This window comes from Nelumbo lutea, chromosome 1, assembly GCF_056320005.1.
Source record: "Nelumbo lutea isolate HS-2025 chromosome 1, American lotus-T2T, whole genome shotgun sequence".
NCBI lineage: Eukaryota > Viridiplantae > Streptophyta > Magnoliopsida > Proteales > Nelumbonaceae > Nelumbo > Nelumbo lutea.
Window position 1 is genome coordinate 37,839,966 of NC_142684.1, and position 60,255 is coordinate 37,900,220.

At 40.5% G+C, this 60,255-nt stretch overlaps 1 long non-coding RNA gene across 1 annotated transcript; it reads right to left on the bottom strand.

Moving 5' to 3' along the window:
- Nucleotides 1–24,996: 24,996 nt before the first annotated feature.
- LOC148874314 (uncharacterized) lies at nt 24,997–59,154 on the bottom strand. Its single transcript, XR_016105424.1, has 2 exons — nt 58,310–59,154; nt 24,997–25,543 (listed from the first exon to the last, which is right to left on the bottom strand). It is a non-coding gene; the product is annotated as an uncharacterized LOC148874314 (long non-coding RNA).
- Nucleotides 59,155–60,255: the final 1,101 nt, after the last annotated feature.

Genomic DNA, 60,255 nt, shown 5'->3' on the forward strand with positions numbered 1-60,255 from the left:
AACATAGCCTCCGCATAAGTCATGGGATCCTCCTCACTAGTCAAGGCTTCCCCCAGGTAACTATCCAGGTCATAACCATATCTGACCGGTGGCCAGGATACCCGAGTGAATCTTCTAGGTTGGTTACTACCAGAAACATGTGGGACATCTCCCACTGCTCCTGAGCTCTGCTTATTAAGGACTATTTCTTGACGATGGGTGTCCAGGATATAATCCATCTCTAAGAACTTGGCATTTTGACTGCATAACACTTTCTGCTCACTTGGGTCATAGAATATATAACCCACTGAATCTTTTGGGTAGCCTATAAATAGGCAACTGCTGGTCTTGGATTCCAACTTGTCCGCACTCGTTCTTTTAACGTGTGCAGGACAACCCAAAATCTTCAAGTGTCTTACACTTGGCTTCCTTCTGGTCCAGAATTCATATGGAGTTTTCAGAACCGATTTGGTTGGAACCCGATTCAGAACGTACATAGCAGTCTCTAATGCATATCCCCAAATGGGTGTGGGTAATTCCGAGCATATAAGAAGTGACCGGACAATGTCCAACAAGGTCCTATTCCTCCTCTTTGAAACACCGTTAAGTTGAGGTGTAGCAGGAGGTGCTAATTGTGACACTATTCCGTTGACCTTCAAGTAGTCCCTGAATTCGACAGAGAGATACTCGCCACCTCGATCCGATCGAAGGGCCTTAATTTCTCTCCCTGAGTGTTTCTCGACTTCCTGTCTGAACTCTTTGAACCTTTCAAAGGATTCAGACTTATGTCTCATTGGAAACACGTAACCATACCGAGAATAATCATCAGTAAATGTAATGAAATACACGTGTTGGTTACGGGTCCTAACACTCAGGGGACCACATACATCAGTATGTATTAAGTCAAGTGTGCCTACACATCTTTCAGGCTTACCGTTAAATGGCCGCTTAGTCATCTTACCTTGGAGGCAAGGCTCACAAGTGAGAAGATTTTCTACGGTTAGAAAATCCAAAGGACCATCCTTTACCAGTTTTTGATCGACGTAGTTTCGGTCAAGTTAGTTTCCAGAGAAGAATGCAGAACATAGAGACTGTTCTCTAGTTCCCCGCATGCGATGAATTTATTATTCCGTTTAACAAAAATCATATTACTAAAATAAACAGTATATCCATCAGCACACAGTTTAGAAACAGAAATTAAATTTCTTCTCAAGTTTTGTACATAAAGACAATTTTTAAGTACAAGCACTCCTTCTCTAAAGACTAATTCTACGATTCCTATTGTCGTAGCTGCAACACTTGCAGTCGTTCCCAAGAATAGTGTCACTTCTCCTTCACTCAGCGTTCTGCTAACTTTGAACCCCTGTAGTGAATTACACACATGAGTTGAAGCCCTGGAGTCAACACACCAGGACACAGAAGTCACTAACATATTAGTTTCTATGACACAAGTTTCGACGTTACCTTTCTTAGATTCCAGGTAGGCAGGACAGTTCATCTTTCATTGGCTGATCTATTTACAGAAGTGATAGACAATAGATGCCTTGTTCTTCTTTTGCTTTTTGGGCTTGGTAGCTTTCTTCTGGGGCTTCTTTGTCTTTCTCTTTTTCTTGCCTGATTTATTAGATTCAGCAAGCATAAACACAAGCTCATCCTTCTTTAGTAATTCCTCGGCCCTCTGCAACATATTGTTGAGTTCTTGGACGATGACATTCAGCTTGTTCATGTTATAGTTCATTGTGAACGCATTGAAGGAAGAGGGCAAAGAATTCAGGATGGCATCTAGTTGCGTGCCAAGATCTAGTCCAAATCCAAGGGCTTCGAGTTCATTAATGTATCCCATCATCCAAAGACAATGGTCATGAACTTTCTGCCCTTTGGACATCTGCGCGATCATGAACAGTTTCAAGACCTTCTGTCGAGTAGAATGATTCTACTCTTCCTACATTGTCTTTAGACTATCCTGTATATCCTTGGCTAGTTCGATCTGATGAACTTGCCTCTATATTGAGTTGTCTAGTGAGGCAATGACAAAGCAGCGGGCTAGGGAGTTTTTATCCTCCCAATCTTGGTATTCCCTCCTTCGGGCCTCAGAAGCCCTATCACTCGGACGCTCCGGGGCAGGATATTTCACTACCTTATCTAATTTTTGGAAGTTAGGACCAGCATAAGATTTTTGTACCAGTCGGCATAGTTTGGGCCCTTACGCTTATCATCGTCTAGAAGCTTTGCGAATTGACCCTTTGCCATTTTCTGATAAAATAGCAAAGACGTTAGTCCACAACCTTAGTTTGATTCATGCAACCAACATAGATACGGCTTTTAATCTATGTTCCATTCCCATTTGTTCATCTCTGAGATTTCCCCCTATCTCAGTGATGGAGATGGCGAAATGTCTCCGCAAATGTGGGAAATCACATAGGGTGGTGCGTGAAGCCAACTATTTCAGCTGCAAAACCCCACCACCTTTCTGTGGCGGATCATATCCACTCATCGTATGAGTTTCCTTTTGGCCTCTGTCAGACAAGGTTCAGAGCCATTTTCAGAAAACAATTTCTGTCCAGTGAATGCTCACCCATCATATTCAGATTAAGCCACTGTACCGTGAGAGGGTTCCCATTTTCTGGTGAAGCCCCTCCCACATCGGTCTATAGTGCCCCTATCATCTCATGAAACACTCTGACAGATCCAACAGCAAATGGATAGCCCAATTTTATGGTGTGTTTCCTCATTACTAAAGGACCCATCATTGTGCTAATGATGGAAGGCCTTTAGAGAGTCCATCATATGGATCTCCCTATCACATGCACTCATATGTACTGGAGGGAACAAAATTACACTCAAGTTCTAATTTAGGTCAAACCAAAGTGGCTCCCAATGACTTTCATAAAGTCAAATTTCTGGTGGGCCTTAAACGGCTAGGGTTTCCGCATGCGTCCCTTTTCAAGGTTATGGGGCCCACCAAGTAAGGAGGGGTCATCCAATGACCTTATGGGACACCATGGCAATGATGTGCATTCAACCATGGTGTGCGTAAGAGCCAATAACGATTCATCATGAGCCAAGCGCTTATGACTCATGGTCACAGCACATCATACATCCACACATCACATGCAATGGAAGAAATTGATCCAATCAAAATAATTACTGTAAAGCCCATTAACCAGCCCATTTAAATCATAACATTAACTATTAATGTTGTCTAGGTATATGGGCTGAATCACAGTTAGCAGTTCGACCCATTTAGCTTTTCTTACAAGAGTGGACTTTTGCAGTTTTAACCCTTTAAAATTGGGCATTACAGGTGGGCCAAATTAATCCCCGCAATTAAATATCAGATTTGGAACAGCAAGTGTGAGGAAAAATAGGCTGAAAACAGTCCCTTCGAACCCTAGATTCGATCCAAATAGTTTTGATCCAATCTAGTCCGAAATTGTCTGAAACTGATTTTCAATTCAAGAGTTAATTCATGAAAGATCTGAAAATAATAATTTGATTTTAGAAAAAGATAAATCAAATATGGATTGTTCGCACCACCTGCAAAACAAAGGTTAATTACTAGGGTTGCTGTTTAATGAACTGCAAATCGCAAAAAGCGATCTCTCCATCTGCAAATCTCCAGCGTCGTCATCTTCTTCAATCAAGAAAATAAAAAAAAAATATAGAAATCCTATTTCTATTAATTAATTACATTCTTGATCAAATCCTATACATTCATTTTATAAAAAAAATAAAAATAATTATTTTACAGACCGAATTGAATGAATAATAAAAGGAAGAATCGCGTAGACCATCTGCGCCGAATCTGTACTTCGATCTCCTGGTTCGAACAGTCCACTAAATCAAAAATAAATAAAGAACAGTTCTATTCTAAATAAATTTTAGATTTAATAAAAATTAATTTTAGATCATTCGCCCTCAACAAGAAACAATTTCTTGGAAAAAGAAAATAATCTACGCAAATCTTGGTTCAAGATTCAAACCTGGCTCTGATACCACTGAAAGAATTGTAGGATCCATCGTATGGACGCCAAAAGGGTTGCAGAATGGGTGGCCGAATTTCAAGAAAATTTCCTACCTTCTTCCAACTAGGAATCATATTCCCTGAATTTTGAATACAAAATTCAAGGATCCTACTTCAACCATAATCGAACAAGATCTGAACCAAAAGGCAAGGGGGGAATTATACCTGATCCAAAGAAGTAGTATCTCCCAAAGTTGGTGTTCACGCCCAAAGAGGACACCAAGATCCGCTCCTACTAAAAATGACACAGCAATGTGCGGAACGGAACCAATAGAGTGCGTCCTACACACTGAATCCTTCACAAGAATCCTCTGGAAACACTGAGCACCGAATCTTTTCAGTTCTTTCTATAAAACTGATATCAAGAACTGATTTCTTGATTTCTTTTCTTCAAAGATCGAATCTATTAAGATAATGGCGGCAGCTAGAGTAGAATTCCTGAGATGAAGATGGCCAATAATGCTTCTCTTCTCTCTAGAGTGTGTATGAGATCCTATCTCAATTCGCAAGATGATTTCTTGCTCAAAAACCCTAGGTTCGAATTCTGTTGTCTCTCTCTTAGGGTTTCTCCTCTTTTCTTCTTGATTAAGAAATCCCAATCCAAATCAGCATCTAGATAGGGCATGATCTTAATCCTATCTGTAGATTAGGTTAGATAACTCCTGATCTTAGAAGGAGATTACCACATTCAAATCTGATTTGAATTTGGTCTCCCATAGTGGATTAGGTTAAAGGCCCAATCCTTTTGCTATCCTTAATCTCAGATCCACCCCTTAAGTGGGTGATCATATCAGCCCAGTTCAAAATGGGCTTTTGGCCCATTTAATAATCAATGCTCAATTGGTTTCCAATCTGCTGCCCAATTGGGCTTCTTTGTATGGCGTGGGACCCAAGCATTGATCAACACACCAGCCACATGGGTTCAGCTCATCCTTTATTACATGGCCTAGCCGAATTCACTGAGAAGCCCAATGAACCCCTGAGCCCATCACATGGACCCTATGGGCCCAACACTTACACTAAGTGGTCCCTGGGCCAAACCATCTTATAAAAACCCAGGGACTGTGGGCAGGTATAAGATTAGCTCATCAGGTACTATCCTAAATGGTCTTACACTTAACCTCTCAGCCCTTAATGATCAAGCACTGCCCGACAAGAGAGGACCTCTCCCTTGGCTGCAAGGAACAGTGCCGCACTCTCCACTCACATGGATCCCGGGAATTAAAACCATTTGCAAACATTTTGAAACCGTACAAATATATATTAATTTTGCAAAACAAAATTCCAACGATTGAAATCAACTGCCGGCAGTTTGGTTTCCATCAGAGAGAGTGTCTTCCCGATCATTACCTTTGTCCGACAAAGGGGCTGATCCTGTCACTACGATCACCCACTCAGATGAATTCTTAGACTGTCCCAACATACCCAGGTTTGATCCCCGCTAAGGATCTCACTGATCGGCATATCAAAGACAGCCCGATCCGACACCTAGTGAAATGTCATAATCGAGTTTAGGGGTCAGGTGTAACTTTCCGAACCCCTGAGCCCATCATATAAACCCTATGGGCCCAACACTTACATTAAGTGGTCCCTGGGCCAAGCCATCTTATAAAAACCCAGGGACTGTGGGCAGGTGCAAGATTAGCCCATCAGGTATTATCCTAAATGGCCTTACACTTAACCTCTTAGCCCACAATGATCAAGCATTGTCCGACACGAGAGGACCTCTCCCTTGGCTGCAAGGAACAGTGTTGCGCTCTCTACTTACGTGGATCGCGGGATTTAAAACCCTTTGTAAACATTTTGAAACCGTATATATATATATCAAATATAAATTTTGCAAAACAAAATTGCAACGATTGAAATCAAATGCCAGCAATTTTGTTTCCATTAGAAAGAGTGCATTCCCGATGATTACCTATGTCTGACAAAGGGGCTGATCCTGTCACTATGATCACCTACTCAGATGAATTCACAAACTGCCCCAACATGCCCAGGTTTTCACCCCCGCTAAGGATCTCACTGATTGGTATATCAAAGACAACCCGATCTGACACCTAGTGTAGTATCATAATCGAGTCTAGGGGTCATGTGTAACTTTCCAGTTTTTCCCATCTGTCTCCAAGGTCCATGCCAATACTGGAAATCCGGTCCGGTTCAAGGATTCAAGCAATCCCATACTACATGTACCTTGGGTCTTACCCTAGTGGCCGAGACAAGCCATCCCAACACTTGGTGGCACACCAGTATCAGCCTTGGCAGGATAAATCTCCCCAGACTTATCCAATGGCTGTGAACATTTAAAACTAACACGAGTCTCAATAAGTGTCCAATTTTAGGGTCTTACACAGAATAAAACGAAACAACATGAATCAAACATGCACTTTATTTATTTACACTAAATGTCAAAAGTACATCAAATCAGATTGAAGCTAAGGGCATACAAAACTGTCTAACATTTACAGGGTCCATATATATATATGTGTGTGTGTGTGTGTGTGTGTGTGTGTGTGTGTGTAATTATACCTACTGCAGGCATCTAGGAAGGAGAACAACTGGTTCCCAGCTATTGAGTCGATGAGGATATCCATATTTGGAAATGGGAACTTGTCTTTGGGGCAAGCCTTGTCTAGGTCCTGAAGTCGATACAACACCTAGGGTAGGGGTGGGAAAAGTCAGAATATTGATTTCGTTCTAATGGTTGTGAACTAATGTACTAGGATCTAGATACTAACCTTTGTTTTCCATTCTTCCTTTTGATTGGAACCACATTGGCTAACCACTATGGGTGAGCAATGGGCTTGATGAAGCCTACTTTAAAAAGTCATTCGACCTTCTGTAGGCTGGTTGCATACCTTGCACGCATTGTTCTACAAAACTCTTCTCAGTGACATTCTCATTAAAAACCGCATAAATCAATTTTTAGAACCTCATGACATAAGCCAAGAGGTCCTTGCCTGTGGCTTTCTCTATGTTGCGCAAGTCTACCATTGTCAATCTCCACTCCAAAGTGAACCATTTGGATAAGAATCTCTTCACCAATTCTGCCCATGAGTCTATGCTACCTGCGGTCAGATTGACGAGCCAAGTGTATACAGGTCCAATCAATGATTTGGAAAACTCTCTAACCTTCAAGTCTCCATCCAAAGCAAACAACCCCAAGGCATCCTCGAACTTATTCACAATCTCCTATGGGCTCCCTTTCTGCCCATGATACTACAGCCATTGCTGAGGCGGGACGTAACCAATGGGGCAAGGTTTGTTTAGGATTCGATCAAGCCTTCGGCTCTATTTTAGCCCTCAACCATCAAGCCTTGGAAATACTCCTTTAGTTTATCACGGCTGATTGGTGCTTCCGTCACTAGGTTGGTTTGTGGGGTGACACGAGGTTGTTCAACAGTGGAAAAGCGGTATCTTTGTAACGTATCTTGTGTAGGCACAAGATTGGCTATGGCTGGGTGTTCTTTCATGCTAGGATTCAGGTTAGTGGGATGGTGACTAGTAGGGATGGAGGCAGAAGGGTAGATGGTAGTGGTTGGTGATTGTTCAGTCGCGAACGACTTTTGGAGAAGTAGCTGTAGGGTGCTTCTCATCTCGTTCTGCATTTATTCCATGTGGTTGAAATGAGACTCAAACTCATACACCTTGCTATAAAGGATCTCAATGTCAACTTGATCGACTGACTCCTGTCCAGCCTAGTCTTCGGTTTCCAGGCTGATGTTTTCCTACTCATTGATCTACTCTTCAAGGGTGGTAGAAAGGTTGATTCTATGGGCAGCCATCTTTCGTGATCAAGGAAGAATCAGAGATTCTAATGTGAGTGTGGTGGTAAGGTTACGTACAAGGATCTCCTTTAAGGACGAAGGAAAGCTGAGGGAAAAGGGTAGGCTAAAGGCTATAGAGAACAGAATGTCCTCCCTCATTATGACTTGGTCCTCCTTTTATAGTGAAGATCACGAGCTCTCAAAAGGAAGGAGGTAAAGTGTTTGATTCCCACTAGGAAAGGGAATCTTTTATTCGGTGTCAGTTGTCAAGGAACACCGCTAGGATTTCATCATGTGTCTTATGAGATATCTCAAGGATGAGGTTTCTATTTGTTTGAGGATTCTCATAATACATGTGTGCTACTTCCTTTTGTGAGTCTCTTAGACCGATGTGTCATGAATGACATCAATACTTGTCTCACATGTCTTTTCTAATCTTACTGGGTGTTTTGTCACGCACACAAATAGTGAAGCACATGTTTTCCCACTCGTTTCTAACTTGCAATGGACTTGAGCTCATCGCAGGTTTGTGAAGGCTCTGAGCTCATTGCAGGTTTGTGGTGGCCAATGCTCATTGTGCGTATGCGATGAATCTAAGCTCATCGCAGCCTCGTGATGGCTTTATGTTCATCGTAGGTTCATTTTAGGTTCTGAGTTTATCGCAAGCTTGTGCAGACTTAGAGCACATCGCGAGTTTATGTTGAGTCCTAGACTCATCATGGGTGCCTTTGTGGCATTGGTTTAGAATCTTCTATGCTACTACAGTCGTGGTGATCAACATGTACCTACAGATACCATCACATAATAGCACAAATATGTTACAATATTTTGGGCATTGTTCCTATATACAATTTCTAAAGTAAACAACTCCAAAGCTATAGATGCTTAACTCCTTAATGGCCTTTCCTAAAGGGATGAGAGATCCATCATATGGATGGATGAACCCAACAGGAAGGTTGGGCAAAAATTCAAAAAATTTTCTCTCTCATCTAGGAATAGCATTCCCTATTTTAGAAAACTGCATTTTCAATGATCATTCTTGAATCCAAAACTGGACCAGATCTGAAACCAAAAGAGAGGAGAGGGATATACCTGATACGAAATAGTAGTAACTCTCAATGACGGTGTTCACGCCCAAGGAGAATACCAAAACCGCTTCCACCAAAGATGACATAGTGTGTATTGAAGCAAGATCAACAGGATGGCTCTTCAGCAAGAACGAGGATCATTCAACAAGAATTGAACAGGGGCTGGTGAGCATTACTTCAAATTGTTTCTTCAGCTAAGAAATAGTATCAGGAACCTTTCTTGATCAATTCCTCAAGAGGAGATCGAACAAGGTAGGGATGGCAAGAATAAGAGAGAATTTTGCAGGTTGCTATGTTGTGTAACTGAGGAATTCACCCCCTTTATTTATAGCCTTCTCAGGATCAGCCTCCTAATCTAATTAGGAGAGAGTTCCTTAATCCAAATCTGATATTTGCATCTGGACTCTTGAATGGATAAGACTTACCTTATCCTTTAGCTAATCCTAATCAAATTATAAATCCTATCTTGCCTCCTTTTAATTAACTAACTTAAGCCCAGTTCGAATTGGGCTTTAGGCCCATTAAGCTTATGTGCTCACTTACCCCTTAACCTGCTACCCAGTTGGCTCTCTTTGTATAGCATGGGACCCAAACATTGATCTACACATCAGCCACATATGAGACTCACGTTAGATTAGAATCTTCATAGCCATTGGATAGATCGAGGGAGATCTATCCTGCCAAGGCTGACACCAATGTGCTGCCAAGTTGGTTGGGGTGGCTTGTCTCAACTGTTAGGGTGAGATATGAGGTACATGGAGTGTTGGTTTTCTTGAAACCCAGAACTAGACCAGAATTCCAGAATTGCCCTAGACCTTGGAGATAGATGGGCAAAATTGGAATGTTACACCTGACCCCTAGACTCGATTATGATACTACACTAGGTGTTGGATTAGGTTGTCTTAGATATGCTAATCAGTGAGATCCTTAGAGGGGGTCAAAACCCGGGTATGTTGGAACAGTTCGAGAATCCATTTGAGTGGGAGATCATAGTGACAGGATCAGCCCTTTGTCGGACAAAGTGAATGATCGGGGATGCACTCTCTTTGATGGAAACCTAAACTGCTGGTAGTTGATTTCAATTGTTGAAATTTGTTTTGCAAAATATATTTATAGAGAAATAAACATATATATATATATGATGGTTTCAAAAAGTTTGCAAAAGGTTTTAATTCTCGAGATCCATGTGAATAGAGAATGCAGCACTGTACCTTGCAGCCGAGGGAGAGGTCATCTCTTATCGGGCAATGTTTGATCATTATGGGCTGAGAGGTTGAGTGTAACATTGAGGGTAATATCTGATGGGATAATCTTACATCTGCCCGCAGTCCTTGGGTTTTTATAAGATGGCTTGACCCAAGAACCATTTAGTGTAAATGTTGGGCCAATTAAGATCCCATGGTGATGGACTCAGGGGATCTCAGCCTCCTATAGTGAATTCGGCCAGGCTTTGTAACAAAGGCTGGACTGAACCCATGTGGCTGATGTGTAGATCAATGTTTGGGTCCCATGCCATACAAGGATAACCAACTGGGCAGTAGATTGAGGGGCTAGTGAGCAGATAGACTTAATGGGCCTAAAGCCCAATTCAAACTGGCTTAATGAGATTAATTAGAAGAGGGAGGTTTTGAGATTTAGATCAGCATATAGGATAAGAGATTTTCCCTATCCACTCAAAGAGTCTAGATCCAAATAAATATTTGGATCAGGAAACTCCTAATTAGATTAGGAAGATTGATCTTTATCTGCAGATAAGATAAGGGATTATCCTTATCTCATAAAGAGAATCCAAATCCAAATAAAAAAAATTGGATTAGGAAACTCCTAATGGGATTAGGAGAACCTCTTTTTAAAGCTATAAATAGAAGAGCAGGGTGAACCTCCAGATCATCTTACAGACTGCTTAATTCTAGAGAGAGACAACACAGTTTGACCGCACTGTCTTCTTCTCTCCTGCTCTTTCCGCTATACCAGTTTGATCTCCACCTGTGGGAAAGATCAAGAAAGGTTCTTGATATTACCTTTTGGTAGAAAAGGTAATCTAAAGTCGTGCTCACCAGTCATCCATCACATTCTTGTTGAAGAATTTGGTTCTTGCTGAAGAGCCATCCTCCCGATTCTGCTTCATCCTGCACCGTGTCATCTTCGGTGGAAGTAGTCTTTGGATTTTTCCTTTGGTGTCAACACCTTCATTGGGGGTTATTATTACTTCGTATCAAGTATATCCCTCCACTCCCTTTTGGTTTCAGATCCGGTCCAGTTTGGTTTCAAGATTGATCCTTAAAAATGCAGTTTTCTAAAATAAGGAATGTGATTCCCACATGGGAGAGAGAGAAATTTTTGAAATTTCGCCCAACCTTCCTACAGTGTTCGGCCATCCATATGATGGATCTCTCATCCCTTCAGTGGTATCAGAGCCAGGTTCAAATCTTGAACCAAAATTAAGCCAGGTTCTACCTGATTTGCGCAGTTAGTGTTTTCAAGGAATTGGCTCCTAGATTTTGGGCGATTGATCTGAAATTAAATATTTATAAATCTGATTTATACTTAGAACTTCTATATATTTTTCTTGATTTTTGGGTTGTTCGTACGGTGGAGATCGAATTCTTTAATGGCGCAAGAAAACTACGCACTGCTATTCTATTCATTCTTGGTCTGTAATTAATTTTTTTTAATCTTTAGATGGAATGTATAGGAATTCAATTCTGATGTAATATTAATAGAAAATAGGTTTTCTATTTTATTCCATTCAGAGAAGAAGCAGAAAGCGCAAGGAAGAGAATTTTGCAGATTAGGGTTTGGCCATCTTCGATTTGCAGTTTTGGAAACTGCGTACTGTGAACCATCCTCTGTTTTGTAGGGTAGCAGTCCTACGAACAGCCCTCCTACTGATTCTTGACTGTCTTGTATCAGTAATTTAATATCAAACTATATTCTTGAATTAAAAATCAAACCATATACCCATTCGAACCAGATTGGACCGAATCTTTTGTTTGGTGGGGGTTGTTCTCAGCCCTAATTTTTCACATATGGGACCAGGAGTTGATGCTTAATTGCAAGATGCAATTCAGCCCACATCTGTAAAACCCAGTTTTAATCTGTTAAAACTGCTTTAGCCCATTTCAGCATAAAAGCTATATGGGCCGAATTGCTCTTTACAATTCAGCCCATATATCTAGATAATATTAATCAGTAATATTATGAATTTTTATGGGCTTTAATTATGGGCTTTACAATTATTTAATTGATTGGATCAATTATGTTTTTCATGCATGTGATGTATGGATGTATGATGTGCAACGTTCATGGGGCATAAGTACTTGGCCCATGCTGATTCAATAGTGGCTCTTGCACACACCATGGCTAAATGCACATCATTGCCACGGTGTCCTTATGATCATTGGGTGATATCCCTTCAAGATGGACCCCACTTCAGCTTCCTTCCCAAGAGGAACCGTGTGGAACCCTATCCGTTTAGGGCCCATCTAGATCTGGCTTTATGATAGTCAGTGGGAGCCACTTTGGTTTGACCTAAATCAAAATAGGGGTAATAATTGTTCCCTCCAGCTAATATGAATGCATGTCATAGGGAGATTCATATGATGAACTCTCTAAAGGCCTTCCATCATTAGCATGAGGATGGGTCCTTCAAAAATGAGGAAATGCACCAGAAAATGGGCTATCCATTTGCTGTTGGGCTTGTCTGAGTGTTTCATGAGATGATAGGGGTGTCATAAACCGATGTGGGAGGGGCTTCACCAGAAAATCGGAACTCTCTCATGGTACCTTGGCGTTCAAGAATATGATGGGTAAGCACTCACTAGATAGAAAGGTTTACCTGAAAATGACTCTAAACCTTGTCTAATAGTTGGTTCCATGCACCCTATGTGATTTCCTACATTTCCAAAGACATAATTCGTAGTCTCTGTCACTGAGATAGGAGGGAAATCTTAAAGATGAATAAATGGAAGTGTAACATATATTAAAAGTCATATCTATGAAGATAACATGAATCAAATAAAGTTGTGGACTAATATTTGCTTTGCCCTTTATCAAAAATGTCAAACGGTCAATTCGCTAAGTTGTTGGACGACAACAAGCTTAGGGGCCCAAATTATGCTACTAGTATCGTAACCTTATGATGATCCTGACATCCGAGAAATTGGACAAGGTAGTTAAAAACCCTGCTCCGGAACATCTGGGTGATAGGGCTTTTGAGGCCCGCAAAAGGGACTATCAAGAATGGGAGGAGAAAAATTCTCTTTCCCGGTGCTATATCATAGCCCCCTTAGATAATCAGACACAACGACAATTCAATCAGATCGAATTGTCCAAGGATATCTTGGATAGTCTAAGGACAATGTATGAGGAGCATAATCGTTCTACTCGTCAAAAGGTCTTGAAACAGTCCATGACCGCACAAATGTCCAAGAACCAACAAGTTCATGACCATTGTCTTAAGATGATGGGATACATCAATGAACTATAGGATCTTGGATCTAGGCTAGATCATATCACCAAGGTTGATGCCATGTTCAACTCTTTGCCTCCTTTTTTCATTCAGTTCATCATGAACTATAACATGAACAACTAAATGTTAGCATCCAGAAACTCAGCAATATGTTGTAGATAGCTGAATAACTGATAAAGAATGATGAAACCATTGTCATGCTTGTTGAAACTGGCAAATCGAGCAAGAAGAAGAATCCTTAGAAGAATATTAGCAAGCCCAAAAGGCAGAGGAAGGACAAAGAATTAGATGCTTGTCACTTCTGCAAGCAAGCCGGCCACTGGAAGAGGAACTGTCTTCAGTACCTAGAGACCAAGAAACAAGGCAATTTCGAATCCTTTGTCATAGAAAACAATATGTTGATAATACATTGCAGGGGTTCAGGACAAGTAGAAAACTGAGTGACAGAGAGGTGATTCTTTACTTGGGGACTTCTGCAAATGTTGCAGCTACAGCCATAGGGAATGTAGAATTGTATTCCAGAGAATGACCAATTACATTAAAAGATTGTCTTTATGTACCCAATTCAATAATAAATTTGATTTCTGTTTCAAAATTATGTGCGAATGGATATTCTGTTCTCTTTAGTAATATGATTACTATCAAAGAAATAACCAATTCCTCGCATATGGAGAACTTGAGAATAGTCTCTATGTTCTCCATCCTTCTCTAGAAACAAATATAACTGAAACTATGTGGATAATAACCCCAAGAAAAAAACCCATGATACAGCCAATCCCACGTGCCTGTGGCATTACCGACTAGGCCACATTAACATAGATCGTATCACAAGGTTGGTAAAGGATGGTCCTTTGGATTTTCTAAATGTAGAAGATCTTCCAACCTGCGAACCTTGCCTTCAGGGTAAGATGACGAAACAACCATTTAACGGTAAGCCTGAAAGATCGACAGGCACACTTGACCATATACATACGGATGTATGTGGTCCCATGAATGTTAGGACACGTAACCAGTATGTTTACTTCATAACATTTGCCAATGATTACTCACAGTATGGATACATGTACCTAATGAGACATAAGTTTGAATCTTTTGAAAAGTTCAAAGAATTCATACAAGAGGTCGAGAAACAGTTAGTAATAGAAATTAAGACCCTTCAATCAAATCAAGGTGTGTCACAGCTAAACGGTGATAGTGTGTCAGAAAGGAGGAACCGGACTTTATTGGATATGGTCTGATCACTTCTCGTATACTTAGAGTTACCCACATCCTTTTGGGGTTACGCATTAGAAACTGCGATATACATGCTGAAGACTCCCTATGAGCTTTGGAAGGGTAAGAAATCAAGTATGAGACACTTGAAGATTTGGGGTTGTCTAGCACATGTTAAAAGAACAAGTGCTGACAAATTGGAATCCAAGACTAATCGTTGCCTATTTATAGGTTACCCAAAAGGCTCTGTAGGGTATTTATTCTATGACCCAGGAGAACAAAAGGTGTTCTGTAGTCGAAATGCCCATTTCTTGAAAGATGATTACATCCTGAACAATCATCGTCAAGAGGTTGTTCTTGATTATGAGAACTCAGGGGTAGTGGGAGATGTCCCACGAGCTCCAGTTAATAACCATCCTAGGAAATCTACCTGGGTTTCTAGGCCTCCAGTTCGTTTTGGCTATGACCAAGAAAGTTACTTGGTGGAAGCCACGACCAGTGAGGAGGATCCTATGACTTATACAAAAGCTATGTTGGACATAGATTCCTTGAAGTGGGTAGATGCCATGAGAGATGAGATGAACCCAATGGAAACCAATGGAGTCTGAACTCTAGTAGATCTGCCCCATGGGGTAAAAGCAATTGGTTGCAAATGGATCTATAAGAGGAAGAAGGGCCCCGATGGTAAGGTTGACACCTACAAGGCTCATCTTGTGGCGAAAGGGTACACTCAGAAAGAAGGAATCGATTATGAGGAAACATTTTCACCTGTGGCCATGCTTAAATCCATTAGGATCCTGCTAGCAGTAGCAGCATACCATGATTACGATATTTGGCAAATGGATGTCAAAATTGTGTTCCTTAACGAAGATCTTACTGGAGGTATCTATATGCAGCAACTGCAAGATTTCATAGCTGCGGGTCAGGAACACATGGCATGTAAACAAAACTAATCCATATATGGCCTTAAGCAAGCTTCTAGGAGTTGGAACATCCGGTTTGACTCTACCGTCAAAAAGTTTGACTTTGAGCGAAATCCGGATGAGATTTGTGTTTACAGAAAATCCAGTGGGGATAAGGTTACGTTCTTGTCTGTATGTAGATGACATTCTACTCATTGGGAATGATGTAGAAATGTTGACTACGGTAAAAGTGTGGCTTTCAGAACAATTCTACATGAAAGATCTTGGAGAAGCCTCCTACATATTGGGTCTTCGACTTTATAGAGATAGATCGAAGAGGATAATAGGATTATCACAGTCTGCTTACATTGACAAAATAGTCAAGAAATACAACATGAAGAACTCCAAGAAAGGAAACGTTCCTTTCAGGCATGGAGTCACTCTCTCTAGGGGAATGTCTCCCAAGACTCTCGAAGAGATTGGAGGCATGAATGCCTCAACCTTAGAGAACATCATGTATGCCATGTTGTGCACTCATCCTGACATTTCTCAGGCAGTGAGTGTGGTAAGCAGATTCCAGTCAAAACCAAGGCAGGAGCATTGGACCGCTGTGAAAAATACACTAAAGTACTTTCGAAGGACAAAAGGGTTTTGTCTGGTATTCAATGGTTATTCACTATAGAGATATACATATATATATATATAGATATATAGATATATAAATATATATATATATATATATATATATATATATTATGGTTTCAAAATGTTTGCAAAAGGTTTTAATTCCCGGGATCCATGTGAGTATAGAGTGCAGCATTGTACCTTGCAGCCAAGGGAGAGGTCATCTCTTGTTGGGGAGTGTTAGGTCATTATGGGCTGAGTTGTTACGTGTAAAACCATTGAGAGTAATACCTGATGAGCTAATCTTGCATCTGCCCGTAGTCATTGGGTTTTTATAAAATGGCTTTACCCAAGGACCATTTAGTGTAAATGTTGGGCCCATTAAGAGCCCATGGTGATGGACTCAGAGGTTCACTGCCTCGTACAATGAATTCGGCCAGGCCTTATAACAGAGGTTGGACTGAACCAATGTGGCTGATGTGTAGATCAATGTTTAGGTCCCACGCCATACAAGGATAACCAACTGGACAACAGATTGAGGGGCTAGTGAGCAGATAGACTTATGGGCCTAAAGCCCAATTCGAACTGGCTTAATGAGATTAATTAAAAGATGCTGGTTCTAGGATTTAGATCAACAGATAGGATAGGGGATTATCCCTTTCCACTCAAAGAATCCAAATCCAAATAAAGATTTGGATCAGGAAACTCCTAATTAGATTAGGAATGTTGATCTTTATCTGCATATAAGATAAGGGATTATCCTTATCTTTTAAAGAGAGTCCAGATCCAAATAAAAGATTTGGATTAGGAAACTCCTAATGCGATTAGGAGAACCTCTCTTTAAGGCTATAAATAGAAGAACAAGGTGAACCTCCAAATCATCTTACAGACTGCTAAATTCCACAGGTGCATGGGATTAATTGTATTACGGATTCTTTTCTTGGGGATTTCAGCCGACGTAGTTTCGGTTATGTTAGTTTCTAGAGAAGGATGTAGAAGATAGAGACCATTCTCTAGTTCCCCGTATGCGATGAATCTGTTGTTTCTTTTAATAGTAATCGTATTACTAAAAAAGACAAAATAACCATTCGCACACAGTTTTGAAACATAAATCAAATTTCTTCTTAAATTTTGTACATAAAGACAATCTTTCTGTACAATAGTTCCTTCTCTAAAAATTATCTCTACGGTTCCTATGGCCGCTGCTGCAACACTTGCAGAAGTCCCCAAGTAGAGTGTAACTTCTCCTTCACTCAGCCTTCTGCTTACCTTGAACCCCTGTAGTGAGTTACACGAATGAGTTGAAGCCCCGGAGTCAATACACCAGGATGCAGAAGCATCCAATAAAATGGTTTCTATAACACAAGATTCAAAATTACCTTTCTTGGATTCCAGGTAGGTAGGACAGTTCCATTTCCAGTGGCCGATCTTCTTACCCTTAGTGACTTTCTTCTGAGGCTTCTTTGCCTTCCTCTTTCTCTTGCCTATCTTGCTAGCTTCAACAAGCATAGCTACAGGCTCATCCTTTTTAATCAGTTCTTCTGCTCGTTGCAACATATTGTTGAGCTCTTGTAAGCTGACATTCAGCTTGTTCATGTTATATAGTTCATGATGAACGGATTAAAGGAAGGAGGCAAAGAATTAAAGATAGCGTCTATCTGGGTCGCAAGGTCCAGCCCGAATCCAAGAGCTTCAAGCTCATTGATGTATCCCATCATCCGAAGACAATGGTCATGAACTTGTTTCCCTTTGGACATTTGTGCGGTCATAAACTGTTTCAAGACCTTTTGTCGAGTAGAACGATTCTGCTCTTCATACATCATCTTGATACTGTCCAATATGTCCTTGGCAAATTCGATTTGATCGAACTGCCTCTATATTGGATTGTCCAATGAGGCAATGATGTAACACCGGGCAAGGGAGTTTTTCTCCTCCCAATCTTGATAGTCTCTCCTTCGGGCCTCAGAAGCCCTATCACCCTGACGCTCTAGGGGAGGATTTTTAGCCACTTTGTCTAACTTTTCAGAAGTTAGGACCAGCATAAGTTCCTATACCAGTCGGCATAGTTTGGGCCCTTAAGCTTGTTGTCATCAAGAAGCTTAGCAAATTGTCTGTTTGTCATTTTCTGATAAAAGAGCAAACATCAGTCCACAACCTAATTTAATTCACGTTCATTACATAGATATGGCTTTTAATCTACGTTTCATTCCCATTTATTCATCTCTGAGATTTCCCTCCCATTTCAGTGACGGAAACTACGAGTTGTCTCTGGAAATGTGGGAAATCACTTAGGGTGCATGGAGCCAACTGTTTCAGCTGCATAACCCCACCACTTTTCTGTGAATGATCATATCCACTCATCATATGAGTTTTCCCTTTGGCCTCTGTCAGACATGGTTCAGAGCCGTTTTCATGTAAACCTTTATGTCCAGTGAGTGCTTACCCATCATATTCGTGAACGCCAAGGTGCCGTGAGAGAGTTCCCATTTTCTAGTGAAGCCCCTCCCACATCGATCTATGACGCCTCTATCATCTCATGAAACACTCAAACAAGCCCAACAGCAAATTGATAGCCCATTATCTGGTGCGTTTCCTCATTACTTAAGGACCCATCCTCATGCTAATGATGGAAGGCCTTTAAAGAGTTCATCATATGAATCTCCCTATCACATGCACTCATATTAGCTAGAGGGAACAGTAAATTATGCCCTAGTTTGATATTGGTCAAACCAAAGTGGCTCCCACTGACTTTCATAAAGCCAGATTTTGGTGGGCCCAAATTGGAAAGGGTTATGCACGTAACCTCTCCATGAGGTGTGGGGCCCACCACTAAGGGAGGTCATCCAATGACCAAAAGGAACACCATGGCAATGATGTGCATTCAGCCATGGTGTGCGCAAGAGCCACTATCGATTCAGCATGGGCCAAGCACTTATGGCCCATGTACGTAGCACATCACACATCCATACATCACATGCAAGGACAAATTGATCCAATCAATTAAATATCTATAAAGCCCATTTTAAGTCCATAATATTAACCATTAATATTATCTAGGTATATGGGCTGAATTAGGGTTGATTAGTTCGGCCCATATAGCTTTATCTGCGAAGTGGGCTTTTAGCAGTTTTAACAATTTAAAACTAGCCCTTACAGGTTGAGCCGAATTAAGCATTCAATTAATTATCAATCCTCAGGCCCTTTTTTTTGGAAAAATTAGGGCTGACATTCAGCCTTGATCAAACCCTAGATTCGGTCCAAACAATTTGAACCAATCTTGGTTCGAATGGGTCTAGGGTTTGATCTTTAATTAAATATTTAATTCTAAAAATAATCTGAAATTCAATATTGATAAAAGAAAACCAAGAATCAGTCAAACAGGGGTGTTCACACAATCCATCTTGCAAAACAGAGGTTAGATCACAGTTTGCAGTTTCATAAACTGCAAATCACAGATAGTGATTCTCCCATCTGCGAAATTTCCTTCCTTGCGCCACCATCTTCGATCCAAAATAAAATAAATATAAATCCTAATTTCTACTAATATTATATTAGATTGAATACCTATACATTCAGTCTAAAAATTTAAAAAAAATATATATTTTACACACCAAAGGTAATAAAATTATCTAGAAACTCTAAAATCGCAGGTTCCCTACGCAAATCAAGATTTCGATCTCCTTTTGTACAAACAGCCCATAAATCAAGAAAATCATAAAGAACAATTCTAAATAATAATCCAATTTATATAAAATTTAATTTCAGATTGTTCGCCCATAGTTTTGGGAACAATTTCCCAAAACCCTTATCTGCGCAAATCGGGTAGAACGCCTTCTGCCCATTTGCGCAGGTTCAGATCTGAAATAAATTGGTTCAAGATTTGAACCTATGCTCTGATACCACTGAAGGGATGAGAGATCCATCGTATGGACGCCCAAATCTTGCAGAATAAGGTGGGAAAATTTCAAAAAAAATCTCTCCCTTCAACTGGGAATCGCATTCCCTATTTTAGAAAATCATATTTTCAATGATCAATCTTGAACCATATCAGAATAAAAGCAGTAGGAGAGGATTCTACCTGATACAAAGAAATATTATCTCTCAATGGAGGTGTTCACGCCCAATGAAGGATCCAAAGACTGCTCCCACTGAAGATGGCGCGGTGTAGGATGGAGCAGAATCAGCAGTGTTCTCTCCAAGAACCTAATCCTTCGCAAGAAGTAGCAGGATGGCACGTGAGCACAACTTCCTATCAATCCCTTCACAAGGAACTGATGTGAAGATCGAATTTTGATTTCTCCCACTGAACTGAAGATCGAACTGGCAAGGTAGGCGGCAACAGGAAGGAGGCGGCAAGAAAGAATTTCGCAGGGATGCTTAATTCTTCCTTCTGTGATTTCAGCTCTCAAGAGGATGTGAATGTATCTCTTCTAAAGGCTGCCGCCCCCTCCTTCTTTTGTATCCTTAAAGGGATCAGCTCCTAATCCCATAAGGAGTTGATGATCCAAATCATATTTGGATCAGGCATCCCTTTAAGTGATAAGGGTAAACCCCTATCTTATCTGCAGATTAGATCATCCTTCTCCTAATCTCATTAGGAGGTATTCAGATCTGACTCACATTCAGATCTGGACTCTCTGAGTGGATAGGGATAAGACCATATCCTATCTGCTAATCCATTCCCAGAATTCGTCCCATAATTAACTAATTAAATTAGCCCAGTTCGAAATGGGCTTTAGGCCCATTAAGGTTATGTGCTCACTTAGCCTTCCTAATTGCTGCCCAGTTGGGCTTCCTTGTATGGCATAAGACCCAAACATTGATCTACACATCAGCCACATGGATTCAGCCTAGCCTTTGTTACAAGGCCTGGCCGAATACACTGTTATGGATAGTGCACCCCTTGAAACCCATCACATGGGCTCTACGGGCCCATCACTTACCATAAGTGGTCCCTGGGCCAAGCCACCTTGTAACACCCAGGGACTATGGGCTAATGCAAGATTAGCCCATCGTGTATTACCCTCTATAATCTTACATTTAACCTCTCAGCCCATAATGATCAAACACTGCCCGACAAGAGAGGACCTCTCCCTCGGCTGCAAGGAACAGTGTTGCACTCTTTGCTTATATGGATCTTGGGAATTAAAAACTTTTGCAAACATTTCGAAACCATAACATATATATACTTTTATATCTCATATAAAATATATTTTGCAAAAACAAATCTCAACGATTGAAATCGGCTGCCAACAGTCTTGGTTTCCAATCAGTGAGAGTGCATCCCCGATCATTACCTTTGTCCGACAAAGGGGCTGATCTTGTCACTATGATCACCCACTTAGATGAATTCTCAGACTGCCCCAACATACCCAGGTTTTGACCCCCGCTAAGGATCTCACTGATTGGTACATTAAAGACAGCCCAATCCGACACCTAGTGTAGTATCATAATCGAGTCTAGGGGTCAGGTGTAAGTTTCCAGTTTTTCCCATTAATCTCCAAGGTCCATGGCAATACTGGAAATCTGGTCCGGTTCAAATATTCAATTAATCCTATACTGCATGTGCCTTGGGTCTCACCCTGGCGGCTGAGACAGCCTTATCAGGACAGGTCTCCCCAGACCGACCCATTGGCAATGAAACATTTTAAATTAACACAAGTCTCATTAAGTGTCCAGTTTAAGGGTATTGCACAGAAACACACCACGGGAACATGAATCAAATATGTACTTTATTCATTTACAATAAATTCATAATGTGCATCATTCTGATTGGAGCTAAAGGCATACAACTGTCTAACAACCTTTTGGTAGAAAAGGTAATCTGAAGTCATGCTCACCAGCCATCCATCACATTCTTGCTGAAGAATTCGGTTCTTGCTGAAGAATCGTCATGCTGACTCTGTTTCATCCTACACCGTATCATCTTCGGTGGAAGCAGTCTTTGGATTTTTCCTTGGGTGTGAATACCTTCACTGGGGGTTATTATTACTTCGTATCAGGTATATCCCTCTACTCCCTTTTGGTTTCAAATCTGATTCGATTTGGTTTCAAGATTGATCATTGAAAATGCAATTTTTTAAAATAGGGAATGTGATTCCCATATGAGAGAGAAAGAAATTTTTGAAATTTCGCCCAACCTTCTTGTAGGATTCGGCCATCCATATGATGGATCTCTCATTCCTTCTGCTTTTTGGTTTTGCTACCCTTCTTTTGAGCCTTCCTTTTATCCTTCCACTTTTTCTTGCCCGATTTGCCACCTTGAAGAAGCATGGCTATCGGCTTATCCTTATTGATCAGTTTTTCAGCATTTTGCAACATATTACTGAGTTCCTGAAGGCTAACGTTTAGTTTATTCATGTTGAATTCATGACAAACCGATTGAAGGATGGAGGCAAGGAATCGATGACAACATCAATTTTGATGTCATGATTTAGCCCTGACTCAAGAGCTTCTAGTTCATTAATATATCCCATCATCTTTAGACAATGGTCATGAACCTATTGGTTCTCGGTCATCTGTGCGGTCATAAACAGTTTTAAGACCTTTTATCGAGTAGAACGGTTCTGTTCTTCATACATAGTCTTCAAACTATCCAATATATCTTTGGACACTTCGATCTTATCGAATTGTCATTGTATCAGATTGTTTAAAGAGACTATAATATAACACCGAACAAGAGAATTTCTCTCCTCCCATTCTTGATACTCTCTTCTTTGGGCCTCAGAAACCCTATCATCCGGATGATCCGGAGTAAGGTTCTTAGCAATTTTGTTCAATTTTTCAAACATCAGAACCAGCATAAGATATCGGAAAGGATGAGAGAAAATACTCGTCTTGATCATCGGAAATACAGTTGAGACAACTGCCCAGGTTGTTGTGAAGTGGGAAGATGTCCTATTGGCGATGAAGGAGAAAATTATTTGGCTCAATAATGGATTGAAGAAAAGAAACAGATGCTCGAGCTGCTGGGAGGTGTCTAATAAATTCGCCACCAGCGATGAAGCTTTTCACGCATAAATGGAGAAGACAATAGATGGGGCATTCGATCGATGGAACTTTGAAAAGTTTATGGGACATTTTTGTACGGAAAAAATGAGATAAGCACATGCTTTATAAACACGTAAAATAAGCAGCCCCGAGTACTTAATTTTTAAGTAATTATTTTCAAAATAAGTATTTATTCTTGACTTTTTTGCTAAAATGAATAAATATTTATTTATTACTTACTGTGTGGTTTTACCACGTACTTGTACTTGAAATAAGTAATACCAAGCAGCCACTGAATCATTTTGGTGACTGGATCATGGGTTGAATGGTCAACCATTCATTTTCACTGTTCCACTTGTTCAATTTTCTGGTTCGGTCCGAGTCTAACAACATTGCTTCCATTTATCACATTTCTGCCATGGCCATCCTATCTTCGATGGTAATACTAGAATCAACTTTTTTTTTAGCAAATATGTTAAGAACAACTTATAGAGATGCCTAACTCAGGCATCGATTATAGTCTACCCCTCACTCAGATGACGAAGAGCCAGCAAATAACTAAAGGTAAGAATTATAGCTATACCAATCCTAATAACCAATGTTTTAAAAACTGGTTTGGAGGTCAAACCATTTTTGTCTCTGGGTCACGGGTCACTGGTCCGATTGTTTGGGTTGAACGGTTCAGGCTGTGACATTATAATTAAAAATATTAAAAGAGAGAATATATGTAGACATATAGTATATTTATACATATATAAGAGTTGTATATATATATATATGTATATATAAACCAATTGGAATAACAAAAAATGCCTAAGATTTACAAAAGAGTATATATAAACAGTGAAAAAAATGCATGAGAAAAGCAAAATAAATTACAGAAAATTATCAGTAATAATCCTTGAAAAATGACATTTTCAGGATATGATACCAATCCAGGAATATCATTCTCAAAAAACCATAACAGAATTTCAGATGAGAAAATAAGAGATACAGAATTTCTGAAAAATAAAAATTTTCCCTTTTCAAACTTCAAACTTGAAGCTCCGATCATCGCCAAAAGGATTGCTAACTGGTAGGGTTGCAGCCGTTAAATGATTAAATCAATAAGGGGATAACAGAAAATTTGGAAAAAAAATATAGATTAGAATGAAAGGCTACTGTTTGCATGTAAATCGCAGCAGATTAGAATTAGAATCTGAGAGTTATGAGTACTAAAAAATAAAAAAAGAAAAAAGAAAATGAAATTATTAAGTTAAAACTTGCCCGATGAAAAGGCAAAAACATTGAATGTAAATCATGCAAAATTCTAAATCCAATTGCAGGTTGCCGTAGATAATCACTGTAGTTTTCGGCGCTAAATCTCTCATTCAACGATGGTGGGGTTCTGTTCTTTTGAAAGATAGAAACTCCTCTTCCATTTCTTCTCAGCAAAACCCTAAAAGGAAAAAATAATGTAAAAGGAGAATGAAAATAAAAGAGGGTTGAGGGGTCATCTGGGTTAACGGTTCAACTATCCGAGTCGATAATTTATTGACTTGATCAATGGTTTTTCATTAAATGACGGGTTTTAGTGAAACCAGAACTGAAAATGTAGCCGGGTGATGGTTCAAACAGTTTGACTGTCTGGGTCAATGGTGGGTTAAAAACATTGCTAATAAGAGATAGGGAATCATCCCCACATGGTCCATCGGATTTGCTGAATCTTTCACTTTGCATTTTATTAGGTCAAATTTCTTAAAGTACCCCTAACATTTATCTAATTGACTAACTCTACCCTATTCTTTGACTATTGTCTTAAAGTACTCTTACTGTTTCTTACAATTGATTAACTCTACCCCTATTGTTAACGTCCGTCAAAATCTGTACATAAATATTTTTAAAACCCAATACTACTCTTTTTCTCACTCTTCCCACCTTTACCAAATCCCGGCTCAGTTACTTTGAAGTCATAACCAAATATTCTCGCTCCTTAATAGGTTCAACACAAACATAAAACAATCAACCAACGCATCTTCACAAAAAGTTCAATTCCATAAAAAAGTATTTATTTATTACATTTTCTTCGAAAGAAACCCTCAACCATGCATCCGTTTCTGAAGTGCCTGCTCAAGCTGTTATGCCTTCTCCAACTCAAATATTAGCCGGTCCTTTTCCGGTATCTTCTGCCACAACCGCCCCGTCTCGGGTTCAAGCTTCAACACCCAAGACGCAATTGCCATGGACATGATCTTTCGCGCCAAGTCAAGTTGCTCATATGGATCCGTTGGAATTACCACTGCCCATCCCCATTGTTGTAATTACCACTGCCCTATGTCATCTCCCTTGTTTTCAAACCCTAAATCCCCACATCCCACAAATAGAAACCGAAAGAATTGCACAGAACTCGCGACTTTAAACAAAACTATAACAGGCACTCTCTCCTCTCTCCTTCTGGGTTATGCTCTTTGAAAGTTGTTGCCGCCTCTACGAATCAGCTCTAATTCCCCCTGCAAACACAAATGAATGAGAGATGTATGAAAATATATTACACTTTAACAATCACCAAGTGTCGAACAAAAGGAATTGTATTGATTGATGTATAAAAAAGTTAAATAGACATTACAACAAAAATAAATAAAATAAGAGAAATGAAGACACATTGCAATCTTGCACGATAAAAATGCATTACCTAATTGTAAAAATAAAATGAAATGCTAGAAACCGATCTACAGAATCTGTCATGCTGATACAGAGAGTAGTTTATGAGACCACACAGTTAGCAAATCGTCAGATTAAGCAACACGATGATGAGATAGAAGTTATTTGAGCATCAAAACTGTTAATCCCCAACCCACAGCAAATAATTGGCTAAAAACCGACCATCTATATTATTCGATCAAACTAAGGGCTGAAACTGACTACCATAGTGAACTGCTATGGTTTTTGGAACTCCAAAACAAATTAGGAAGTTCTGATTCAAGTTTGTCCCAGCACAACAAACCTGTCTTGAAGGAAACAGGAAGTCTCGGTGGTGATTCCGTTTAAAGGTTCCATGATCACCGGTGGTCGGAGGACTGATATGTCCAAAGGTATATGACCGGTTATTGTAAATTCAAGTTTTTTTCTCACAATTTCTTGCTAAAATCTTTGAACAAATTTTCATGCCATCAGAAATACTGGCATTGAAGCAGTTGTGTTTTATTTTAAAATTTTGAGAAACGATGGAGGGCAAATTGGACATTTTATTGTTTTTACAATTTAACGATGGCGATAATTGTCAAAAACAGTAGGGGTACTTTAAGACAATGCTAAAACAGTAGGAGTATAGTTAGTCAATTTCCTAAACCTTAGGGGTAGTTTAAGAATTTTAACCTTTTATTTATTAAGATCTTTATTTAGTTAATCTAGTCAATGTATTTTTAGTGGGTTTGATGGATGGAACTATAGATTCTTGTTTTTAGGATTTCCCATGTGAGGCTACTCGATCCAGAGGGACAAGACATTATGGATGGAGTTGCCACCTAAATTTTTTAGAAATGGAAATTTAGGAAAAGAAAGTGGTAAATATAACACTAAATTAATCAAGAAATGAAAGTTAACTACAATCTATCAATTAATAATAGAATAATGGTTAAAACACTAAGTAATAACTTATGATTTAACTAGAAAAGAAATAACTATAATCCCCAAAATGAGTGAACTAGAGGTTGGAGGATAAATGGAACTCCCTAGTGAAATTAATTCAACAAAAAAAGCCACGAATAGCGAAAAAAAAGGAAAAAAAAGATGAATAATATGTGCAGAGGTAGGCCAAATATGACCGCTATAAATGCACACATAGTCCAAACTTAGGACTAAAAATAATAATTGACAAAGAGAAAAATTGATATTTTCTTTCAAGAAAAAAAAAGACGCTTAGGGAGGTAGAAATAAAAAAAGGCTCACTACTAAAAAAAAAACAGAAAAAAGGTGGAACCTTGATATGGATGATGTTTTTCTCCAACCTTCTTGGATATGAACTACCACTTTCTTTTAAGAGTAATCACTGCTGTAACCTTCTTGGATCACTGCAGTTTCAGTAAACCGAACTCCAACCTTCTTGGATCGATGCAACTGTGTGAGAACTGAGAACCTTGATATGGATGATGTTTTTCTCCAAAAACACAGCTAAGGACTAAAGAGAATCAGCCCCTACAATGGCTAGTTCAAACTAGAGTTTATAAAGTGCAAGGGAAGAGAAAAAGAGTACGAGAGAGTGGGAAGAATTGGAATGTTTGCCCCCCTCCCTCTCATCCCTTACATAGAGCACTCCCCTAATCGTATTAGGAGCTGATCCAAATCATATTTGAATTAGGATTTATCTTTAATTAGATAATCATTATCTTCTTAAGATAATGGATGCTTCATACTGAGATCCATACCCATTTTTATCCAAATTCTTAACCAATCACATTAGCTTCATGTTGCAAGCAATTTCATGGACACTTAAGGCTTGAATATTGTATGGTGTGAGACCCACAAAAGTCTCACATAAGTCCACAAGGGTTTGGCCCCACTCCTAGGGATAAGCTGAATTCACTGCCTAAGGTCAGTAAACAACTGACTCAATCGACTTGGGCTTAGTTTTGATTAAACCACTGTATGAAGACCCAAGGATAATGGACTTATGCAAGATAAAGCCAACTAGATAATCAGCCTTTTAATAATCTCTTACTCTTAACCTCTCGGCCCATAATCATTAAAACACTGCTCAGGGGAGGACTTCTCCCCTATTTGCAAAATGTAGTGTTTACATTCTCTACTTGGATGGATCCTAAGATTAAAACCTTTTGCAAATATTTTTCGTAAAATAATAATGTAACATATAAATACATTTTGCAAACCATATTTTAAATGTACTTGTAATCCACTATCGATAGTTTAGGTTTCCATCAAAGAGAGTAAACCCTGGTATTCACCTTGTTTGACAAAGGGGTAGATCCTATCACTATGACTACCCACTTAGTAAATTTCCCTAACTACTCCAATATGCCTAGTTATTTGACCCTCAATGGATCTCATTGGTTGGAATATCAAAAATAGTTCAATCAAAGACATATTACAGTATCATAATCAAGTATGGGGTTAAGTGCAACTTTCCAGTTTTTCCCATCTATATCCAAGGCCTAGGGCATAACTAGAAATTGGTAACTGAGATAGACTGCTCCACCAATTTGGCAACACATCAGTGTCAGCCTTGTCAAGATAAACTCCCCAAGTGTATCCAATGGCTGAGAAAATTTTAAACTAATACAAGTTTCATAAGTGCCTAGTTTAAGTAGTTCACAAAAACATACTATTGAATATAAAACAAAAATGCACTTTTATTGATCATGCTAAAATGTCTATGTACATCAATCTAATTAGAACTAAAGTTATACATAACAATAGAATTGTGCCTCCTCTCATCACTCTAGAGAGAGAGCACTAAACACCATTTTGGAAATAAAATCCTACTTCAATACTAGATTTTGCAAAGAGAAGAGTTGGGTTGTAGTCAAATGGATGATCCCATGTTTAGATGCCATTAAAATCAATTTTGATGCTTCTTGTGTTAATGGCAAGTGTTTGATTACTTGTGTAGCTAGAAATCATTTAGGTCAGATTGTTTATTTAAAGGCTTGTAGTATAGTTCTACTACGATCAGTTTATTGGAAGCCTAGGCTACTTGGGAAGCCCACAATATTGCTATCAACTTCAATAACAAGCGGATTAATATTGAAGATGATTCCAAGCTTGTTATCAACTGCCTCAAAAATTGAGTGGAGCCCCTATAGAGATTGAAACTGATCAGTGAAGATTGCAGGCAATTACTTGCAAAGATAGATGGCAAGGTGGAATATCATTACGTCTTTAGAGAAGCATAGTTGCGAATTGGATAGATAATTGTGCTCATTCATCCTCTATAAATGTAGAAAACCTTTAGAGAGATTTAGTTATTATTAATTGTTTAGATTTTTGGGGACGTGCTACCCCCCCCCCCCCGTTCTATGTAGCCCCTCTTCTTGAGTTGTCAAGAAAAAAAAAGTCTTAAGATGCTTCCCTTGATTAAATGATCGATCTCAGGGGTTCTAAATCTCCAAATAGTTAAGTTGTGGAGCCCAATGACAAAAGAAACACTGTTGGATGCCTTCTATTGTTCAGCCATGTCCTCTAGGCCTTAGGATTGGTTTTCGGGTAGCAGTTGGATTTTCTTAGCTTGTGAATGAAGTGGAAAGACTGTTGTGTTGTGGTCATGAAAAACAATTACTAGACACATAGGACATGTGGGAAGTATTATGAATACCTATAAATGCTCATGGGTTTGCTAAAAATTACAACAGTGTTGTGCATGGCTTAAGAGAAGACTTTGGACATGATGAAGGTTATCTCTTAAGCTAGGGCAAAAAGGAAAGTGGGGAGACGTAGTCTTGGACATGGGTAAAGGAAGGCTAAAGTTGTGTTGAATGGAAAAGGGGCATTCTATAGGCTAGAATCTCTCTAAGTCCCCCATGTGTGTCTAGGTGAATGGTGGTGGGGGTATGTTATGTATAGATTTTTGGAGAGAATTCTAGAAGTGAATCAATGATTGAGATTGACTGGTTGGAAAATAAAGGAATAGGGTTTAGTATGATTCTTGAGGAAGTTTAATTGTGGGAGAGGGCTAACAATCCACCCATGTGAGAGATTGGTTCAATCATTCAAGAGAATATATGGAATGTCTTCATGATAAAGGCACGGATTTGCCTAAAATGAATATTCCAAGTTTAGGTGATTGGTTTGATTGATTGGAGACTAATTAGTTGGTTAATTTTGAATTTGAAGATTGTTACAGATATTGGGAAAAAGATCTGATTGTGTGGGTTCCTTGGTTCAAAGTCTCAATGAAGAAGATTCCAAAGGGAAAGGATCACAGTTCAGAAGTTGTGGAACAAGACTACCATATCTCATAAAAAAACTGCCTCCATAACATGTTAAAGGGGACCATGGATAGAGGCTTAGTGGAAGGAGGCTTTGTGGAGAAAGCAAAATGGCGGAGAGCTTTGAGGGTAGAGGCCAAAGAGTTTCTCTTTGAAGAAATTTGGATCAAAGGAAGAATGGGACTGAAAATAAGAGAACAGAAGAGGGCTACGGTTCTTGTGGAAGGCTCAGACATGATTATCTGGGTGAAGGAATATGACTCAGATGCAGCAACTAAAGGGAAACAGATAAAGTGGAAAGAAAAGTCCTCAGAATCAGGTAGGAGATATGTGATGGAGAACAAGGGGAATGCAAAGGGTGCATTCATATCCCTCACTGAATTTTTTTCTAAAGGAAGGAAGCTGATGGTTTGCTTCCCTCAAGGGAAGAATGGTAAAGGATGGATAAAGATAGCTGGGATACTTGCAAAATTCCTAAATAGAAAGGAACAAAAAGAACTATCGGAAATTGATGAAAGGGAACAAAGACCAGAAACTAGAAGACAGATCAGGTATAAGGAAGAGGTACCAGAAAATAAATTTTTAACCATGGCAAACAGTAGGAGGGATCCTTCCTGGATAGCAGATGGAACAGCAGGAAAATGGGAAAGAACACTAGTGGTTGGAGCTGGAGGATTGGTGACAGATTGGTGGAAAGTTGCAGAACTACTGAAGATCAAACTATTGCTAAGAAGCACCTTCATTTTAACTCCATTTGATTCTGTTAAAGCAGTATTGGACCCTCTTGAAAACCAGGTAAATGTTAGAGCATGTTGTATCCAAGATGTTCTGGGGACCTTTTCAGTCTATAAATGGTCTGTCTCTTCAAATTCGGAAGTGTTCTCAGTGGAAGACAATGTTACTGTACGAGTGATTGGGTTGCCTTTCCATCTTTGGAATCAAGAAACTGCAAACTCAATCACTTTTCTGTGTGGAGCTCGCCTTGATGGTGTCTTCTGGGGAGATCTATGAAGTGCAGCCATTCTACTGGGTGGAGTTAAACCAGAATATATACCAAGGAAGATGACTCTAATGGTGAATGAACTGTTTGTACCAGTTTGGTTAGTATCCTCCATTGAAGCTAACCTTTGGAGGGAGGCAAGGAAGGAGGAAGATGAGAAGGTGGAGGAAATGGAGCTACGTGGCAGCTTGAAGTTGGTTAGAAGAAAGAGACAAGGAAGTTTCACTGAAATTGGAAACTCTACCTTTAGGCAATCCAAAAGATTTAGGCCAGGAGACTCTATGGAGGTGTGTGACACAAGGCAAAGGTTTGACAACCAATAGAACCTATGCTCAGGTAGCCGCTTGTAGCGCCACCAAAATATTGAGTGTTTCAAATGAAGGAAAGGATCTGGATACAGTACAGCTGGAGGGAGGTAAACCATCAGGTCAGGTGGGGGTTTTGCCAGGAAGTGGCGTGGTGGTTCACCCAGCAGGCTCAAATCCTAATTCTAATCTTCTACCTGGGCCCAACAGGCCCAAAAAGTTAAGTGGGCCAAAAATAACTGGCCCAGGAATCAAGTTTGTGCGTGACGACTTAAAGGGGCACGTGATAGGGGGGAGGGACCTCGGGTAGACAATAAACAAGGTCTACCATCATCTTCCTTGAGCTCGCACAGGTCAGTGAACAATTCAGTGAGAATTCCCAATTCGTTACAGTGGATCCCTTCGACAAAGAAGACAAGTACCTCCGCACAGGACCGCCGCGATCCGAGGTGTGTGAAGCGAAGTGAGTCACTTGACTCAGATTCAGACAGACTGACAGAAGATGAAGAGCTCTCTGATTCAGACTCAAAATATGGAGGAACGATGAGTCTGGGAAGTATCGACCTTCAAAAACCAAAAGATATTTTGGACGAAGGAAGTTTAAACACAGAAATCTTATTTCCAGAGGAGGAAATGGACATGCAAGACACTGGCAACATTAGACGACAAAGAGTCCTAAATCTCAGCTGCGGCAAACAGATGTCTATCAGTCCAAGTATTCCGAACAAAAAACAGAGTTGGGAACTCTCGAAGAGGTCTGGCAATTGACATCTCCGCCAATAAATGACTCTACTCCGCTTGCTCAGCATAGTCAGGACATCGGACCAGAGAAACAAGAATCAGTTATGGCGCCTTATCAAAGGATTGCCTGAACCTAGTTCACTTCCACGGCTGAGTCAGGAAAAGGGGATGGGTCTGGCTCAGACTCCAAGAACTGATACCCAACAGCTGGTCCATTTGCAATCATCTATGCCACCTTCAGGTAAGCCTGTTCATTTGTTTTTAGATATAATAAGGGTTCTCAGCTTGTGACAGATATCCTGGAATCTCAACCAGACCAACCAAGCGGCAACAGGGGAATGGTGATTAATAAGGTGGGATTTCGAACTGAGGGAGTTAGGTTGGTAGTAAGGAAACAGGAGAAACTAGAATGGATATGGGAGCAGATCTGTACCTTGCTGGAGGAATACAAACAGAAAGAGGAAATATTAGAGGAGAGTCCAAAAAAATCTAAAGCAGATACTAACCCAAACAGTTTGGGGCAGGAAACAGGAAGTAAAGGGCCATCTAGGAAGTCAGTGGGTAATAAGGGCAGGAAAAAGAAAAAGTCTGAAGTAGAGAGATTAATTTTGGACATTGAAGGGGATATCGAATTCTTTGGAAGAGGGGAAAGGAAAAAAGCAACCAAATGAAGGAAATATTGTTCTAGGGCTTATTCATGAAGGTTAATGAAGATAATCAATTGGAATGTGAGGGATTTGGGCAGTGCTAGAAAAAGGAGATTGATTAAGGAATTACTTAGGAAAGTGCTAGCATAGGGGTAATTCTGTCTTTATACTTAGATTAAGGTTGCTGATCTGTAATATTGTGTTAGAACCAGTGCCCCTTACTTAAATAAGGGCACATATGTCTTTTCCATTAATTTTAATAATAAAAGCACATGTCTGGCCGAATGGGAGTTATGTTCTTTGACTTCCAATTTGAACCAGATTTTCTTCTTCTCTCTCTCTCTCTCTTTCTTCCACCTTTTTACCTCTCTCTACATGACTGATCTCAAACAAACAGGACTCCAAGGCAGGCCGAATCATAACATGGTATCAGAGCCACTCGAATCTGCCTAGATTTCTTTTCTCTGCGCACCCTATCTAGGGTTTCTCTTGATTTTCCAGCATTCAACTGGAGATAAGGGAAAGGGTTGAAAAGGAGTGATCGCCCTCTCCCCTTGGAGGTTTCTATGCCTCTAGTCGTGTCTTGTGTGGTCGGTTGTTGTGGTTTCTAAAATCGCCCTCCCCTAATCGATGAAAAGAAAAGGGCCAATCTGTGTGGTACAGTGGCTGTCTTGTGTGGACTAATTTTCTGCTGGTAAGAGATTTCTGTGCATGATTTCTGTTGTGGATCAAATAGGAATATGTTTCAGATCATATGCTGGGGTTTCAGACAGTAGCATGCTAGGGTTTATGCTGTTTTTGTGTATTTCGAAGGAAGAGTTGTGATCATATAGTGGTGAGATTTCAAGTAGCCGTAGGAGTAGGTTTTGTGGTGTAAAGAGTACACTTTTCAGCAACAAGTGCTGAAATCAGTGTGACGAGTGTGATCTAGTCATGTGCAGTGCGCACAATTCAGTGGTAATAGAATTCAGCAAGTGTGCAGAACCGGTGATAACAGAATGGGAGATAACAGTGATTGCAAACCTACTATGATGGTGCCTATAGACTACCTGAATGTTCAAATGACCTCCATTAAACTAAATGCAAAGAATTATGTGCCTTGGCCTAAATCTGTCGAAGTCTTTCTGAAGGCAAAGAAGAAGGTAATATTAAGAGAGGATAAACCCTCCACTGACTCTCACGAGTATGAAGACTGGGAGCAAGAGGATGCTCAGATCATCACATGGTTATGGAATAGTATGGAACCCAGGATTAGTGTAAACTTCATCTTTCTTGACACTTCCAAAGATGTGTGGGACCATGCAGAGAAATTGTATTTGGGTCAGGACAATACAACCAGAGTGTATCAGCTGTATCAGGAGTACTTTAATCTGCAACAGGGCAATCAGAGTCTTGAGGAGTACTATGCTAGTATGAGAAACATACGTAATGATGTCAAAATTCAGCAACAACAAAGAGAACAGCATGATGTGACTAGAATTTTGGTGGGATTGAAATCTGAATATGAACCAGTACGGGCTCAGATACTAGGAAGATCAGCTCTCCCCTCTTTAGAAGAGGTATTTGCTCGACTCCAGAGGACTTCTATCGGATCTACTGAGAACTCTAATATCTCAGATAGATCTGCCTTTGCTGTGTCGAGAGGCCTTGGTGCTAGAGGTGGAGCTCGGGGAGCTTAGTCTGGCCGTGGTGGTAGTAGTGGTCTGGTGTATGGCAGAAGTGGCAATGGTGGGCCTACTTATAATCGTGGTGGTGGTCGTACTGGGGGCAGAGATTCAGGGGGAGTCCGTGGTAGAAGACGTGGCTCAGACCCAAGGAGGTGCACTCATTGTGGTATGGATGGACACACCATTAACTATTGTTATGATCTACATGATCCACCCTCAACCTGGGCCAATCATGCCGTGACTAGTGACACCAGTTCCAACTTTAGACAGGAGAATCGTTCATCTGATCAGATAACTCCTACATCCACAGATGGTCCCGTGAAGGAAATGGTGAGTGTTCCCCGTGATGAATATGAGAGGTTTATCCAATCACAGCAGAACACGGTGACTTTCGCTCACTCAGGTATGGCTTGTTTGGCATCCACACCCAACCCCTGGATCATTGACTCTGGAGCCTCCGATCACATGACTGGAACTCCAGGTGTGTTTTCTTCCCTATCTCATTGCTCAACATCACAATCAGTCACCCTTGCTAATGGTTCCACATCCTCAAATTGTGGTGTTGGTAATGTTGACCTAGACCCTATATCCCTCTCCTCAGTTTTGTATGTTCCTAAATTGTCCTTTAATCTTATGTCTGTTAGTAAGCTTACCAAATCACTTAACTGCTCCATTACCTTTTATCCCTCTATGTGTGTTTTTCAGGATCTCAAGACAGGGATGAAGATTGGTGGAGGGCATGAAGCTGGTGGACTGTATTATCTTGACGGTGGTGGAAGAACTTCAACAGCTCTCCAGTCATCCCTTTCTCCTCTCCAGTGGCACTGCAGATTTGGTCATCTGTCGCTAAAAGTCTTGAAGTCTTTAGTTCCGTCTTTGAGTCAACTTTCTGTTTTGGATTGTGAGTTGTGTCAGTTTGGGAAACAGCATCGTATTTCCTTTAGTTCTAGGGTTGATAACCGTGTGTCGAGTCATTTTTCTTTGATTCACTCTGATGTTTGGGGTCCTTATAAAGTGATGTCATATAATGGATATAGATATTTTGTCATTTTTGTATATGACTTTTCAAGGATGACGTGGCTCTACCTAATGAAAGAAAGAAGAGAATTGTTTACCAATTTTGAGAAATTTTATGTTGATATTCGTAATCAATTTGGTATTCACATTAAAGTTTTCCGTTCTGATAACGGTCGTGAATATTTATCCTCATCATTTCAAGAATACCTGGACTAACACGGCATTATACATCAGACCTCATGTACCTACACCCCACAACAAAACGAAGTGGCTGAGAGAAAGAATCGCCATCTCTTGGAAACAGCACGATCCCTCATGCATCACATGAATGTTCCCAAACCCTTTTGGAGTGATGCGGTGCTTACCTCTTGCTTTCTGATTAATCGGATGCCCACATTCATCCTTGATGGTCATTCTCCGTTTACAATCTTGTTTCCCGCCTTGTCTCCGTTCCCTCTTACGCCAAGGGTATTTGGGTGTTTGCTTTGTCCATAATCTAGGTCCCGGGAACAACAAGTTCGATGCCCGTTCTCTCAAGTGCATCTTCCTTGACTATTCTCAAACCCAGAAAAGGTATAAGTGTTACCATCCTAGTTCTCGACGGTCCTTTATGTGTGCTGATGTCACCTTCTTTGAGTCTACTCCGTTCTTTTTGGGGTTCGGTGATTCTTCTTCCTCCTCATCACCTCCTCTTCCACTTCCCGTTGCCAACCCTCTTCCCCTTGTTCCAGTCGTGACCAAATCCTTGCCTCCGGTACCACCACTTGTTGAACGCGCACCTATCCGTCATGTGTATACACATCGCCCACGCGTACCAGCTACTACTCCCCTCCGGCTACATCTTCGTCGGCAGATCCGGCTCCAAACCCGAACCCAACATCTGAGCTTGATCTCCCCATTGCCTTGCAGAAAGGTAAGCGCACTTGCACCCTTCATCCTATTTCTAATTATGTTTCACTTACTCACCTTTCCGCCTCCCATCGCTAATTTATCACCTTGTTATCATCAGTTGTTGTCCCTAAGGATGTCCAGGAAGCCCTTGCCTCTCTAGGGTGGTGTCATGCGATGGAAGAACTTTCAACCCTTCATCATAATCATACTTGGGACCTCACCGTTCTTCCTCCTGGGAAGCAAGCTGTTGGTTGTAAATGGGTTTATACAGTTAAGTATCTGCCTGATGGTAGTGTTGAACGCCTGAAAGCGCTATTGGTTGCAAAAGGGTACTCCCAAACCTATGGTATTGACTACATAGAAACCTTCTCATCAGTTGCTAAGATAGGGTCAGTTCGTGTTGTGATCTCTCTTGCAGCTATGTATGATTGGCCGCTATATCAGCTTGATATCAAGAATGCCTTTTTGCATGGTGACTTACTCGAGGAGGTCTACATGGAGCAACCTCCAGGGTTTGTCGCTCAGGGGGAGGATGGTAAGGTGTGCAGACTAAGGAAGGCTATATATGGGCTTAAACAGTCTCCTCAAGCATGGTTTGGCAGGTTCAGTGAGGTAGTAAAGAAGTTCGGTATGAAACAGTGCCAAGTTGATCATTTTGTATTCAGTCATGATTCTCCGAGAGGAAAAATACTGTTGGTGGTGTATGTAGATGATATTGTTATTACCGAGAACGATAACATGGGTATTAACAGGCTGAAGACTTATCTACAGGATCATTTTCAGACAAAGGATCTTGGTAAACTGAAATATTTCTTGGGAATAGAGGTAGCAAGATCTAAGTATGGTATTAACCTGTGCCAGAGGAAATATGTGCTTGATTTGCTGGAAGAAACAGGCTTGTTGGATGCTAAACCAACTGAAACACCTATGGACACAAATACTAGGCTAAGCAGTGATATGGGTGAAGTGTTTGAAGACCCTAGCATATATCAACAACTTGTAGGTAAACTGAACTACCTAACCACTACTAGGCCAGACATCTCATTTGCGGTTAGTGTGGTGAGTCAGTTCATGCAGAAACCTCTGATTCCTCATTGGAATGCAGTTCTGAGAATTGTGAGTATTTAAAAGGGGCTCCAAGTCGCGGTCTGATAGGCGGTCTACCACTGACTATTGCACTTTCCTGGGAGGTAACCTAGTGACATGGAAAAGCAAGAAGCAGACAGTTGTGGCAAGAAGTAGTGCAAAAGCAGAATATAGGGCTATGGCGCATACTGCTTGTGAATTAGTGTGGCTAAGGAACCTTCTACAGGAAGTACGGTACAACATCAATACTCCAATGAATCTCTATTGTGATAATCAGGTTGCAGTTCATATTTCTTCTAATCCGGTGTTTCATGAAAGAACCAAGCACATTGAAGTTGACTGTCACTTTGTGAGGGAGAAGGTGCTGAATGGAGAGCTAGACATTGCATATGTTAATACAGGAAACCAGTGGACAGACTTATTTACAAAAGGCTTGAGTCGGGGAAGAGTGGACTACATATGTAACAAGCTGGGAGTATATGATATATACTTACCAGCTTGAGGGGGAGTGTTAGCGTAGGGGTATTTCTGTCTTTATACTTAGATTAAGGTTGTTGATCTGTAATATTGTGTTAGAACCAATGCCCCTTACTTAAATAAGGGCACATATGTCTTTTCCATTAATTTTAATAATAAAAGCACATGTCTGGCCGAATGGAAGTTATGTTCTTTGACTTCCTGTTCGAACCAGATTTTCTTCTTTTCTCTCTCTCTCTCTCTTTCTTCCACCTTTCTACCTCTCTCTACGTGACTGATCTTAGACAAATAGAACTCCAAGGTAGGACGAAACATAACAAAAAGAAAGACCTAATATTGTGATGCTATAGAAGATCAAAATAGCTGAACTGGATAGAAGGTGGATTAGAGAGATTTGGAAAGTAAGGGGGTCAGATGGTGTTCAGCTCCTTCATGGGGAGCTTCGGGGGGAAATAGTAACTCTATGGAGGGAGGACTTTGTAGAACCAATAGAGGAGCTGATAGGAAACTTTACTATATCCTTAAAATTCAGGATGGTGGAAGATGGCTTTATATGGGTGCAAACAAATGTGTATGGACCAAATAATTACAAAGAGGAATGAACTATGGGAGGAGCTTCATGGCATTCAAGGTTTATGGGAAGGCCCTTGGTGTTTGGGGGAGGGGGGATTTTAATGCAATTAGATTCACAACTGAATCAAATAATCCCAGACAGGCCATCACGACTAGTATGAGGAAGTTTAATGATTTCATTAACTCCTGTGAGTTACAAGAACTTCCTCTACTACAAGCAATCTTTACCTGGTTCAACTTCCAAGAAAACCCAATTTGCTCGAATCTTGATAGATTTCTCTTTAATGAGGGTTGGGAGAGCCATTGGAGAGGATTGGTGGCTAAGGCACTACCTAGAATAACCTCTGATCACTGCCCCATAGAAGTAGGACAAGAACCTTTTGGAAATGGACCTAGACCATTCAGATTTGAGAATATGTGGTTAACACATCCAGAACTTTTTGGCTAAGATTAAGGAATGGTAGAATGAAGAGATGAGGGAAGTGAAATGGAACAGGGTTAGATTCCATAAAAAATTAAAAAGGTTGAGGCAAAATAAAAGAGTGGAATAGGGATCAATTTGGAAGAGTGGAGGAAAAAAAAACTAGATTAATGGCTCAGATTGAGGACTTGGATGCAAAAGAAACTCAAGCGATAATGGATGTGCAAGATAGAGAACAGAGATGGAGATTGAAAAAAGAATTAGAGGAGGTTTTGCTAAGGAAGGAGATATCGTGGAGACAAAAGTCTAGACATAAGTGGATCAAGGAAGGGGATGGGAATTCCAAATTCTTTCATGCTATGGCTAATGGGAGAAGAAGGAGAAACCTGATACTAAAGCTTGAGATTGATGGAGTAGAGATTACTTCTCAAGAGGAGATTGGTAGTAGGATTGTGGACCATTTCAAATCAATATTCCAAAGACCCCTGGAGAATCGGTTGTTAGTGGGGGAGGATTGGCCAATCTTGAACCAGACAGAAAGGGGATGGCTAGAAAGAATGATCGAGGAAGAGGAAATCAAACAAGCTATCTTTTCTATGGACAGAGCCCAGATGGATTTACAATGGCATTTTATCAGGACTGCTGGGATATAGTCAAAGAAGACCTAATTTGAGCCATTAGAGAATTTGAGGATAAACATATTGTAAGTCCTGGAATCAATGTCACTTTTCTAGCTTTAGTTCCTAAAAAGATTGAAGCCAAGCACCCCAAAGATTTTCGGCCAATAAGCTTGGTGACAAGTGTCTACAAGATTTTGGTTGAAGTGCTTTCAAGGAGGATCAAAGCAGTTCTCCCTTCTCTCATTAGCTAAGCACAAGGAGCCTTTGTACAGGATAGACAAATCATAGCTCAAATCCTCATTGCAAATGAGAGTGTGGAAGAGACGAGGAGATCTGGCAGAAAAGGTTTTGTTTGCAAATTGTATTTGGAAAAGGCTTATGATTTAGTGGACTGGAATTTCTTGTTGAAGGTGTTAAAAAGACGTGGGTTTGGGGACAAATAGTGTAATTGCACAAGTGGATGTTTAAGTTCTTGTCATTATTCAGTCTTGGTTAAGGACTTCTTTCCAGCCAACAAAGGTTTAAGACAAGGTGATCCACTTTTTCCATTCCTTTTTATACTTGTTGTTGATGTCCTTAGTAGAATGATCTCCAAAGCAAATGAGGAGGGCCACATAAAGGGCTGGAGAATAGGGAGGAGAGGTTGTCCAATAACTCACCTTCAGTTTGCAGATGATATAGTTATTTTCTGCGAAGAGAGTGATCTGAGAAAGGTGGACAACCTTAAGAAGTTAATAAGAGCCTTCGAGCTTGCCTCCAATCTAAGGATAAACTTTGACAAAAGTTGTGTGGCTTGAGTAAATATGGAGGAGTGGGAGATTGATTCCATTGCTGAGTGCTTAGGCTGCATTACCTCTCCTTGGCCTTTGACCTAGGGCTACCCTTAGGAGCTAACCCTAAAGAAAGTAGTTTCTGGGCCCTTATTGTGGAAAATTTTGATAAAAGATTGGCAGCTTGGAAAAAGAATTACATCTCAATAGGGGGTAGGGTGACCTTGATTAGGGCTACACTTTCCAACCTTCCAACCTACTACCTATTAGTGTTCAAGATTCCACCAAGGGAGGCTAAGAAACTGGAGAAGATAATGAGGAACTTTCTATGGGAACCAAGGGAGGTGAAGAAGGATCATCTGGTTAGATGGGAGATAGTTAATAAACCTAAGGAAGAAAGAGGTCTAGGGATAGGGAATATAGTGCTAAAGAATGTAGCCCTCCTAGGGAAGTGGTTATGGAGATTGCCCCGAGAGAGAGAGATTATGGCATGAGGTGGTGTTGAGTATTCATGGCTGCTCAGGAAATGGTTGGGATGCTAGGATATCTCGTTGAGCTACCCACACAACACCTTGGAAAGCTATAGCATTCTTCCTCACTTCCTCAGTTTTATCAGGTATGATGCTTGCTCTGGTGATGTTATCAGGTTTTGGGAGGATGTTTGGGTGGGTACTCAACCCCTCAAAGATCAATTTCCATCGCTTTATTCCCTATCCCTTCACAAAAATGAGCTGATTGCAAATTTTCTTCCGAACCCGTTGAGTCCCTTGTCTTTAAACTGGGATTTCGGTTTTCATAGGAATTTGAGGGACGGTGAGTCAATTTGTATCACTGAGCTTCTTCATTTACTAGAGTTTGTTTGTTTGGACCCCACTTCTTCTGATCAAAGAATCTGGACTCCCCTTCCTAAAGGTGTTTTCACTTGCTTCTTTTCAAAAAATCCCTTAGTTCTAACTCCATCTCCCAAGGGTACCCCTTCAAAGAGATTTGGGCCCGACCTATCCCTGCAAAAATTGTTGTATTCTATTGAGAAGTCTACTACAGGAAAATCAATACCTTGGAAAACTTGCAGAAAAAGAGACCCTCTCTATGTCTCTCCCCGAATTGGTGTTTCTTGTGCAAGGCCCAGAATGAGGACTGTTTCCATTTGTTGATTTCCTGCTCCCTTGCTACAGACTTATGGAGTTGGAGCCTTAGTTTATTTGGAGGGAGGTGGTCTCCGCCAATTGATTTGAGTATGTTATTTAACCCTTCTTTTTTTGTTTGGCACACTAAAAGAGGCAAGTTCATGTGGAAATGTGTTAGGGCAGCAACCTTATGGACACTATGGGAGGAAAGGAATGCAAGAGTTTTCTTAGAGAAAGAAAGAAGATTAGAAGAAGTGAAGGACTGCATTCTAACAAGAGAAATACATTGGCTGAAAACCTTGGAGATATTCAATGATTTCTCTTTTGATGGTTTGTGGAGGAATTGGTTAGCAATAGCTAATACTGTGTTACAAAGAAGAACAAACGCCTATCAGAATGGGATCCGCCGTCAGAAGGTATCATCAAGTTAAATTTTGATGGAAGCATCCAACGTAACCCTGGGCCATCAGGCATTGGGGGTGTCCTGAGGAACAAAGGCAGCAACATTATCTCCTTATTCTCAAGACCGATGGGAGTGGGGGACTCTACGGGGGCATAAATACTAGCTGCAGTACAAGGAATTCAGATTGCTAACCAGCTTGGGGTGGAGCATCTCCTAGTTGAAGGGGACTCTCATGTGGTAACAAGGTGGCTGCTTAACCTGGATGCTACCATTTGGGGCTACAAAGAACTCATCGAAAAAGTAAAGTGGTTAACTAGGAACATGAGGTTTGAGGTAAAATGGGTAAGTAGGTCAACTAATACTATGGCTGATTCTTTGGCTAAACAGGGGGTATCCAGGGAGGTCCTTTTTTGTGCTACTTTGTAAGTTGTTATAATACAGTGGAAGTTGTACTTAACTAACCAGGAGAGGTTGCATCTCGTGCCTCTCCTTGAGACATTGTACTATTCTCCTCTGCTGATTAATAAATCTCATTCATTTATCAAAAAAAAAGATTCCAAAGGGAGGGTTCAGATGTCTCAAGATGGAGGGGTCAATGGTGTCGAAATTGGACGATCTTGATATTGTTGGACTTGGAATTTTGAGCTCTATAAGATTGGATTTCAGATTTTATGTGATATATGGTTTAGGATTGAAAATGATTCCAATCAGATGTTTAACATTGATTTCGACTTCAGGTCTTAAGATGAAGGGGGTAAAGAATGTTAGAATTGGGTGGTTTTGGTATTGTCAAATTTCTACTTTCAGGCTCTACATACCTACAGTGTTGGATTTCTAACTTGATGCGGGATAAAAATCTAATCGAATGATTAGAATCATTTCTAATTCCAAGATTTAAGATGAAGGGGTAAATGGTGTCAATTTAGGTGATCTTGGTATCATTGGATTAGGAATTTTCAGTTCTATGTACCTATGGTGTTGGATTTATGATTCATTGTGAAATTATGTTCATGATAAAAAAGATTCCAATCAAATGATCAAAATCAATTTTGGCTTCGGGTTTTAGAACGGAGGGGTAAACAATGTCGAATTTGGGTGATCTTAGTATCGCCATACTTGAAATTTTGGGCTTTATGTACCTATGGTGTTGGGTTTGTTAACCTAGAGGAACAAACTTTTATGAAATTTTAAAAATGCCCCTAGGTTGATTGATAGCTTAGTTGAAGCATTCTTGAAGCTCAAAGTGTTGTAGAAGATTAACCCCGTTTGTTGGATGGTGATAATCTGAATAACAAAGATGTAGGAGACAGCCGATTTTTTACTAAAATGTAATGGAATGACTATCCCGCTTTCAAAAGAATATTGGTTGAAAAACTTTTGCATGACAAAAGTCCTAGTTGATTAAAAGATTATAATTGTTTTTATTGAAAAGGATTTTCCTAGAATCTCCTCCAATGGTATGCTACCTAACTATCTACCTAGAATCTCTTCCTAACGGGTTTTCTGTTTTTAAAATGAAATCTCTCACCTACAATGTTTGTATGGTTTTCTAGGACTACGATCGTCTCTGCAACAGAGGAATTATAGAATCCCTTACTGATCAATGAAGTGCTCATAAGAAATCGAAAAATAAAAAAAAAATGATTAGAACAGAAGAAACCGATCTAAAAAATCTGGATAAATGAATTGACTAGTATATACAGTGTATTAATTTATAATCATTTTATAATTTTAAATTTTTCTAATTTTATTTCTTCTCTTAGGCTTCTCAATCAATATTTCTTTTTTACCCTCCCCCATTAACCCTTTCACTTTTCTTTTCTTTTTGAAAGAAATCCAAACCTAGAAGAAACCCTATCTCTATTTCTTGACTACTTGAGTTCCTTCCCCCCAACTCTCTAAAACTCTCACATCTCCCTCACTATCCCAGTCTTACTTGACAATCGCTAGTTCATTGTTTATTTCCCCTCTCAAATCTCTCATTTCCTCAGTCATTTCTCCCCTCATCTCCCCATCTCTCTATCTCTAATGATCCTCCCCCTGATCTCTCTCGTCTTTCATTTATTCCTTACTTCCCCAATTTCACCCATCTCTACCAGTTTCAACTCTCTTCTCTCAAACTAATAAAGAAGGAATGATACAAAGGCCAAAGAGGCAAGAGCCAAAAATGAAAGGAAGGGTTGGCGACCGAGTAAGGATACAAATACAAGTTTTTGGATTTACTGTTGGTTGCTGGGTTTGGCTTTCTAAGTCACTAGTCACCACCGCCTTTGCTCTAGCAACTTAGGAGGGTCTCATCATAGCAATCAATCAAATTTATATGGAAAATTAATAGGATATTGATTTTTAACGGATCCTCTAGTGATTCCTTAGTTTATCATTATATTTTTTTTCCATATTTAAGAGGTACTATGTGTGAAACAGAGGCAGATCTTATTATAGAAAGCTTGAACTAAATCGGCAATGGCACTTCATGTGCCATCATCTGACACGTGAGGTTTTTTTAATAACAATTGCAATATAAAAAGAACTAAAAAAACTAAAGATCGGTTAACCAGTTGTTTTGATTTGATTATGGTTCAGATTAATGCAAAAACTAGTGATACCGGTTCTATTTCAAAAATGTACCCATGGTTCAGTTAACCAAACTGTAAGCACCCCCACTGGCCAATTCCTTGAGATTTTTTGGGATGCATAATTTGATGAACAAATGATGAAAAGGGAAAGATGATTTTCACCAATGAGAAAAATCTTTTTTTTTTTGTAGAAAATTGTTGTGTGAAAAAGTCATTCTAATGTATTTCCTTGTTAAATAGAATTGAAAGACACCCATCAGTTCTTACACCTGAACCATGCATGTTTGACGTGGGCAAGTCAATATGCATGGCTCTTTGGGCATTTAGCTTTGAAGTCCAAAATATGTTTTGATATGAGGATTAGGGGCATATGGGACTCAAAGCTCCAATAATGGATGCAATGCAATAAGGATGATGGTGTTGATGCGAAGATGAGATAGTGCAATTGTAATGAAAAGTTGCATGACTTGCAATATAAGAGATGAGGTGGCTAATAATTGCATATCTGGTGCTTACTTATGTTGAAGCTTGATGGTTTGGGGCTGATGTTGTTGATATGCCTTGTAAAGGTTCAATGGAATTGACGTTGAAAGATGATGATGTTGATATGCCTTGTAAAGGTGCAATGGAATTGATGTTGAAAGATGATGATGAAGGACTAGATTGATGCATGAGATGTTGCACACTTTTATTTTTTATTGTTTTAGACAAATCTAATATATATATATATATATATATATTCTTTGTTAGGACTTTCTTACCTTAGAAGCTCCGCTCAAGTTGTTGAAATTGCACAAAGAGAAATAACCCACACTGCTAACTTAAGAGCTTATCTACCTACTTAAGACACAAACATCACCCAAATCTGCATAGATCCAGGCCTCCTCATGGGATTGGTCATTCATAATCTCTCCAATTTTTGGATCACTTAATAGAGTTCAATAGAAGTAATGCTCCTGTCTTGGGCTTCTTTCATCCTTAGCTTTGTGTGACATGTACCAATTTTCCTTGGTGAGCATATCTTAAAAGGATCATGACTTTCTTCCTTCATTGCTCATGCCATTGATTTTTGATGCCCTATCTTTTTCCTAGATGCCCTTTCAGGTATTCATCCAATAGGCTTATTTCTCTCTTTTTGGCCTCTTCTTTTTGTCTTTTTTCTTGTTTCTTGTGTCATATCTTTTACCTGAGTCAACCTTTTTAGGTTTTTGTCTTAGTGGGCTAGGGAGATACCTTTCCTTTAGAATGGCTTCATTTAGAATAAGGGTCCAGACTATCTACGTATCCAATGTGGGATCAAGCCAGCGTAGTTCTCAGAGAAGTAGATTTTGATCATAAGTGGCCGATAACTTCTCAAGATTTAGAAATGTGGTTTGGAATTTGGGTTAGGAAATCGATATAAAAGCTCAAATAGAGGGGACACGATGTTTGCAATAAAGGACAATGGGGTTTAAGTACTCGGGTCACATTCTTGCTGATAATTGTAGGGCTATTTTTTTTCTTTTTAGCAAAGGAGAGTATCTTAGAGTGGTACCACCTATCTCCTTTGACTTGAGGCTTTCGTTGCTAGGGGTTCAAGAAGGATTTTTCCTTAGGACAAAACATGGCTTATGACATGGGTAATAAAGAAAGAAAGGGATGAAAATGGTTCAAATTGAAAGTGCTACCTAAGGGCCTATTGAAGGCTTATGAGTGCATTGTATCACTTCACTTGAGTGACTAGATAATTGGGGTTATGATGGATTGCAACTTTGACTTGACTTCTACTTGGATTTCTCCTCTTTCTTTAAATTCTTTCTTTTCTTTTTTGGAGCTTTTATCAAGAATTTTTTTGTTAAGACTAAACTTCTTTTTTGATGACCATGTCACCCCTAGTTTGGATGGAGGTGGATGAGTATTCCTTAGAAGGACCCTAAGGAATGGTTAAAAGGTGTAAAAAGAAGATTTTTTGGGGGTTTAAGTAGGTAAAAATAACCAAGTACAAAGTGGCTTAAAATGGATTACAATGTGATAATGGGCAGGGTAAGTGTACGACCAAGGATGACCTTCCCTTAAGGCGTTCGTTGCCCCTTGTCTAAGGCACAAGTGGTAAACTCCATGAACCCTACCTTTTAATTTTTTGATTGATTTTAGGATTTTTCTTGTTTATTTTTCTATATTACTTGATGATATGGGGAAGGTGAGCTATTCACTTTAGGAAAAGGTTTGGGGGTTAATTTTCTAGATTTTAGGAAGAAAGGGATAAGGTCCAATCAGGGGTTACAAGGGGTGAGTGTGTAGAATGGGTGGCTAAATAGGGTAGAAATCGACCAAGAGTGGCCTTTATTTTGGTGAACCTTAATCAACCACTTTGCCCCTAGTCTCAAATGAGTTGGGAAGGGATGGAAAGGACATTTTTCATTTTTTGTTTTTTTTTTTTTTGCTCTTTTTTTAATTTTTTATTAGGTTTTTAGGCATCTTGAGCTTAGTAAGTCCATTCATACCTAAATTGATGACATGCTTGGCACTTGTTGCATATGGCTTTGTTGAGATGTCATGTTGAAGAATTACACAAAGTTGTTAATATGACTTGTCATGTTGGGAATTTTATGATGCTATGATCAAGATGATAATTTGTTATGCTGACCAAATGTCGTGTCATGATGTAAACCAAGGTGTTTTTCCATGTTAGGAAGTAATCTAATGACTTTCTATGATGTGGATTAGGAAGTAATCTGATGACTTGCTATAATGTGGATTAGGAAGTAATCTGATGACTTGCTATGATGTGGATTAGGAAGTAATCTGATGACTTGCTTTAACTTTTTTTCAATGGATGCATGGATGAATTTCTTTTTGGTTTTTGTGAAGTTTTTTGCCTTTTTTTTCTTTTGTAGTTTTTCTTTTTTTTCATTTTTGGATTTTTAAAATTTTTTAGAAATCATTTTTTTTGTTTTTTGAAAAACAAATAAAACTATCCATTTCGAAAGATGGTAACACTTGGGTCAAAGACTTAGATGAAGAACTCTAATAGGGAATAATGCTTAAGGAAATTTATGCATTTACAATAAAAAATGAATCTTAGGATTGGAGTGAAATTTGCTCAAAGGAGCTATATTATTTCATAATCCACATTATGGGGTTCATGTTGGCATGATAACAAAAGGGATAGACAAAAAACATGAAGAAACAAAAAAATGTATATATTGTAAGAAGGAAAAATATTAACTAGGTCATATAAGGGGATGAAGGAGAATATGAAAAACAACCACTAGAAAAAAGGGATCATGTATGATTTTGAAGCTAATATGATTGGATTATGATCTTCTAACTGATAGTGTTTTCATTCTACAAAAAGTGTGAAGGCTCCAAATTTGTGGGTTGGGTTAACTGAATAATTGTGAAAATTTTGTTAGGAACTTCCTAACTCAGGGACTCTTTCGAGGGAGCCTGCCTCCTGAATGAGAGAGAGAAGGATAGAGAGAGAGAGAGAGAAATAAAGATTGTATTCCCAAATCATAATCCCCTCCTAACTTCCTTTCCTTATTTATATTTTGTTGTTACAATTCTGTTATACCAGCCTCTCCACTTGTCTAGTTTGTTATTTAGTTTGTTCTAGTGGTTGGTTGTTAGTTACATTCTTTAAAGGCTGGTGTGGCCTTTTCTTGTACACTTGTATCCCCTTTATTCATGTCCCAACAGTCCCTCCTCCCTTGAAAGCGACTTTGCCCTCAAGGTCAAGATGTGGGAATCTATTCTGTAAATCCAAGTAAGGTTCCCAAGTTGTATCCTCAACTGGGAGACCTGACCATACCACCAATGCCTCTGGTTCGATGTGATTCCCTTTGCATATCCACCTGAAATCTGTTATCTGAGTGAGCTCAGTTTGAACTTGGCCATCTTTTGAGAATGATGGGAGGGTGGTTGTTGTTATTGCCCCTGTTTTTGGCCATTTCTTCAGTAGGGATACATGGAATACAGGGTGTAATTTTGATGTTGCTGGGAGGTCAAGCCTGTATGCCACCGACCCAATGCATTCCACAATCCAAAATGGGCCGAAGTACCTAGGGATCAGCTTGTTCCACCAGTGGCCTGCTACTAAAACTTGCTTGTATGGTTGTAATATAAGGAAGACTTGCTCCCCCAATCTGATGCTGGACAGGCCTATGCCTTCTGTTGTAGGAATCTGCCATCCATTGTTGGGCTCGATGGAGGTGGGATTTGAGATCTTGTAACACCCTATCTCGCTGGAGGAGTTGGTCTTCTACTGTTGCTACTGTTGTATACCCTTTCTCATATGGGAGTAGGGGAGGTGGGTCCCGTCCATATCGAGCCCGAAAGGGAGTCATTCTTGCTGCACTATGACATGTGGTATTGTACCACCATTCTACCCAATGAAGCCACTTGAGCCACTAACGTGGTGATAGGTCCCAATCAAAGCTAGAGAGATAGAGTATTCTGCTTAGGGTGAGAAAAAAACCACAAGAGTTTATTAACTTCCAACTGCCCTCCCATGTTGGATGGGTGGTGTTTAAATACAAGAAAATTCTCAACTTCCTTCCACTAACATAGCCATTGATTAAGGGATTAGCTTCTCTAGTAGTTAACCTATCCCTAAGCCATAGGAATATAACTACTTAACCACTAACAACTTGACCTATTCTTAAGTAATAACTACTTAACCAAATTGACTACTTCCTAAGGCCAACACCTTGGCTTTATTGACCTATTCCTACGTACAGGTTACAAGGAAATAGAACAAAAATAAACTAACAAGCAAATGAAGAGAAAAGGGAAGAAATATGTTGCTCTTCTCCCTACGCCACGTCCCACACCTGCATGGGCCATGCGTCTAACATTGCCCCCGTCTTTCAAAGGGACCTTGTCCTCAAGGTCCAATTTGATGTATCTGTTCCATAGCTTGTCGAAGGTTGGTGTGAGCTCCCTCTTCGTCATCTGTCTCACTTTCGTCATAATTTCCTTCAAGCAACAGCAACTGCGGTCCTTTGCATTTGTGCCCAGTATAAATTTCTCATCGCAATTAAAACAAAGGCCTTGAGCACGCCTCCTTTGCATCTCCGTCCAAGTGAGTCGTTTCATTGGTGAAGCAGACTTCAGTTTTGTTGGAGAAGAGTCAATAGTGGTCCTATTGAATGGACATGTAGCCTTCTCTTGACGGTTTAGTTGCTCGTCTCGCATCCGTGCAAAGCTTATAGCTTCTTTCAGCGACCTTGGTTTGAACATCCGGATGCCATCAACTATGTCTGGTTTGAGGCCTCCCATGAGCGTCCCGAACTAAGGCTTTTTGCGTCCAACCTTGTACCCAGTTGCCCAACCGCTTGAACTCTTTTTGACAGTCACGTAAGGAGCCTACCTGTTGGATTTTTGACAATGCTTCGTCAAAATCCTCACAATCAGTAGGACGAAATCTTGACCAAAGTTCCTCCTGAAACATCTCCCATGTCACCTCCTTGCCTTCTTCCTTATAGGATCTGTGTAACCATTGCCACCATTAGTTAGCCTCTCCTTCCAAATAGAAAGAGGCCAAGGACACCTTGTAAGATTCAAGGGTGCCTTGATATTAAAAAAATTGGTCCACTCTTGTGAACCATTCGGTGGGGTCATCGTCCGACTTTGAAGTTGTCTCGAGATTCTTCTCTCATGTTGCGAGAATGTCCCATAGGAGAGTTTGCCTTAAACTCGAAGCTGTTGTTGGTCGATGCAACTCGATTGGAGAGTAGGGCTTCCGATAATTTGTTGATGGCATCTTCCAACTGATGAAACTTATCAGCTACGCCCACCTCCATACGACTAAAGCTGTCTTGGAGTCCTCCAAGTCCAGCCTCTAAGCTCTCAATTCTCTCCTTGTTAGTAGCCATTGTGCCTAGCTCTGATACCAATGATAGGTCCCAGTCAAAGCTAGAGAGAGAGAGTATTCTGCTTAAGGTGAGAAAAAAACCACAAGAGTTTATTAACTTCCAACTGCCCTCCCCACTAATTAAGGGATTAGCTTCTCTAGTAGTTAGTCTATCCCTAAGCCATAGGAACATAACTACTTAACCACTAACAACTTGACCTATTCTTAAGTAATAACTACTTAACCAAATTGACTACTTCCTAAGGCCAACCTTGGCTTTATTGACCTATTCCTACGTACAGGTTACAAGGAAATAGAACAGAAATAAACTAACAAGAAAATGAAGAGAAAAGGGAGGAAATCTGCTGCTCTTCTCCCTACGCCACGTCCCACACCTGCATGGGCCATGCATCTAAAACGTGGCCTATCCCCTGCATAGCACCTTAGATAGGTTTCCAAACTCTGGTTGACCAGCTCAGTCTGCCCATCTGTTTGAGGGTGGTAGCTGGTAGATTTGAAGAGTTTCACTCCCTGTAGTCGAAAAAGATTTGCCCAGAAATGACTCATAAAAATAGGGTCGTGGTCTGAGACAATAGAGTTAGGGGTACCATGCAGTCGTGCCACCTCCTTAGTAAAAATCTTAGCCACCATGGAGGCTGTAAACGGGTGGAACAGAGGGAGAAAATGGCAGTATTTGGTCAATCTATCAACCACTACGAGAATGATGGACTTGCCATAGGAAAGGGGAAGCCCCGTTATAAAGTCCATGGATATATTTGCCCACACTTGTGTAAGAATTGGGAGTGGTTGTAGCAGTCCTGCTGGAGATTGGGTATCCGCCTTATTTTTCTGGCAAATGACACATTCGACTATGAACTTTTGGACCGAATTTCACATGCCTTTCCAGTGGAATTGGGTGGCTAGTCTCTTGTAAGTGCGTAGGATCCCTGAGTGTCCTCCTGCTGGGGATGAGTGGAACACTTCCAGAAGCTATTGAATATGGGCTGAATCCTGTGGTATCACCATTCGGCGTTTATACAGCAGCAAGTTATTCTCCATTGTGTACCCTGGGTGGCTAGTAGGGTCCTCTTGGACCTGTGAACGCAGCTTGCTCAGTTGTGGGTGCCTTTCAGCTTCTTCCCTTAGCTAACCCATGAAGGAACATGTTGGGCCAGTGAGAAGTAATGGAAATAGTTGTGGCTGGCGTGATAGTGCATCCACCACCTTGTTAGTGTGCCCTGCCTTGTATTTAATGACATAATCGTAGCCAAGTAATTTGGCTATCCAATGCTGCTGTTCCGGGGATAGTATGGACTGCTCCAACAGAAATTTCAGGCTTTGGTGGTCAGTTCGTATGATGAACCTCCTTCCTAGAAGGTAGGGCCGCCACCTCTGAACTGCGAGAACAATTGCTATCAGTTCACGTTCGTATACTGATTTGGCCCATTTCCGTGCTATCATTGCTTTGCTGAAAAATGCTAGTGGCCTTTCTTCTTGCATGAGGACTGCACCAATTCCTTGGCTTGACGCATCACATTCAATGAAGTCCTTTGAGAAGTCTGGAAATGCGAGCGTCGGTGGGGATGAGACAGTTGTTTTGAGTGTCTCGAAGGCCTGTTGGGCCTCCCTAGTCCAGTAGAACCCATTCTTCTTAAGTAGACTTGTCAAAGGGGCAGAAATCAGTCCATACCCTCTAATGAATCGCCGGTAGTACCCTGTTAAACCCAAGAAGCCTCGTAACTCCTTAACATTTTGAGGTCGGGGCCAATTTATCATGCTTGAGATCTTTTCCGGGTTTGCTGCTACAATGCTGTTTTCGACCACGTGCCCTAAATAGTGTACTTGTGTCTGTCCAAATGCGCATTTTGACTCCTTTGCAAGGAGTTTATGAGTGTTCCAAGGTGATTTGTAGTTGTACTAGGTGTTCGTCCCATGTAGCGCTATATACAAGTATATCATCAAAAAAAATGAGTATAAATTTAAGCAAATGGGGTCAAAATATGTCATTCATAAGGGCTTGGAACGTAGCTGGCGCATTGGTCAACCCAAACGGCATAACCAGAAATTCATAATGCCCTTCGTGTGTATGAAAGGCAGTCTTGTGGATGTCTCCCTCATGGACCCGAATTTGATGATATCCCGATCTTAGGTCTAGTTTAGAGAATATGGTGGCCCTGCCGAGTTCATCTAGTAGTTCATCGATTACCGGTATGGGAAATCGATCATTCACAGTAATGTTGTTCAGAGCCCTATAGTCTATACAAAACCGCCATGTCCCATCCTTCTTTTTCACAAGTAATACTGGCGAGGAGAATGGGCTTTGGCTGGGTTGTATAATTTTTCTATCAAGCATATCTTGCACTTGCCTCTCAATCTCTAGTTTCTGAAAATAGGGGTAACGATAGGGCCTTACATTTGTGGGTGCAGTTCCGGGCAGCAATGGAATGCAATGATCATGGGCATGTTCCGGTGGTAGTTCCTTAGGTTCTTGGAAGATCACTGAGAACTTCTGAAGTAGTTGTTGTAGTTGTGTGCGGCCTTCTTCGGATCTGCTTCCTTGGGCTAGAATGGGACCGTTCCCGTGGGAGTCTATCTGCATTAAAACGATGTGGGCTGGGTCTGCTGCCTATTTCCTTAGGGACGCAAGACTAATAGGTCCTGGACCCTTGAATATGCACCTGTGAGCTGCCCACTTGAAAATCCATGGTGAGACGGGCCCAATCACATATCTTTGGCCCTAGTTGCCTTAACCATTGGGCTTCGAGAACTACATCTGCTCCACTGGTTTCCAGGGAGTGCAGATCTACCTCGACTCATGTCCTTGTATCTTCATCTTTAATTTTGTGCACGTACTGTTGGACCGGAATACTCATCTGCTCCACTGGTTTCCACTGGTTTCCAGGTTGCTCCCATTAGCTACGTGCACCCAGAAGGTTGTACATGGTTGGACCGGAATCCCTAGTTGTCTGACCAATGTTTTGGTAATGAAATTGAGGGTGCTGCCACTGTCTATCAGAACCGACACATGGCGCCCTTGTACCAGTCCAGTTACTCTCATAGTTTGAGAAGAATCAAGACCGGTCAAGGCTTGCAGGGATACTTCTGGGTATTCCTTTGTTCATTGCCCCCATTCTTGGTTGTCCATTGGCTCTTCAATGTTTGCTGATTGCTCAACATATTCGGTTTCAGGTTGAAGGAAGAAAACTTGAGGGATCTTACAGCGATGGCCTGGCCCGAATTTGTCTCAACATGCATAACAAAGGCCCTTTTCCCGTCAGGCTTGCATCTCAGCCCAGGTTAACCTCTTGGTTGAGTCGGGGCCTGAACCAGAGTTGGCATCCTTGCCTGTGATTCCTACTCCTGATCTGGGCTCCGGTTTACCCAAGATACCTAGTTCTAGGTTCGGTATACCTGGTCTGATCACAGCTCCCAGAGGTCGATTAATCCTTCTTGCCTGATTCAGCTTGTCTTCATGTAGTCAAGCTAATGTTGTTGCTTCAAGAACGGTGGTGGGTTGCATGGCTTTTACCTCCAACCGCAATTCTTCCCCGAGTCCACCAACAAAACTGCCGACAAGCACGTTTTCTGGCCAGCCTTGCACGCGCACAGCTAATCTTTCGAACGCCATCTGATAATCTTGGACGGAGCCAGTCTGTCGTAGCTTAGCGAGGCTTTCATCATAGTTCTCAAAAGCCAAGACTCCAAATCGCATGGTTAAGGCGTTGGTGAAGTCTGCCCATGTGGCTCTTGGGTGCCGTCACCGGTACCACTGGTACCAGACGATCGCCTCTCCTTCCAGGTGTGCAGAAGCTAATGGGACACGATCAGGTCCTTGTGTGTCGTGGTAATCGAAGTACCTTTCTGTTCGTAGAAGCCAGGATGTGGGATCTCCCACTGCAAAGATGGGAAACTCGATTCTTGTTGTTCTTGATCCGCTTCGATGACTGGTGTCACTGCACTCTTCCTGAATTGGCACAGGTGGTGCTTGTGCCAGTCATTCAAGCAAGGATGCAAAGCTTTCTTTGATTTCTTTGACGTTAGCCGATATTCTTTGCATTTCTCCTTCCATGTTGTCGACTCTGTTCTCCATTGCGGATGACCTTGTGCTTGGCATCTTGGCTTTGATACCAACTTGTTAGGAACTGCCTAACTCAGGGAGCCTTTCAAGGGAACCTGCCTCCTAAATGAGAGAGAGAAGGATAGAGAGAGAGAGAGAGAGATTGTATTCCCAAATCATAATCCCCTCCTAACTTCCTTTCTTTATTTATACTTTGTTGTTACAATTCTGTTATACCAGCCTCTCCACTTGTCCAGTTCACTTGTCTAGTTTGTTATTTAGTTTGTTCTAGTGGTTGGCTGTTAGTTACATTCTTTAAAGACTAGTGTGGCCTTTTCTTGTACACCTGTATCCCCTTTATTTGTATCCCAACAAAATTATAAGGCCCTTGGCTCGAGCAAAAACCAAACATGGACTTAGGGGTCACCCATGGCAGGTCAGGAGGTTTGAGGGGAATATCTTGTTGGGGATCCAAGAGTTTTTACCTTGGTGTTTGAGTTAATGACAAGCTTTGAGTCAATTCAACCTAGGAGAAGTTTAATTTTCTTAATTTTTTGTAAGAGATTGACAGTCATTTCACTAAGGTTTGAGTCATAGATGGACTTGAGGTTGGACCAATTTAAGTCATGACTAGCCTGTTCTACATCCTGATGAGTCCCAAGTTGTATCTCTAGACCTAGGTCAAAGGTGGACTACTAGGCAAGATCGATGCCATGTTTGACTTGTTCTACCCTATATTGGGTTTCATGTTGGATTTTTAGATCTAAGTTGAAAGTGGGCACTAGGTTTGGGTTATGCTTGTCTTGCTTTTAATCTTGCCAACCTTTTGGTTCTATGACAACGTTGGAGTCTTTATCAACCCAGTTTATATCTTGTTTGCCCTTCCTTGTGCCATTCTAAACTTTTGTGTCTATGTTTGAGATGGGCTTTGGACCAGCTTGTTGAGGCTCTAGCTTTTCTTGGCAAGTGCTATGCTAATGTTCTTATTCAGTAATGGGGTCTTGATCGACCCAATTTGAATCTTGCTCTAGTTTCCTTGTAGTACCTGATGTGCCACAGTTTTATGGCTCATGTTACCACCATACTTAGAAAAATTGTGACTTTGTTATTCATCAACAAACACATATACCCTAAAGTTTGCGATATAGAAAAACAATACTTAAAATGAAAATAAAACAAAAGCACATCAAATAAAAAAGTTCTTCATTCATTGCATGAATTACATTAGTACAAAAAGTACAATTCATGACAACTATTACAAAATGAACATAAGAAAGTAAAACTAGCTATCTCGCCACTCAACGTGCAAGGAAGTGATCTTTTCAAGGATGCCTTGACGATTGTGCAATTTAACTAACTGAGAATTATGCTCATCTCAAGTCTCAGTACACTCTGCAACTCTCTCTTCCAGCTCCACTAGTTGGCACTTTAAAGACATGATATTACCCTTCAACTTGGAAATCTCATCGTCGATACCAGTAGCACCCATTTCTAGCACTGATTATTAATGTCTTGAAGATTTGAACTCTTGTACAAACCGTACTTCCATAGACAATGAGCGATGGAAACCAATCTCTCATTGGTAATCCCAACATCAAAACCCATCTTCTAGAAAATATCTCATATCTTCATCCATCGTTCATGTTCAATCCAACTAATTTGTTCAATGGACATGACTTTACTGAATCCCATTAGTTGAGCCACTACATTTGGTGTGGATGCCATCACATTGGCCAAAAGCTCAATCTCCGGTGTCCACCCACGTTGTAGAATAATGATACTTCTCCTAAGGGTGGAAAGCATGGTTTTTAAAACCGATTCGGAGACCGAACCGGTCAGGGTCCAGTTACTGGGTCGAACGGTCCGACCGTCTGAACCAAATAGTTGGCCCGTTCTGACAAAAAAAATAAAAAATGGTCAAAACTGTTCGAACGGTTAACCGCCCAGATCAGCCGTTTGCTTACCAAAATCAACGATTTTTTGAGAAATCCCGGTTTTGGGGAAAAACGGAACCAGTCGCCTGACCGGTTCCCAGTTTTTCCAGTCCGACCGTCCAGTCCGGTCCGGTTTTGAAAACCATGGTGGAAAGTATCCCTTATACCTTACATCGATTCATTATGCATCTTGGATGAGCACTCTCCTTGAATAGTACCGGTTATGAATTCCACTAGGGTCCATGGGAAGTATGTCTTAGAATTGCAACTTTACCACCATGAAGCCAACTTTGAAGACAACAGTAAAGGTGCAACGGAGAAGAACCCCCCCCCCCGGCCACTCACACTACCACAAGCACCAATCCAATGCCAGTCCAAGAAGATGACAAGGGTTCACCACACAATAACTTCAACACATGATAGATGTGCACCAAGAAGTAGACATGAAAACCAGCCCTATAAGAGCAACTACAACACCAAGGAATAACTGAGACATCATGAAGAAGAAGTCACCTCCATCACCACCACATCAGAAATGGAAGCCTTGCCCACCACTGACCAAGGAACTGAAAAGAAGACCCATGGACTTATCTGATAAAAACCAAATATACTGCCATGCTCATCGAAAGAGGGAGTGCCACTCACACTTGTTAGGGACCACACCCCTACATGGTCTCAACCCAACACTCATAGTAGCCCTATGGGGAGTCACCCTTTGGGACCATTAAACAAGCATCGAAATCTTCAAAATCCAACCATAGCTTTTATTCCTAAAATAACCCTAGCTAGCACCTTGAACCAATCTAGGCCATGCACATCTTATCTTGAAGCTACTAGCCAAGGACTTAACCAAAAATATAGCCATAAAATACCCCAACTTATAAAGGTTTTTCCAACCTACCACCCAAGCATCTACCTTAGCCTTGAAAAATCCCATAAAGCAGTTGAAGAATTCTCCTCTATCACCAACAACACCAATGATCAAGTTGAATCAGATCTCTGAGGACATATATAGAGTTGATGAGTGGGGGAAACCGTTACAGTCGATTTCATCAACCGCACCATCAATATGCCATTAGAGATCTGTATATTTTTTGTGCACGGGCAAATGCTAATGGTATTATTGTAATTATTATTATGATTTTATGATTTTTCAACATTTGAGGTATTCTTCTGTCAGATCCCCAAAAGCTTAACATCTTTTTTAGGAACCATTAAGAAAATTCATTTTCTCATGTTTTTTGGGAAAATTCATTCTCATGTTTCTTTCTCTAACCAAATTATGACCAACCACCTCTACGGCTTATTTGATGGTTTAACCTCCATTGACCAATTGGTGTGTCCTTCGCCCAATCTTTAACTATAACAAAATCCCAATTACACCCACAAAAACTACTAATCTGACCCCGGGAGAATTGATAACATCTCGGGTCTCACTGAATCTCTGTCCAATATAGTAGAATGAATGTTTCCATTATTGTTGCTGAAAGGTTTGCCAATTCCTGAAGCATTAATATTATCCATAATGCATTTGCCAAAAAAAAAAAAAAACACAGAATTGGGGCTTTATTTCTGAATTAGATAATAAATAATTAATGTTGATGGTAACCAATAAGTTGGGATCAGATGCTTATCTTTAACGGAAAATTGATAAGGGCCAATCTCCCAATTCTGTTTGTAATGAAAATCAGGCTCTTAGAGGTTGAGAGATTGGTCCTGACCTTGGAGAGCTTAGTCCAAGTTTCTATTTGAAAGAAAGCTTAGTCCTTATTTTTAACGAGAAATTGATAAGGATCGTCGTTTTCATTTCCAAGTTGATTGATTTATGGTTACCCTAATTCTGAAGATAGATTTCATAGACAATAAAAAAAGTAATGGAGTGAGTTTAGTTTGGGTGCCTTTTATCGTTCAACAAGTGTGCAGAAGCATAAAACACTGACCCAACAAAATAGCATCGTTCAACTCCAACAAAATAGCAAGGATTAACATTAAAGTAATTATTTATTCATCGTTCAACAAGTGTGCAAAAGCATAAAACACAGACCCAATAAAATTACATACAACTAACACTCAAGCTTTGAATCTTTACAAAAGATTAGAAAGCATGTCCAATGCAGAAAAACAACAAATATCTACATCTAACTTTAATTAACAAGGATAGCAACAAAAGAAAGAAAGAATGGATACCTGTCACGATGGGAGTGTCAATAGAGCAGAAGAGCAACAGATGGAAGGTCTTCTTCGATTTGGTCTATATGGAAGCCTAGAAGGGCAAAGAGAGATCATTCAAGGCAGCCATCTCGACTCCAATAAATTACTCGAAAAGCTAAGTATAAAATGCATAAAAAGGAAAAAAGAAAAACTAAAAGTAAAAGCTAGAGAAGAAGAAGAGTTTCGAAAAAATGCAGTTCGATTTGGAGGAATTTAGATAACTAGCAAAAACCAGGTAGAGTAGAGGATGAGAGCTTGAAGTGAGAAATGGAAGAGTGCATAGGGTTCTTATATACGGATAGGGAATATCTTTCTTGAAAAAAAAAAAGCTAGAGATAGAATCCTTAAAACGAGTATATCTTGAATGTAGTCTTAACGTCGTTCGAAGACACCGAAAAAGTGGCCAGAGATATGACCGTTGGAATGTCTAGAGGTAGACGGGAGAAGACGAAGGAGCTTCCTTTTTTACAAGGCCTAATAATTTTTCCCAGATACGTCTTTGATTTTTCCAGAAACTCTCCAGAACGTGCACAGTCCAGAAACTCTCTCAACAGCCTATGCTATTGCTACTCCGGATTTCCTGTCCACGAGAAACTCTGACCACGCTACCCCGTGAATTAGGAAGATCTCCCCTGCAAAATGCAGAAGAGATGTTATCCATCTGTGGCTGCGAGAAACGTGGGAAGAGTTCTCGTGGGCGGGAGATCCGGACTCTACTGTTGACCCCAAAGTTAACCCCATCTTCACAGCTTTTTACAACGGTACATCGGGGAAATCTTCATCGCTGTATGGTTTTTGATGGGAAGATATTCCCAATGCACAACTGGGAGGAACTGTGGGGACGGTCTTTGAAGACCAAATCCGATTTCGTCTCCAATCGTCCTCAAGCTTACGCCTAGCTTCTTCGTCACGCAACTCGTCTCCACCCCTAATCCTGATTAGCCTTACTAACATGTACCATGTGATATGATTAAGGGTGATTTGTCTCGACCTACCAATAGGGGGACACATAGACACGACCTGACTAATAAATGACAGTTTAGCCTAACATACCAAGACTGCAACATATCAAACTCGGATAATCAAACCACCTCGGCATGGGTCACCTCGGTATAAGGTTGCATCAGGACCACCTTGGTCTCAAGGCACTTTGGGGTTCACTCCAGTTCGGGACTAAAGAGCATTAGTTCGAGGATACCAACTCAGACCACTACTTGACGACCCCGGAAACCCCGCCATCAGATTCTGAACCTTACGGGATCACGCCTCATAACGGCAAGCCTTATCTTCCTCCCCGCCCGGTTCGGGTGGAACAGATAAGCCTTATCGATTGGCAACGTTATCCCCCAATTAATGCGGAAATTGATCTCGTCGTAATGAGGATCCCATAACTGCTCCGCGGAACCCACGAGGACTTCACTATTTAAAGGCTCTAACCCCGAGGGAACAAGGTACGCATGATTTCTCTGCTCTCTAGCTCTCTATATTCTCAAACTATTTCAGCTCGCAACAAGTATACTAACTTAAGCATCGGAGCGACCTCTCCGGATTAGCCACCCCGGGTTCTCTGATCGTCTCCTTGCAGATCAACCTTGTCCATCGTCTGATTGGAAGCCATGTCACCTCCATCAGGGAGCAGTTAGATCACGCTACATCATTTGACGTCATTTGTGGGAAACGTTACAGGAAAGCCTTTTCCACCAACAACAATAGCAATGGCATCTTCCAGCAACGCCAGACAAAACAATGAGGCGAACATCTCCGGGGGGATAGTCTTAGATCCTGTCTGTTTGCATAGGTCAGTTTACCATACCGCTTACTGCAGTTGGGGTCCCAACACTGACCATGCCCCAAGTGATTGCACAAGTGAACGTGCCACTCCCTCATGTAGCTGGTGCGACATTCGCTGAACCATCAGTGGT